We start from the raw sequence: 72,089 nt of genomic DNA, 5'->3' as shown, positions 1-72,089 counted from the left end.
GAGTTTTTCCATATACATGTTTGTTTATTAAAGTGACTTGGTCACTTTTTAATGTTTGGGAAAATATTATTGTTTTCCAAATCTTGCCTTGATCACTTGAAAGTTAAATGTTATTCCTACTGGGAACCCCTTTTAGGGATGATGTGCTCACCCATTCCCACTTTCAGTTTCAGAGACAAATCAGAGTTGCGCAGCGAAAGCTTAAGGGTTGAGTTCGCTAGTTGGTTAACTTCTGCGATGTTTATTATGTTGTATATTTTATTTGTAAATTAAGTGACTATTGTATATGTATCATTTGAGATGAGTTCTTGTATATATATATTTCTGAGCGGGGCTAGTTTTGGGTTAAGTTTTATTGCAGATTTCTTAATTGAATGTTTAAATAAATGAGTTAGATTCTTAGTGCCTCTTTTATTTAGTTAATATTGGATTAGTCAGCTGTTAGCTTAGGGGGCGCTTCAATATTGGTATCAGAGCTCACTATTAGATCTTATATGGGAAAAGATAGAATTAGCCAGTGCCAGTTAGTGAAATAGATTAGTTTAGAACTGGGTTGGGTTGTGAGATAAATCTTAATTCACTAAAAACTATCAATAATTAAAATAATTATTTGATTGATTGATTTGTTTGTTTGTATGTATATGCAATGAAGTAAAAATTATAGGGTACACCAATAACTTTAGCTAATAAGAATTTGCGAATAATTAATTTAAAAAGTAGGAACACGTAGACAATCTAATATTATTAAAATAGTGAGATTAGTATTATTGACAGATTTTATAAAATCACATAGAAACTTACTGAACATATTGACTTATACGAAGAGTAAATAAATTATAGTTACATAAATGTTAATAATAACAAATATTATAATAATAATTATAAATCAAAATAATAATAATAATAATAATAATAATATTCTTTGGGGTTTCTTTCAAACTCTGTCAAGGAACTTAAACCTGCTGATATCATGGTCTATAATTGGGAGGACGGCAAAGATGTGTGCTTTGATGTGACTGGAATTTCACCTTTCACTACCTCCAGTACTCGTAACACCCCTCCGGGCCAAGCCACCATTGCTGCAGTGAGTCGCAAGCGCGCGAAATACCTACATAAGTGTACGACACTCGGTTACGGTTTCCAGGCACTAGCCTTTTCTACCATGGGAGAATTGGGAGATGATTTAGTTTTATTTCTTAAGAGGTTGAGCAACTGCCTAGTTAGTCATGATGTTAATCACAAAATAGGCAATTCGTTGTTCCATAGGCTAGGTATCATTATTCAGAACGGTGTTGGTTGCCTTCCACCGATTTGTAACATACACTCCGTCGTCTTGCTAATAAAACGCCCTGAGTGGCTATTTATAATAATAATAATAATAATAATAGTAATTATAAATGCTTAGCTTGTTAGGCTTCCAACTAGTTAACGTAACAATATTCTTTATCCAAGAATAACGGCAATAGTAATTTTAATAAAGTAATGTTAACATTTATCAATTAGTACTATATTAAGCTTAACTAAAATTTCAATAAGGATATATAACAATAAAAATAATAATTATGATTAATTAAATAATTATGGAAAATTGATAATGCTTGTGTACGGTTAAGTTTTGTAAATTAAACTAATTACAAATTAAAAATATAATGTTTTCCGTCTAAACTATATAATTATATAATACTTAGAAGGCGTTAGATTTAAGTAAGTAAGAATATAATGTACAAAATAACTAATTACAAATTAAAAATATAATGTTTTCCGTCTAAACTACATAATTATATAATACTTAGAAGGCGTTAGATTTAAGAAAGTAAGAATATAATGTACAAAATAAAAGACTCGACTTGTTAGAAATCTTGTACCTAAATTATCTTTAGTTTTATAAATGTTCCAGTAAATGATTCGTTAAAACATTAAATTATACACATAAAGTGAATTTATTTTAGCTTGAATGCTTAGGACAATATTAGACTTGAACGACAGTAAATTTGTCTATGAATAAGACTTATTATTAATACCAAAAATCTAAGACATGTTAAAATCTATGTAGACTCCGATATAAATCATATTAAATCAACAATGGCAATATTTAAAAAGTTATACAAATTCGATCTGAATAAATAAAATTTATTATATCAATTTTTACGTGAATGTAGAATTATATTTAAAAGATTGAGGCTTAATGTACCAACCGGACTATCAACTTAAAAATAATGAGAATAATAATACAGCTGATAAAAGTGTTTGGGTAATTAACTTAGTAAGAAATTTATAACAGATTATATTTGGAAATTTTATATATGGTATCAGAGTGAAGTTAAAATTATGAAATATTATAAATTGGCGTAAAAATCGAATTGAGATTATTTAATAAATAAATTTGGATGACTAAATTGCTTAAAATGATGTGAACTATTTATATATTCTACGAAGTAAATTTATCAGACTTACATCAGTCACGATAAAAGTGTAGACACTAATTAATATTAAATAAATTAATACTTAGTTAATCGTAATAAGTTTGTATTTAATTAATCCAGCATCGGGGAATAGTGAAGGTTGTGTTTTCTCTGTTCGTAGGAAGGCATTGTTAGGCTTGGCCAACCTTGACAGGGCAACTGCATTCAGAGATGAACGATCATAGAAGTTTGATATATCGTTTAGGAAACCTATATTCATAAATTCACTTAGAAAGATTCGTAGTAATCTCCCTTGCAATTACAGGTATTTTTTTAAAATAGAAATTAGTATAAGAAACTTAGACTTCCCAATTTTATAGAACTTAAATCAGCGTAATTGAACCTAGAGCCACAAATTTTAGTTGTAGAAATCCATGTAGGTTTGTGCTTCTTTTTATATTGTTTGCGCTTAAAAAAGAAATAAGATTATTCTATAAGGTGGGGAGTTTTTGAAGACCAAAAGGATGGTTTGATTTTCGAGGACGAAAATGATACAAAGTGGGGAGACTGTAAGGACCCTCAAGCTCGTCAACGCTATTAGACTAGTCAAGAGACGATTTAGCCGCTAATGAATCGATTAGTTTAACATGAACGTTAATAAATAGAGATTAATATAACACCGATCTAGATAAGAAATTAGTATCGTTCGATAGGTTTCGAAAAGTTATGCAGAATGGACTACTCGAACGTGTCAATCGGATACCGGACGAAGAAGATATCAACGGATAAGTATAAAGGGAAAAATAGTAACTTCGTAGCTTAGTTGTGTGGCTGCCCTTATCTTCACCAAGTGTCGTGGAATTTGGTGTGGTCGTGTCAATACCAAACCAAGAAGATAAAACTCAATCTGTTTTATTTTCTTCTCCATTCTTCTATTCTCTTCTTTCTCTCTTTCTCATCTGTTCTTCATTCTTTTTCCTCCCGTCGTCTCCAAATCGAACATAAGCTTGGTGTTTGTGAGTTGAGTAGCTAAATTTCTATAACATGATGATCTGAGTGAGGTGGTGATGGCGATGGTGTTGGGTTCATTTAGTCTGAAGAGAAGAAGAAATTGATGTTTTCTGTTAGTGAAGTTAGGGGTTCCATAAAGATTTGTTCTGAGAAGATGTTGAGGATGAAATTGAAGGTTTAGGAGAAAGATTGGAGATGGGTTTGTAATGAATTAAGTTTAGGTCTAATAATTAAGTGAGATTATGAGTTAGGATTTGAGATTTGGTAAATTGAAGTTGTTTTGAAATTACAGATTGATGGATTCTAGATGATGAAGAGCTAAGGTTATCTGAGTTGCAGTTCGAATAATTTAGATGAGTTTTTTCAATTGAGGTTTAGAATTGGGTGGTTAGTGGATTCGATTTTCATGAATTACGGTTTCTGAGTTTTGATATTGATTGAAGATGAATGACAAATTGAAGATGAAATCAAGTAATTAAGAGGGGTTTCTGTATAATTGATGATGTGTTACTGTTTTTAATGAAGAATCAGTAAGTTAAGGTTTCATGTTCTTCTCAATTGAGAACTAGAGATTCACGGGAAAGCTTAGGGAAGAATTAGAAGTTGGAATAGAAGGATTCGAGATGGGTTTTGAAGATTTGGGAGTATTAGAATGGAATTTTTTGTGAAATCAAAGTCTCAAATGATGAAACTGGTGTTGGTGATGTACTTCAAGTATGGAACGATAATTCTAGGGTTCAATTGAAGTAAGTGGTGAATTTATCTTGAGGTCATACAAATCTCTGAAAATTGAGTAAAGTTATTATTGTTTTTGCTGAGTTTGAGAAATCGTTAATGAGCAAAGATTGAAATTGAGATGAATGTGTGTGTGTTGGAATGGACCTGAGGCTTTGAGAATGACTAGTGTTGTTACTTTAACTGTGTTTGTGTTGCTGGTAATGTGATTGAGTTATGAAAGTAGGATAACTGTGTTCGATAGGAATTTGGTGTTGATTGAAGTTGTGTGATTGTTAATGGACTCACAGTTGAGTTAGATGAATGGGGTATGTGATGGAGATGAAATGTTTTATCGGTGATGATGTATTGAGATGCAACTGAAGTTAACCGGTGTTGTAGGGAATTATTATAAGTTGAGATTAGTGATTGTGTTTGAATGGCTGTAAGTGAATGTATTGGTGCAGAGTTGCTTTAGTTAAGTTTCAATTGCAGTTAGTTTTACAGGTTGAGATTCAGTTTTTTTGTGCCATGGGGTTGGTGTTGGAAATGAATGAGATGGTGGTGATGTCGGTGTTGTCTGTGTAGATGAGTCTGCAGTTAGAGATGTTGCTGGTGCTGAGATGGAATTGCAGGTGATGTTGGTTTGGTAATTACAGGGTCAAGGAGTGGTTAAGGGAGTTGGATTGCATATTTATGGGGTTAATGTGAACTGCAGGGTATGATATTGGAATCGGTGTTGGGAGAGTGTAGTTGAGAGTAAGGAAGAGATCTTGGCGGTGAATGAGATGAACTGATATTGATGTTTAGTGTGTAGTTGAATACAAGTTATGAACTTCCTGTGGGTTAAATATGTTGCTTGGAACTGCATTGGCAGGTAAACTAAGTTTGTATTTGTATACAATTATGAAGTCTTGATGGATTCAATGTATTGTTATAATGTTGTAAGATAGTATTTGAACTGTTAGTTTCACAGAACCAACAAGCTTATGCGATATAGACCTGTCAGCTGTCTAGCTAGATGATTCTCAGACTTAGTTAATCTGTTTTAGTATGTCTGACTGAGTTAACCAGATTTGACTCAGTAGACTTTGACCGAGTCGACTTTGTTGAGTCGTATTGACCCAGTTGACAGATTTAGACTTTGACTATTTGACCCTGGACCTTGACCCGACCTTAGACGTTGACTGTTAGAGACCCGTTGACTGTTTGACAGTTGGTTGATCCAATTAGACTGGGCCTTAGTTTAATGGGCCTATTTAGTGAACTTGGTCTTATAGCCAGTTTTCCTAAGGAACTTGTATTGGACCTTTGTGGTCAAATATAGCCTTTGATTTTTTCTACAGAGTGTAGATATTTATAAGACTTAGCTATCAGACTATAGAACCAACCTAATTTAATTAGTAAACCTTAGCTATGCTAAAGATATAGAGTGATAAATAAATGGACTTAGAACCATTAGTTAGACGTGTATGATCCTTGTATGAGCCTTTTGGCTAAACTCTTAGAATGCTTCTTTGATTAACAGTTAGTTATTAACAACGATTGATTCAAAGGACGAACCAGTGGATCGTGGATTTCGAGGTAGGCGTGGCTTGTCATCAAAAGAGGTGGGAATACATTTGACTCTTTTGTAACCATTATTGTTGCTTTTACAAAAGTTTATGCTTATAAACTCATGCATTGTCTGTCCATGCTTTGTTTAAATTGCATTGTGATAATTATGTTGAATCTTTGAATCTTTCCACGATTTGGAAATGACTTGTAATGTTTTGTTTGTCATTATGAATTGTTATGGGAAATGAGAATTTCCACTTGTGGTATATAGGATGCGCTCCTTCACAATTATATCTACATGAATTATGTTTTTATGCTTAGAGTGGGTCATCATGGTCTTGGTGATATCAATAGCTAATGAGTGTGGTTAGCACGAATATTATACATTGTTTGAAGAAGGAGTTTTTCCATATACATGTTTGTTTATTAAAGTGACTTGGTCACTTTTTAATGTTTGGGAAAATATTATTGTTTTCCAAATCTTGCCTTGATCACTTGAAAGTTAAATGTTATTCCTACTGGGAACCCCTTTTAGGGATGATGTGCTCACCCATTCCCACTTTCAGTTTCAGAGACAAATCAGAGTTGCGACGAAAGCTTAAGGGTTGAGTTCGCTAGTTGGTTAACTTCTGCGATGTTTATTATGTTGTATATTTTATTTGTAAATTAAATGACTATTGTATATGTATCATTTGAGATGAGTTCTTGTATATATATATTTCTGAGCGGGGCTAGTTTTGGGTTAAGTTTTATTGCAGATTTCTTAATTGAATGTTTAAATAAATGAGTTAGATTCTTAGTGCCTCTTTTATTTAGTTAATCTCTTGGATTAGTCAGCTGCTAGCTTAGGGGGCGCTACAGAACTCGCAAGCGTTGCTATCTCAAGCTTGTTTTTCAAGTTTAGGTGATCAAAACTATAAGTCTTGATTTCTAGTCTACTTATAGATATGTCTCGAACTAGGATAAAATGTGTAGTTGAGCTTTAGACTTCACTATCTTCATCGATTAAAGACGAAGATCTACTGAGAAGAGCTTGGAAGAACTTCATCAACAAAAGGTATGTGGAGACTAAAACTTATCTATTACTCAGAAATCTATTTTATTCTGTCTCATACTAAGACTAAGTCGTATAGCTATATAGACTTTTACATTATACACATTTGATATTTCGAGCTGAGTTTAACTCGCTTATATCTTTCTCAAAATATGTGTTGGAAGCTTTTTGCTTTAGCTATGTTCATCATTATTCTTGACGAGTTTCACTGGAAACAATTTGTTTGTTGGAAACTAGGTAATAAGTCAAAAGATAAACATGTGAAAATTGTCTTGAAACATCTTACATGATTTGTGTGAGATAGTCATTTATTGTCGACACAAAATGTTTCATATTGATCATTCGATCCATAGAAATTGCTTATAAGCTAATGGTTTGTGTGAGACAGCTATTGTCGTCTTCTAAGAATGTTTCAATGATTGAAATGATAGTTTATAACTAAAATCCATGTCTAGAAAACATCACAATACGCATACTTAGTGCACAAACTGTGTTGGTATGATTCAGGTCCGGAAACCAAGTTTGCATACCAGTATGCGAACGATTTTAACTGTTAAAGTCCGGGAACCAAGTTTGCATACCAGTATGCGAACGGTTCTACCTGAGTTAGGTCCCGGACGACACTTTTCTTACTCGTTTGCAAACTGTCGGACAAGACCAAAGTCTGGAACTTAAGTTTGCGTACCCGTTTGCAAACTAAGTTGGTTTATGTTCTAAAATCGGTTAAGTATGATTTCATACTCATGAACAAATATATTTATAATTTAAGGAATGTAATCTTTTCAAACCATGGCCAAATGTTCATGAATTGATTCTCTTGAATCAATCCTATTTTTTTTCAGCTGTGTCTTGTATACTTCTATGAGAATATAAATAATTGAACAACTCTATGAGTAACACAATTAGATTAATTTGATTATCATTTGATCTAGAAGTGTTAGATGAATGTGGTTAGTACAAAAGTGCTCATATGGCTAAATTCGGTTAACTATTGTTGAGCCGACTCAATATACACATTTAGGTACGTTTACCCATACCTAAATGAAGGTATATTTCATTTGTGTGTAACAAGCTAAGACCATATAACGGTGGAGAGATATTGCTTTGGTTTTAAGAAAACTTAGCTTGAATCTTAAATTAGGATTTCATCTAACGGTGAATATTGATTATTTTGTTTCAAAGTTATCAACCCCTGAGTCGAAGACTATATAAGGGAGAACTCTAGCAACTGGGAAACCTAATCCATGCACCACTGTGTGAAACTAGGTTCGAATAGAGTCGATTCTCCTTTAACCTAAGTTTTTCCTAAAACCATTATAGGTTAACGACTTGAAGACTTCATTGGGATTCTGAAGTCATGCCTAACTATTTTCTATGTAGTTGCATGTTCTGATCTTACTTGTTCTATCATATTGAGTATATCTTCTCTAATATAGGCTCGAGATTTATCTCTGATATGTAAGATATAAAAAGTAATCACAAATCTCTTCATCTCATTCTTTGTGATTCCACAATAACTTCTTCTACTGCCATATAGTTAAGTTATTGTGAGGTTGTTGATATTTCTAGGTTGTTCTTCGGGAATATAAGACCGGATTATAAATTGGTTCTTGTTCACCTTGATTCATCAAAATACAAAAAAAAAATATTGTAGGTATTTCTGTGGGAGACAGATTTATCTATCAGAATAGACTTTTCCGTGGGAGACAGATTTGTTTATAAAGTCTTCGACTTTGGGTCTTAGCAACTCTTAGTTGTGGGTGAGATCGGCTAAAGGAATCAAGTGCGTAGAGTCCTGCTGGGATTCAGAGGCGTACGGAACGTGACTGTACCTTGATCAGTGTGAGATTGGTTAGGACTCAACTACATTCCAGACCGAAGTTAATTTTTAGTAGGCTAGTGGACGTAGCAGCATAATACAGTGTGTGTTCAAATCTGGACTAGGTCCCGGGGTCTTTCTGCATTTGCGGTTTCCTCGTTAACAAAATTTCTGGTGTCCGTGTTATTTCTTTTCCGCATTATATTTGGTTATATAATTGAAATATCACAGATTGTGCGTAGTTCAATCAATTGGGAAATACGACCTTGTTTGTTGGGTAGTAATTGATTGACACTTGAACATTGGTTTTTCATACCGTTCAAGTTATTTCTCATATCAATCGGGCTCACAGATTCATATCTGTTCGATTGCAGATTGTATTGAGAAATAAAGATACAACTCTTGGATATATTTCCTTGATTGAGTGTGACTGTGTAGTTGATTCTCATAGAATTATATTGGAGTTAGTCCATAGATATTGCCAAACGAAATACTAGGTGTGGTCGTTTGACCTCCGCCTTTTCAATTGGTATCCGAGCATACAAACACGCTAAGACCTCATAAGTCTGTATTTTTAGCAATCTGATTATTATGGACAAGTCTATCTCTAATAACGTACCAGTTCAGAAATTACCAGATGTTTTTCAAAGCTTGAATTCATCTGAGAAAACGGTCACATCTAAGTCAATATGTAAACATTCTCTTGATACAAAAACTGTTGATGACTGAGAAACATGCCTAGAAGAACAATTGGATGAACCTTCTGAGGAAGGTGACTCAGATATTGATAGAGATGTTGATGAGGAACTTTCAAAGTATGTTAAGCTTTTGGATGCATTGGAAAATAAAAAGATGACAACTTCTCATGTCACACCTCTTATGACTCCTCTTTTTCGAGAAAAGAAAGAATTTGAAAAGGATTACGAAGGTTTTTATGTTTCGAATCGCTCTTGCGAATCGATCCTCAAAGATTCTGAGGAAAACCCGAGTAGAAAGTCACTTGAATGTGATATTTTTTATCAAAAATACTTCTTGTTGGAAGAGAAACTTGCAGAATCTGAAGCAAGGATTAACTCCCAACAGAGTTGTTTCAAAGACATAGAAAGTGTTTTTCTCTCTCGAGAAAAGCAACTTGAGGCTGATTTAATTGTTGCTCTTGATAAAATCAAGATGTTGGAAGAGGACTTGAAAAATTCCAATACTAATTCAAAAAAATTAACCACAATGATAGGAGCAAGTAAAAATCATCGTGATATACGAGGATTAGGCTATAAGGGAATAAATGCTCCAAGTATTAGCAAAGTGGTAAAATTTGTCAAGGCTATTGATTCTTCTGAACAAAAGGTTTCCACTGGTGGAAAAACTGAAATACCTACACAGAAAGTTAAATTTCGAAAGATAAAAGTATAGCAACCTCCAAAGCATGCACACACGATTCCGGGTAAGAACATTCCTTATGTTTGTCATTATTGCGGAAACAAAGGTCACCTAAAAAGGGGATGTCATTTTCGCATAAGGAATGAGAAACTTTATGATGTTCTTGTTTGGGTATCGCAAGAAGTTATGAAACCTGGATCATATGTTAAGGATAATATTACAGGTTGTAAGTGTCTGACCTTTAGGCAAAGGAATCAGTGCTGTGATAAACCTAGATTTGCCTATAAACGTCATAAGAAGCCTTTTCACAATCGTAATGATTATCAAAAGGATAACTTTGTAAAGACGAAGACAAGATCCGATGCTCTCAATTGAAGAAATACTAACTTGCAAAAGAATAGTGAATCCAATTCTCTTACAAAAATTCTAAAAGATAGTAATGGGAAGAAAGTTCCGGTTGTTCCTAAATGCACTCAGAAGTGGATATCAAAGAAAGTCAATGATGCTTTGAGTGTGAAAAGGAATGATCTCCCAGAAAATTCCATGACTATGGAAAAGGCAGTATCCATAATGTTGGAACTTAAAACGTTCTTTGGAAAGATGGATTTGGATGTGAAATGTTCTAAAAGCGATCTCTTTCATGATAATCCAAAAGTGAAACAGAATAAGCTAAAAATTATAGATGGTGAAAAATCCATAGTTACGGAAAAGTCTGTTTCAGTCACTTGTGGTAAGCAAGAAATTGTTCACCTCAACACAAATTGATTGTGTTGTAAGTGCACCTTCACCAAGTAATGTCGTGCTATGTATACGGTGAAGGAAGCACGAGAATTAGGGCGCACATAATGTGTTAAGCATGATTTTGTATCTTTGGTAAGGCTGTAGAATTCGATTGGATTCTTCTAAAAATGTATGTTTATAAACTTGAGAAAGATTTATGATTTTAGTATTTTCTTAAAGTGCTTATCATGATCCATGTACCTTGTGTATCATTCATGTCTACCTAACCTGATTTGTGTTTAAGGTTCTTAAATATGTAGGGTCGAAAATAATAGTTCGGGATGTTTGGCCTTCATGGAATCATAATACACATACCAGGTATGGATACCATCACTTAAAATCAAAATCTAGGGACTTCAGTTCGCATACTGGTATGCAAACTGCTCCAGGTCACGAAATCCGTTTGCGAACACCGTTTGCAAACTGGCCTGTAGACATCTTAAACTTATTTTGGCCGTAACTTCTTCGTCCGAAATCGGAATGACCTCATTATTTTTGCATTATATTTCTATTTGAATTCTCTTCAAAATGGTGATGAAAATTTCTGAATTTCGTTGAGTTAAGATTGGTATTTGTCCCGTCTCTTGGTTTTGAGTGTTTTGCGCCGTTTCATTGCACTTATACCACTTCTGTTGGACTTGGGAACTTGGATTCTTGGAGTACTTATCTTCTAAGATCATTTGTAGCTTTTTTAAGAATGTTTTTCGTGAATCACAAAGAACAAAGTTCAAGAATGGGCAGTTATACGAATTTCTCTGGGATTCTTGAATGTTCACAATCCTCTTATGTGAATTTCGATGCATGGTCGTTAATGACTTTGTATTTTATTCTTTGTTGAGAAAATATTTTTATACGCCTTTGGTAGCCATTCTTTGTGTAAATCCGTGAGAAAAAGATTGATTCTACCTTCTAAGGGCAAATCATCTTATATGTTCTTTATAAGTTTGTTTCTTACAAATTTGTCTCTTCGTTTTGTTGTCTAGGAAACTTCTTATGAGAATTTATTCTTGTATTTAATAAGTATAACTAGAGTTTGTAATAGAAAATATTGCGATCACATAGCTATTGCCAATAATTTTCATCTTGCAATGTTTTAGATTTATTTATTTAAATTTTAAGTTTTTTGGAAGATGATTTTGCAGTATAAATCTTTATTGGTTTTATATATTGAAAAAATATGTTATGGGATATGTGTGTTTACGTCCGCGAACTATGATAATCTCATATATATGTCAAAAGTTAAGTTTATTGTTTCATTATGCAAATATTGATGGAAAATAGAAAGAACTTTTGAATATTCCGTAGTATTGATATTTCCCTGATCTACTTTTATGTGAAAATATTGTATGGCTTCGTAAGTTTTCTTATATTGAGCAATTCTGATTGAATTAATCTATGAGTATCTCTTGTTGATTAATTTATTCGAGTTTTCTGGATACAAATTCATGTTTCATGTAATTTGTTAATGCCCAATGAAATCCTTCTTTTCTTGTAAAAGTCTGGTCGCTCTTGTTGTTATTTCCGGGATGATATTTTATAGGGGAGATTTCTTAATTGAACTTGTGCTTAATTGCCAAATCTTTGTGGGGAGTGCGGCTAAGGAATATTATAGGAGTTTTCTTGTATCTTTATAAACTCCTTGATAAATACACTAAGTTTCGACTATGTGAAATCATCGAAACAAAGTTGATATGTTCTCTTTTAGTCATAAAGTATCTCTATGATAATTTGATTATGATCCCACTAGTTTTCGTACCTTTGCCAATTTATATTGACAAAAAAGGGGAGAATTATTTTGCAGTTCACACTATATACATATGGTTTACGGATCATTAGATGAAGTATTGACTAAGGGGGAGTGATACATATCACCATAGTATTATTGTCAAAGTTGTGATACAACTGAACTTTGATGTTGTGTAATAATACTATGACACTGTATAACAATATTTGAGAACAATTGTTTTCGTATTGTTATAGCTAAGGATCTTCAACAACATTGATGCTGAGTTGAACACGTTCAGAATCACTGGAGTACTTGGAGTGACAAAGAATTCAAGGAATGTTGAAGAACCAATAAAATCAATCATGTTTTATGAGAAGCTACAAAGTTTATTTATTTTTTAATCCATATGTATTGATAGTTTTGTCACTATAATTGACAAAGAGGGAGATTGTTAGAGCACTGCTCGGTCGAACTCGCAAGCGATTATATCTCAAGCTTGTTTGTCAAGTTTAGGTGATCAAAAATATAAGTCTTGATTTCTAGCCTATTTATAGCTATGTCTCGGACTAGGATAGAATGTGTAGTTGAGCTTTAGAATTCACGACGTTCATCGATTGAAGACGAAGATCTACTGAGGAGAGCTTGGAGGAACTTCATCAAAAAAACGTATGTGGAGACTAAAACTTATCTATCACTCTGAACTCTATTCTATTACATCTCCTACTGAGACTAAGTCGTATAGCGATATAGACTTTTACATTATACACATTTGATATTTCGAGTTGAGTTTAACTCGCTTATATCTTTCTCGAAATATGTGTTGGAAGCTTTTTTCTTTAGCTATGTTCATCATTATTCTTGACGAGTTTAGTTGGAAACAATTTATTTGTTGGAAACTAAATAATAAGTCAAAAGATGATCATGTGAAAATTTCCTTGAAACATCTTACATGATTTGTGTGAGACTATCATTTGATATCGACTCAGGATGTTTCGTATTGATCATTCGATCACTCGGAAATTTCTTATAAGCTAATGGTTTGTGTGAGACATCCATTGTCGTCTTCTAAGAATGTTTAAATGATTGAAATGAGAGTTTAGAACTAAAACCCATGTCTGGAAAACATAACAGTACGCGTACTTAGTGAACAAACTATGTGGGTATGATTTTGGTCCGGAAACCAAGTTTGCATACCAGTATGCGAACGGTTCCACCTGAGTTAGAACCGGGACGACAGTTTGCGTACCCGTTTGCGAACTGTCGGACAAGACCAAAGTCCGGAACTTAAGTTTGCGTACCCGTTTGCAAACTAAGTTTGTTTATGTTCTAAAATCGGTTAAGTATGATTTCATACTCATGAACAAATATATTTATAAATTAAGGAATGCAATCTTTGCAAACCATGGCTAAATGTTCATGAATTGATTCTCTCGAATCAATCCGATTTTGTTTCAATTATGTCTTGTATACTTCTATCAGAATATAAACAATTGAACAACTCTATGAGTAACGCAATTAGATTCATTTGATTATCATTTGATCTAGAAATGTTAGGTGAATGTGGTTAATACAAAAGTGTTCATATGGCTAACATCGGTAAACTATTGTTGATCCAACTCAATATACACGTTTACGTACAGTTACCCATATCTAAATGAAGGTATATTTAATTTGTGTGTAACAAGCTAAGACCATCTAACGGTGGAGAGATATTTCTTTGGTTTTAAGAAAGCTTAGCTTGAATCTTAAATCAGGATTTCATCTAACAATGAATATTGATTGCTTTGTTTCAAAGCTATCAAACCATGATTTGAAGACTATATAAGGGAGAACTTTAGCAACTGGGAAACCCAATTCCCACACCTCATGTGTGATACTAGTTGCATACTAGAGTCGATTCTCCTTTAACCTAGGTTTTTCCTAAAACCATTATAGGTTAAGGACTTGAAGACTTCATTGGTATTCTGAAGCCAGACCCAACTATTTTATCTGCAATTGCATGTTCTGATCTTATTTGTTCTATTCAATTGAGTACTATCTTCTCTAAGATTGGCTCGAAATTTCTCTCCGATAGGTAAGATATAAAAAGTAATCACAAAGCTCTTCGTATCATTCTTTGTGATTCCACAATAACTTCTTCTACTACCATATAGTTAAGTTATTGTGAGGTGATTGATATTTATAGGTTTTTCTTCGGGAAAATAAGACCGGATTATCAATTGGTTAATGTTCACCTTGATTTATCAAAAGGCGGAACAAAAACTTCGTAGGTATTTCTGTGGGAAACAGATTTATCTATCATAATACACTTTTCTGTGGGAGACAGATTTTTTTATAAAGTCTTAGACATTGGACCGTAGCAACTCTCAGTTGTGGGTGAGATCAGCTAAGGTAATCAAGTGCGTAGAGTCCTTCTGGGATTCAGAGGCGTAAGGAACGCGACTATACCTTGATCAGTATGAGATTGGTTAAGGCTCAACTACATTCCAGTCCGAAGTTAATTTGTAGTAGGCTTGTGTCTGTAGCGGCATAATACAGTGTGATGTTCAAATCTGGACCAGGTCCCAGGGTTTTTCTGCATTTGCGGTTTCCTCGTTAACAAAATTGCTGGTGTCTGTGTTATTTCTTTTCCGCATTATCTTTGTTTATATAATTGAAATATCATAGGTTGTGCGTAATTCAATCAATTGGAAACCCGACCTTGTTTGTTAGGTAGTAATTGATTGACACTTGAATATTGGTTTTTGATACCTTTCAATTTATTCTCATATCAATCGGACTCAGAGATTCCTATCTGTTCGATTGCATATTGTATTGAGAAATAGAGATACATCTCTTGGATATTTTTCTTTGATTGAGTCTGACTGTTTAATTGATTCTCACAGAATTATATTGGAGTTAGTCCATACAGATTGTCGAACGAAATATTAGGTGTGGTTGCTAGACCCCCGCTTTTTCAACAAATAACAGACTCATTCACAACCCACATAATATCGAGTCTTTAGAAAAAAATATTTTCAAACCACATTTTAAAATTACTAAGAGTGTGTTTGTTTTTTCCTGACTCATTGAGTCGTCTGAATCTAACTCATCTAGATCTGACTGATATCACTTGACTCAATATGTTTGTTTTTTGAGTCAGATCTGACTCACATGACTTAAAATTTTGTGAGTCAATGGCTTGGTCCCATGAGTCAGGGGGATTTTATCCCTGACTTAAATGGGTTCGATTTAGGGATCATGTCTAAGTCAGATTACGAGTCAGACATGAGTCAAAGTAAAAAACAAACAATCTAACACCTGACTCGAACCAAGTCAAAAACCGATTCAAATTCAAACGCCGAGTCAGCAAAATACAAACACACTCTTAGAGCAAGTCTTATGGTGGAATCCATCCATCTTCCATCTTCCACGCCACCTCAGCACTTGGAACTGTGGATGGAAGCGCAAGTGTAATGGTGGAATAGTAGAAAAGCTATTCTTAATAGCGCTAAAAAAACGCTATTAAGAATAGAGCTTTTTTCTCAGCCGTTAGATTCTCAACAACGCAGTTTAAATCTACAAATAAAAATACAAAAACGCTATTCTTAATGGAGCTAAGCTCTATTCTTAATAACGTTTTTTGTCTTTTAGTGCGTTATTCTTAATAGCGTTTCCATGGATTCCACGAACCATTCCACCAAATCATGGAACCCTGCTTGAATTTTTTGTGGAAGACCCCAATTAAAAATCATAGACTTGACATTCCATGAATTTTCCTTGGATTCCACCATAAGACTTGCTCTAAATGGTGAATACTTCGAAGTATTGAAGTCTGAAACATTTTCTCTCATTTTCAGCCTCATATATGTGCCACCGGGAGTTGGGGATTCAGATCAAGCCCAACTCTCTGGGGTCCTCCGGCACAGATCAGCCTCCACTCTTGTGGGCCAATTGGTCCCACCTTTCTATTTGTTCGTCTGGAGTCATTCTTTCTCCTCTCAAACTATCAAGGTAAGACTTACAGAAACATCCCCAACCTAATTAAATCCGACCAGAACCTTAGCGATTGTCGAACAAAGCTGAAGAACAGTCACCCAACAGGAACAAGATAAAGCTCCAGCCTCGAAGTAAGTAATTTATTGCGGCGCTTCTGTCTGATTTTTGATTTTTAAACCGAAATTATCTTAAAATTTGTTAGTTTAATTTGATTTTACAAATGCACGAATTTTCTTGCTTAATCATGTAAATTTGAAACGAAAAGGGTGAGTAAAATTGAAGTTAATTGAAGGATTTTTAATACAGGGTTTTATTGTTTTCAAAAGTTTTGTTTCAGAAATTGAAATTGAATAAATTTGTGATTTTTAATAATTTTGGCTGTACAAGTTTCAATTTTTTTCTATTTCTGTAAACTTAGCTCTACTCTTGTCACAATGTCTATATGATTTTTCTCTAACAGAGATTATAGATTCAGTAACAAGAGAACAACAGCTGTTCAACAGGAAAGTTGAACTGATATTCAAGTATAGGTGGTGTTGACAAATTTATTCTGTAAGCAGTTTTTCAGAAATACATCCAGATATACCTAATAAAATCTCGATTATATGCTGCTTAGAATGTCGTGGCATGTTAGGCTATGTAGAGAAACTATGGTCAGCCTAAATGAGGCCTACTAGAACTTTGAAACTAATCTATAAGAGATCGACTTTTATGCTTGCTTAGTTGTCGACATGCTAAAGCAGAATTCTGTTCTTCATTTGATTCAGTGCTGTGGTTGTAAGTATTCTTACATTGTCGTCTGTATTTTTTTATATATTAGAAATAGAGGAGCTCATACTCATGGAAATGTCGTCTGGCATGTCGTTCAACCATCTGTTTAATTGCCCAGTAATGCTTTTAAAAACTTTGTATTGACATTCAACTCATGCAGTTCAAACTCTTTACAGGTGAAATCTTTTGAACCAAGATTACGTTGTTCCTCAAACTTGTCTAGAGTAATTCTAACTTATTGGGAATTCTGAGAACGACCTTTGGATAGATGGCTGGACATGTTCCGTCTACATTCGAGGGAAATTTTATACAAGGGATGGCACGTCGTGGTCCATTTCCTGCTCACCACCCTTTGGAGCGTCGTCATCCGAGCGAGCGTGAGCTCCTGGAGAACAAGCTGGCTGCTCAAAAAGCAGATATAGAGCGATACACTATGGAAAATCAGAGATTGGCAGCTACTCATGTTTCCTTAAGACATGAACTTGTTGATGCTCAGCAGGAAATGCAGAAGCTTCAGGCTCACATTAGAAGCATCGGAACAGAAAGTGATATTCAGATTAGACTTTTGGTGGATAAGATAGCCAAAATGGAGGAGGATGTTAGGGCTGGGGAGAGTATTAAGAAAGAACTGTTACAGGCACATATGGAGGCAAAAGCCCTAATTGTTGTGAGGCATGAGCTTAATGCTCAAATTAAACATGCTACTCAGGAATTATAGGAGACACAGTCTGAGGTCAAATCATTACCAGAACTCCATGGGGAGCTTAATAGTTTGTTCCAAGAACACCAGAGATTACGGTAAGTAAAGCGAAACCCCAACCCTTGTATAATCTAGTTACTGGTCAGATTATCCTCGTTTATAAACTAAGTATAAATATTGCATTTGTGCTATTAGGTATACCTTCAAAATCAGTTTTTACTTTACAGTTCCTTGGGAGCAAACCGTTTGAGCCTAACACAATTTCATGTCCTTGATGTCTGGATGAAGGGTCACGTTTGAATCCGAAAAGGGTTTGAACGTGGAGCTAGTAGAACAATTGCAAAGAATGGAGAACATTATGATGTCAATGGCAAAAGAAGTGGAGAAGTTACGTGCCGAGGTGGCCAATGCAGAAAACAGAGCTTATGGTACTCCCTCCCTGCCTCTCTCTCTCTCCATCCCAATCGATCAGTAGACTAAAAAATACTATTAGTGTCTCTGTTTAGCTTCTAAATTAATCTATAAGAAATGCTTGATCTGTAGACTCCTTTTTGAGTTTATCTTAATTCTGGGTTTTTTTATAAACTCATCCTATTAATATTTGTTACATCTAGCAGCACCAAATGCGTATGGAGCAGTTTTCGGAAACCAAGATCCTTACACAGCACTCTCTCCTCCCCTCCTTCACTCCTACCTCCCCCTCCTTTACTCCTACCTTCGCCTCCACCTCCTTCTCTGCCGCCTCCACCTCCTCCACCTCCACCATCTACTCCGCCGCCATCTACGCCAGGGATTGCAGCCCAAGTTGATGATGGCTACAATGGGAATCCTATACAGACTGGTGGTGGGACATCAGGTGATGCACAAAATGTATACGTGAGGGGCGGCATTACCGCCCTTGCTGGTTCTGCTAGAAGTAGCAATGGTGGTGGTGTTGTTGGTGCTGGGGGTACTGCAGTAAGGAGCGGATGCGAAAGATGAAATGATGGCCTTCTTCCCACTCAACTCTTCGAGGTAAATGTAAAAATGCGTAATATTATGGGCAGTATGTAAAGTTCTCCAAACTAATTTATATTGTTTGACTTGGTGTAACTGTGTTATAATGAAAATTCAATTTACCACTGAGCTAGATTATCTTTTACATTCGTTCTTCGGCATAACTAGCAATTCATAATTATAGCTCAAATAATAGATTTATGTCTGTGCTCTAGTTGTATTGCATTCTTAGTGTGCATTAGCTAGTCACTTGAGTGGCTGTTAATTTATATTTGTATGTAAACACCATGGATGTGTTGAAGTGAGATAGTATTACATTCCTGGCGTGCATTAGCTAGTCACTTGAGTGTGTTGAAAAACTCTAATGCAAGAGGTCATTTATTTGGGTTACTTACTGACAGACTTTTCATGAGTCGCTATTGAGAGCACAAGTGTACGCCGAGATTGTAAACACGCCACGACCTTACTGGTCTTGGGGTTTATTTATGTAAAACAACGTTCCCATCAAAGAAAAAACGAGAACAGCTTATGCATTTATGTCAAACAAGGTTTTTCTATCATAAAAGAAAAGAAATGTCAAACAAGGCTAGACTTAAACAAACACCCCAGGTTTGGTCAAGTTTCTTAAATGTAAAGTAAAGTGTTGTGTATTATGTATTTTTTGATTAAAAAAGTTTGGATCATGTTTGACTCCCTAATATTTTGATTATTTTGTTGCTTCTCTAGTGCTTTAGCCTTTCGAAACAGTGGAATGAGTCCGTGATTAGCAGCAGCCTCTGAAAGATGCGGGTGATGTACTTGCCGCCTTTAAAGTAGATAAATATACACATATGGAGATTTTAAACATGCCTAATTCAGTAATTTGATAATAATTAGCTCCAAAATTATCAAACTCAAAAACAACTAGTACTAGTTAATTGACAAGACACCTCCACTGCCACCAACTATTAATTTAGGTGTCTCCATTTGTAGCTAGTGCCACACATGGCTAACAGCAATGAGACAAAGAAAGGAAGCCCCTATTCTCGACAAAAACCAATTTGTACATGTACAAGTGGTCGCACTCTGTAATTATTTAGTGTACTTGCATAAAACTAATATAGTACCTTTTTTTTCTTAATAATAATTCTCAATCATTCAAAATAAAATAGTGTCAAAATTTTGAAAATCTAGGCTTTGCCTCTATGATCTCAATATTCAAGGTTCATAAATGGTTAAGAGGGGAATGATTCTAACATCGGGATTAGTAGCCGGGTGAAGAGGAAAATGATTAAAGGTTCAGATTCATTGTCCCGGTTTTCGGTTTAGAACCAGGCAACCGGGTTTCAACACCAACTTCTTACCAGAAACGAAAACAGAGAAGAAGAGGAGTGAAGAGGAGAGGGTCAATCTGGCATACCTAACATGTGCATCTACTGGCCTGTTCTACATCTAGATGAGCGAAGCCAAGCAGAGATTTGACAGGTACAAGTGCACATTGACCCTTGTAAGAGCAAGTCTTATGGTGGAATACATCCATCTTCCATCTTCCACGCCACCTCAGCATTTGGAATTGTGGATGGAAGCGCAAGTGTAATGGTGGAATAGTAGAAACGCTATTCTCAATGGAGCTAAAAAAACGTAATTAAGAATGGAGCTAAAAAACGCAATTAAGAATAGAGCTTTTTTTCAGCCATTAGATTTCAACAACTCATTTTAAATCTACGGATAAAAAAAAACGCAATTAAGAATGGAGCTAAAAAAACCAATTAAGAATGGAGCTTTTTTTTCAGCCGTTAGATTTCAACAACTCATTTTAAATATACGGATAAAAAAGAACGCAATTCTTAATTGCGTTTTTTTAGCTCCATTCTTAATTGCGTTTAACGCTATTTTTATTGGCGTTTAGATGGATTCCACGGACCCTTCCACCAAACCATGGAACCCTGTTTGGATTTTCTGTGGAAAACCACAACTTGAAAGCCACTAGACTTGACATTCCATGAATTTTCCACACTTGGAATAGATTGGATTCCCCATAAGATTTGCTCTACCAGAAAAAGACAACTACAAAGATTAGTTTAATCCTTCGTTATATATAGCTTTGGACAAAAAATGAGCGTTTGGTGGGTTTATCATTAGCATTAAGAAATTATCAATTACTAATTTACTAGTACTTGTTGTTTGTACTGACATGAAACGGCTAAGTAATTAATGTATTAAAAAAGCTGAGCCACTTTTTCACGAATCATTAGACACTTGGTATTCTTTTCTTTTGCTATGCAAGAAGACTCCGAGTCTCGGCGCCTTGTATTAGCGCAGATCGGGAAGCACGAGATAAATTTAAGAGCAAGACTAGGAGAATCAGAGTCATCAACTGCCTGCCAACTAGGAAACGGGAAAAAGTTTTTTCTCTTTCTCTATTCGTTCTTATTTTACTGTATTCCATATTCCACTACCAAAATTCAAATTTTAAAATAAAATAATATACAACACTCCCCGAGAAGAATCTTCTGGATTGCCGCGTCGTATCTTTCCACTGAACAGCTTTTATTTGTAGTCGTCAGTACTCAGAAGTTGACCAGGTCCCTTTTAAGGGAGGTTATTTTTATTATTTTTTTTTTTTTGATAAGAAGGGATCCAAAGGATATTTGATCTTTCATTTGTTCTCGTAATCTCCGTAGAGACGTAATTAATTTTCGTAGATGAATTTTCGTAGATGTTACTTCCTTAGCCGGTCTATCTTCAAAATTCACAAATTTCCTAGATTTATACAAATGAAACCGAATTACAATAATACTTAAGGAAAAATTTGCATCTATTGATGTTATCATGAGACCTCCAAGGTTGATCTTCTGGATTAGCTTCTCCTTTCATGATCTTCATTAAGGTTTGACAGTCATTAATAATGCAGCATTTGTTGAGATTCAAATCCTTCACCCACCTAAGAGCCTCGATTCCAGCTTTAACTTCAGCTTCTAAGGGGCAAAAAGCCCAGTTGCTGCCTGCTCAACAGTGCCTCCTTTCCTGTTTTATCCATAATTGAGATAGCATAGTTGTTAGAGCATTGCTCGGTCGAACTCGCATGCGTTGCTATCTCAAGCATGTTTGTCAATGTTAGTGATCACAAGTATAAGTCTCGATTTCTAGTCTGTTATAGCTAAGTCTCGGACTATGATAGAGAGTGTAGTTGAGCACAAGGACTTCACGGCGATTCATCATACAAGAAGAAGAACTACTCAAGGAACCGGTGAAACTTCTCGACAAAAAGGTATGTGAAGACTTGAACTTATCTGTCACTCAAAAGTCTATCTACTCTATCTCCTACTTCTTGAGACAAAAAGTCGTATGCTATATATAGACTTAGATTATACACATTTGGTATTTCGAGCCGAGTATACCTCGCCTATCTATATCTCGAAATATGTGTTGGTAATCGTTTCGCTTCGACCATGTTTATCTTTACCTAGTGACGTAAGTCATGATATATTTCAATCACTTTGAAAATTGCTTTGACGAGAAATGGTGTAACAACTATATAACGTCCTCTAAGAATGTTTCAATGGTTGGAATGAGAGTTTAGATTACATAACCAATGATGGACATAAGTATTGTTGTGGAAACACATATGTGCATAATTCCTATCCCTTGAACCAAAGTTTGCGAACTTTGTTGATCAAGAGAAACCGGAAGAATAGCTTGTTGCCAAGTCCGCGAACTGCCGAACTTCTCATCCCGAGAAATTCTGCTGGAGTTGACAAACTTGTTTCGTGAGTACCAATCCGCGAACCGGCGGAAAGTCTTTGCCGAGATTTTCTGCTGGAGTTTGTAAACTCTGCCCGGTTGCTTAAGTCCGCGAACCTAGTATGCGAACTTAAGAAGGTTATATATCTAAAGATGATTTCTGAACTTAAACTTATAAAGACTAAGGAATGCAATTTGCAAATCGTGGCTATAAAGTTCATGAACCGATTCGAGTGCATAAAATCATCTTTGCTTCAATTGTGTTTTGTGTACTACATAAGATTTCCTTGTAATTGAACAACTCTCTAACTAGTTCATTTGAGTCATTTGAACTAGTTATGGTGAAGAAGAATATGGTTGGTATGAAATGCTCATATGGCTAACATTTTGGTTAACTATTGTTGAACCAATAATGTACACGTTTGGGTACTGTTAACAAATCTAGAAGCGTGTATTTCATTTGTGTATAACAAGCTAAGTTTTCTATCTAATGGTTGAGAAATAGTAGCTTGAATCTAAATCAGGTTTTCATCTAACGGTGGATATTGTTTGCTTTGTGACCAAGGCGAAACCATGATTTGAAAGACTATATAAGGAGACATCTAGCAACTCTGCAAAACTAATCCCCACACTACACGTGTGATACTAGTTTGCGTGCTAGAGTCGTTTCTCCTTTAACCTTTGGTTTTCTTCTTCTAAAACCAGACTAACGACTTAAAGACTTCATTGGGATTGTGAAGCCATACCGATACTACTTTTATCGTAGTTGTGTGATTTGATCTTGCATATTCTATCGTACGAGTACAATCAGATTGATTGGATTGAGATTAATATCTCCGATAGGCAAGATATAAAATTAGTCACAAACATCTTCGTCTTATTGTTTGTGATTCCGCAACGTCTTTTTTTGCTACCATACGATTAAGATTGTTGTGAGGTGATTGATTTATCTAGGTTGTTCTTCGGGAATATAAGATCGGATTATCACTTGGTTCCTGTTCACCTTGATTATTATCAAAAGACGGAACAAAAACTTTAGGGTTTTTCTGTGGGAGATAGATTGATCATTTGATAGACTTGTCTATGTGAGACATATTTGTTTATTATCAAAGCCTGCGATTTTGCGTCGTAGAAACTCTTAGTTGTGGGTGAGATCAGCTAAGGGAATCAAGTGCGCAGTATCCTGATGGGATCAGAGGCGTAGGGAGTACAATTGTACCTTGGATCAGTGGGAGACTGATTGGGGTTCAACTACATTCCAGTCCGAAGTTAGCTTGGAGTAGGCTAGTGTCTATAGCGGCTTAGTACAGTGTGTGTTCAATCTGGACTAGGTCCCGGGGTTTTTCTGCATTTGCGGTTTCCTCGTTAACAAAATTTCTGGTGTCTGTGGTATTTCAGTTTCCGCATTATATTGTTTTATCTTTATAATTGAAATAATACAGGTTGTGCGTTAGATCATCAATTAGAGTAATCCAACCTTTGGTTGTTGATTATCATTGATTGATCCTTGGATATTGGTCTTTGGTACCATCCAAGTTATTCCTTGTATTTGATTAGTACTCGCAGTTTCAGTTTGAGGAAATCAAATCAAGAGAGAAAGATATAAACTCGTTGATGTACTTTTAATTGATTGAGTCTTGTTGATTCTCTTAAAAGTATATTCGAGTTTTTCCATACAGATTGCTAAGCGAAATATTGGGTGGTGTTGCTAGACCCCCGCTTTTTCAATAGCCCATGGTAAAATCAGCTTCAAGGAAGGAAGCATCAAAATATATAAACCAATCAAATGAACATCTGTCCAGAATGAGATTATATCATTACATTTTTTCTTTGTTTTAACAGAAACATGACTGGTATGAATGTCCCTTGATAAAGTTAACTTCTGGTGGGAAGCTTTTATTAAATCAATTAGTTTTTTCATATCAGACACAACATTATCAAAATGCAAACTATTTCTAAATTTCCAGATGGACCAGATGATGAAAGAAACTAAATTATGCTTGTCATTGAAAGCTTTATTGTTCAACCAAAATTTAAACCAATGCATAATGTCCTGATTTCCTCTATAATTATAAATGTTATTAAGATCAAACGCATTCCAGACTTTTGTTGTAAACAGACAATTAACAAACAAGTGAATTTCATCTTCAACCTTATGCGCATCACAGAGCGGACAATATGGGTTAGTTTCTTTAACATATTTAGACATATTCCTCCCTAGGGATAGAGCATTTGAAACGACTTTCCAACAAAACATATTAATTTTGGGCAGAATATTTAGATTCCAAATTTGCTTCCAAAAGCTAGCTTCATTCTTATTTATTTTAAGATTGGTCAGATAATTATAAACAGATTTAGTGGTTAAATTCCAGATATAGTAGACTTCTATCTAATTCTATCATTCATGCTAAGATTTATAGCAACAGAGTTAATAGCATTATGAAAGGTGATATCAATGTATTTGCAGATAATATTCATGTCCCAGTTTCCATCTGAACTAATTAAATCACTTACATTCTTAGGCATGCTGCTATCATAAATTATCGGAGACAAAAGAGTAGTTTGATTAGGCAACCAAAAGTCAGTCCAAACATTAGTAGACTCACCGTTGTTAATCTGCCAAAAACTATTGGCTTTAATAACAAACCTTTCTAAATACTAGACCAAATCCAAAAAATTTTATGTTTTCTGGTTTTCCTTAGGGGGTTATGATTCCTAAAATATTTATGTTTTAAAATTTTAGCCCACAACTGGTCCTGGTTATGGATTAACCTCCAAGCCAACTTAGTGATTAAAGAAAGATTATGTTTATGGGGAATTCTAATTCCCAGACCACCTTTCCTAATGTCTTTTGTGATGCTAGGCCACACTTTAGGGTAATAACATTTCTTCTTATTCTTTTTTTTCCACCAGGAATCCCTTTGGATCTTATCAAGATTATCAAGAGTTTGTTTCGGAAAATAAAGACACTGCATTTGGTGATTAGGGTAAGCGCTAAGAACATGCTTGATTAAAACAGTGCGGTCGGCTTGATTAAACATCTTACCAATCCAGCCTTGGAGAACAGTGTAGTATTTGTTGAGTAAAGGTTCAAAAGAATCAAAATTATTAACTTTATTTCTATCAAAGAAAAGAGGTGTTCCTAAATATTTGTCAGTTTTTTGCTATTTTCCTCACCTTTATAATTTTAGATATGATTTTATAGTGCTTGTTGTGAATTTTAGGAGTAAAATAGACGCCAGATTTTTGAAAGTTAATGACTTTCCCAGTCATTTCCCAAAAAATTTTTAAAATGTTAACTAAATTTTTTTGCTTCATAAAGACTAGCCTTAACAAAAAGAAAACAATCGTCGGCAATAAATTAATTTGGTCAGTATAAAATTTTCTTTTGTAACAAAATTTATAGATTATCACCAAAAAGATTTTATGTTAATTTTTTAGCATCATCACAATAGATTTAAATGGTGACAAACACATAATAATCACAAAAAACTTATTAGTGACTAGACATTATTCCGTCTCTAACTGAAGTCACTAAAAACTTATTAATGACTAGACTTTATTTCGTCTCTAACTGAAGTCACTAAAATAAATATAGTGACAAACATATAGTTTCGTCACCATAAAATTAGTTAGTGACAAATTAATTTGGTCAGTATAAAATTTTCTTTTGTAACAAAATTTATAGATTATCACCAAAAAAAATTTATGTTAGTTTGCATCATCACAATAGATTTAAATGGTGACAAACACATATAATCACAAAAATATTATTAGCGACTAGACTTTATTTCGTCTCTAAATGAAGTCACTAAAAGTCTATGAGTGACGAAATCCTAGTCTCGTCGCGGAAAACCTAACAACAGTGACAACAATTATTTTGGTCACCATAACTAAGCTTTAGCAATGAAATATTCTTCGCCGCAAAAAACTATCATCGCCAAAGCCATGTTTTCTTGTAGTGAAAGAGCTGAGAAACAGGTGGAGCTTTTCTAGCAACTTTGACACCAGAAATCAGTTTATCATTTTCAGCTTTTAAAAGAAGTTTAGAAAGCACTTACATGCAAATAATAAACAAATAAGGGGACAAAGGGTCCCCTTGCCTAAGACCCCTAGAGACACTGAATTTATCACCAGGCACACCGTTTAAAAGAATTGAAAAGGAAGTAGTTGTAATACATTGCATAACAAGATGACACCAATCCTCACAAAAACCAAAAGCAATGAGGGTTTGATTTATAAACTCCCATTCCACTCTATCGATATCTTTAGAAAGATCAATTTTTAAAGCCATACTACCATTTTTGTTCTTTGAAACCTTCATGAACTGGAGAATTTCATGCGCAACTATGATTTTATCCGTAATTTGACGACCAGGAATAAAGGCAGATTGGTTTTGGGAAATAAGTTTTGAAACAGGGGTTTCAGTCTATTTGTTAAAAAATTTGAAATAATTTTATAAGTAGTGTTGTTAAGACTAATGGGGCGAAAATCACTAGGGGTGGAAGGGTTTTAAACTTTAGGGATCAAAGTTATATAAGTATAGTTCATTTATTTAAGAATGAATTTTTTTCCTAAAAAAATCTTGAACAAGAATAATAATGTAAAACTTAACAACTTCCCAGTTTGCTTTAAAAAAACCCAGGCGCATAACCATCTGGTCCAGGGGATCCCCATTGATTCATGTTAAAACACAATATTTCTAATCTCTAACTCATCAGGAACTCTGATGAGCATGTTATTTTCCTCATCGTTGATACAAGGATCAATGAGGGTATTCAGAGTATCAAGGTATTGCACCTTACTCGTAGAGCTAATATTTTTAAAGTGTTTAATTAACATATTATGAATCTGAGAATTATCATCTATCCAGAGATCAGTTTCATCCACAAGAGTGTGTATATGGTTAATTCCTCTTCTGTTATTAGCAGATTGGTGGAAAAAAGATGTGTTCCGATCAAAATTTTATGAATTTATCTTTAGAAAGATGATTACAATAATCATATTCTCTGTTATACCAAATTTCTAAGTTATTCTGCGTATCCTTAATTTCTAGAATAGGTAAACGGTTAATTATATGAAGATAATCCATTTTCCTATTAAGATTTTCTATATTTTGAAAGATGTCCCCGAAAACAGATTTATTCCATTTAGATAGAGAATAAGACAAATTTTTAAAGTTTTTTTGGAATTTGTAAGCGTAAGACCCCCTAATATTGCAATTCCAGTTTTCAGGGACAAATTTTTTGAACCCTTCGTGACTTAACCAATTTCTAATAATCTTAAAAGATTTATGCACATCGGAGTATGATCAGAACCTACTCTAGACAAGTGACTAACAATATCATCAGGGTAGATAGTAAACCAGCTAGAAGAAGTGAGGACTCTATCAATACGTTACTTAATGTTTTCTTGACCTTCCCTATTATTTGACCAAGTAAAGGGAACCTTGATATCTAAGGTCCATTAACCCTAAGGACTGTATATTATTATAAATAAATTTGTTAACATGTGAGTTATTCTTTCCACCATGCTTATCATTTACATGTAAAATAAAGTTCAGATCACCTAAGATAATCCAGGGAATGTTATGATTCAGTTTACAAAAGTGATTAATCTTATCCCATTGCAATTTTTTTCCTAAGTCATTCAAGGAACCATGCATACAAACAACATTCCATATATTATTAAAACAGTCATGCACTTCAAAGAAACAGATATAAGAAAATTCAGCAATGCATTTCACTTTTATATTATTGTGCCAAGCAATAAGCAACCCACCGGAGAGACCAATTCTAGGGACAACTAACCAGTCATGAAACTTTAAATTCCTTGCTAAGATGTTCATGCTATGTCTGATAGATTTTGTTTCGGCTAAGAACATGAAATCAGGATTTTTCTTCTTTAAAAGATATTTCAAGTGATTTTTTGTAAGGGATTTTCCAATACCCTGCACATTCCATGATAGAAGTTTCATCTTGAAGACTTAAAAATTACAGATTCTATAGTATTTTGGTTTTAAAGAAATTTTAACTAGATTGAAGTATGTAACAAAATTGACCATAGAAAGTAAAACTAAAGAAGATTTTAGAATTCGTAAAGCAGAAAATATAGAAGTTAAGTAAAGCAAGTTCAAACTCAATAATACTGGAAATTTTAAAATAAGGGATATAGATATAGTGTTTCATATTTTTAAGGGAAGTAGGAACCTGAATAGAAGGGAGAACTTGGGCACCAACTTCCACAACATTTGCAGTGACAGGGCAACTGTCTCTTTGATCATTGTCAGAATTTTCAATATCCACCATCATTTCTTCACCAGATGATGATTCAACATTTTCCAAAGCCTTTGTAAAATTATCATTCACAACCTCCTCAGCAAACATGTGTAGAACTCTATCAATTTTCTTGATGTATCCCTCCATTTCCATTTCATCAGAGATAATATCTTCCTTTCTCCTTCTCTTATTTGTTCCGACATCATTTTTACTAATCTCTGAAGAGTATGATACACCGACGGAATTCTCAGCAGAAGAGTCTTCAATTAAAATAGGGTTATTTAACGCTTGGTAACGAAAAAATGTACAACACCTAGCTTTGGTACCCAATATTCAAAATATTAAAGGGGTGGTACCTTGACTAACCGTTGACGGCCAAAGTCTACAGTTGACCCTCTATATTTTATTTCTATAATTTTTATTTAAATTCCTTTTCAAAATTTAATCGAATGAAAACCATTTTTCCTCCACTTCTGCTTATTCTTCCATGTTTCAGTTGAGACTTGAGATCGTTCCTCAAGTTTTCCTTTAATACTAATCTTGGAATTACTAAGTTGAGATTTTGAGAAGAACACGGCGAGTCTGATCAGTTGAAGCTTTAACCTTAGATTTTCAGGTATAATTTTCGATGAATGCGTTGGAGAAGATGATGAACCACCAAATTCTGATTTACCCTAAAATCTGTTATCTCCTGAGAAATCAAAAGGGTTTTACTCGTCCTCTTTTTTTTTTTTTCCGGTTTTCTAATCCAAAGCAAAACTAGGGTTTTATTGTCACACTTCATTGATCTTCGATCTACTTCACCACCCAACGAAATCACCACCCAAAGTAACCAAATCAAGATCCAAATCATCAAATCTCTTGGATTTAAGCCATTCAACACCTAATCAACAAACCCATTACAAAAGATGCAGATTCCAATGCAGATTCAAACATGTCCAGGTAACAATCATGACAAAATGATGCTTCAGATGCAACAAACAATCAATTGATTTCAACACATGATAAACAGAACCCCAAATCAACATTTTTTTATTAATCTGAAATTTGGTGATGATGGATAGTGGTTCTCATTAATCAGTAGCCACACATAAGGAGAAAGAAAACATTAGAAAAGGAAATGGTCATTTGCGGTTTAAATTGAGACTTTGTCCAACACAACAACATGATCAATTTTGAGTGAAATTTATTTAGAGGTTTCAACGGGGTCCTCTCTGTTCTTAATGAAGAAGACTTTCCAAAGGGTAAATGAGGATTATTTTTTTGGTTTCAAAAAAAAAAAATGAGGATTATTTTTAAAAATTTTAAATGTAAAATAGAATTATTAATAATAAAACAAAAAATTATCTGGATAAAACAGAGTCATTGACAGTCAACGGTTGGTCAAGGTACCAACCCTTAATATTTTGAATATTGGGTACCAAAGCTAGGTGTTGGACATTTACTGGATACCAAACGTTAAATAGCCCATTAAAATATGCTTGTTCACTTCATTTAGCTTCTTCTGCCTCTTCTTCCCCTTTATCATTCTCATCCTCCGGTTCTGGTAAATTGTCATTTCCCAAATTGTTATCTCCAGCGGTCTCATTAACTTCCTCCAAAGCATTTTGATTTTGTTCATGATTAACTTGACCATCTTCTCCCTCTTGGATTCCCATATTCTGTTGAATTTCTTGAACCAGTTCTTCCACTTGGTCTTCAAAGGGGTCCACTCATTGTAGATTAAGAACAGGCACCGCAATCCAAGCCACATTTGCTATCATTCCACAATAGTTTTCATTGTGATTAAACACATAACAGTTCCTACATGTTGCAGAAGGGAAACCCAGATAGAAAATTGCAATCTTAATTCTTTCCCCATCTTCCAGAGTTATATGAACTTTTCTGACTAAAGGCAAATTGACATCCACCCTAACCCGTGCTTTTACAACTCCAGTTGGATCTTTATTATAGATGGTAATTGGCTCACCAGCTTGAGATGCAATTTTCACCAGCTTGAGATGCAATAAGATGAGGATATTATCTCTGTCTAAGTCTGTTCTGAGCCTAAATTCAACCAAAAACACTTCAAACTGAAATGTAGCTCTCTGAACATTCATATGGAACGACCAATGAAGTAGAACTAGCAAATGTCCACCAACTGCATGCGGTATTCCTCTTAAAATTCTTTGAAAAATATCTCTTGAGTGGATTCTGAATATGAAAACATTGCTTCTTTCCGTTGATATGATAACAACCTCTCTTTCTGCACCCCATCTCTGCCTACTTGCAAAGCTAACAAAATTTCTGGTAATTTCACTTCTCTACAAACATATCCAATCAGTGCAAAAGACTCGACAAACCTTCATTTTCCTTGCAAACTAACAAGTTTGTTAGTTCTTTTAGAGACATTGTTATTTCTTTGAAAGCTATTTGAAAGAGAATCAATATTTGAGGATGAGTTGTCCATTGGAATGACAGTGGAATTTTGAGATTGGGAATTGATGAAAGGAAAATATATGAACTTTTTTAGAGATTTTTTGGATGAAAAAGAAAGATAGCAATTTGATAGCAACACTCTCTTATGGTAAGGAATTGTTGTGAGAAAGCTGCAGTTGCAACCCATTTGAATAAGTAGGGAATTCATATCTCGACTAATGTTTGAATTTTGCCAAGTGTTTAGCATGCTAATGACTTGGAATTGAAGAAAGATACATTAAAAAATCTTGGAGAGAAAGCTGAATTCCAAGCCTTGAAGAACGAATATAGATATGATTACTAAGAAGAGTGCAGGAAAGGGTTACTTGCACGGGTAATTGGGGAATTCGAGGAGACCGAGAGAAATAGGTAAATCCAATTTGTACAAACTCTGATGAATATCCTCTTTCCACTGACAATGATTTCGAATAAACGAGTAGTATTAGGGAGTGCCGTCACTGCCTCTACTGCTTCCGCAAGAAACCCCTAGTCCTCCCAATCAGGTTTGGGAAAGGAGAGAAGGGTTGAAATCTGAAAAAGATAAAACAACAAAGAAGATATTAAATTAGCTCAGAGTAATCATAAAATATCAGAGATTTGAGAATAATTAGAAAAAATTTGATGCCTAAAATCTAGGGTCCTAGCTTTAGAGAATAAAAAAAATAGATTCAGACAACGGGAGAGAACAAAATTAATCAATAAAGAATTTCAGTAGTAGGTAATCGATGAAAAAAAAAAGAGAAGTAATCATGGGTATGCAGGAGAAAGGATTTGTGGAAGATCGAAGAAGAAAATTTTGAACGGGTCATGAATCGGCGTCGCCGGATTTTTCGCCCGATTTGCCAACATCTTTGTAGCTAAGGCATAGGAAGTGTGCTCTATCGTTTCTGGTGTAAGTGAGCTATTGAATCGGCGTCGCCCGATCCTCTTTTATGGATTTGGTAATCAGACTAGTGACTTATGCTATGACATTTTCTTTCTTCTTAAGACCAAAGATAAGAATAAACATCAGTCTATTCTACACCCCAGTGTAGTAACAGTAAATACCCATCATTAGACTGATCTTATGGATTTTCCCATGCCATTCCTAAACGCCTTTACATGTGAGCTTGGGAAGAGCCTATCCCCAATCACATTCCCCATTTAAATTGTAAATGGGTAATGGTCATCCATTTTCTTCTACCATTACCTGTTTTTTTTTTGGAAAAGATAAGCATCGTTCGTTTGAAATCTCTTTTCTTTAGGCCACGGTTTTTAGAGATGAGAAGAGGTTTGGGACCTCCATAAACATCAATCAAAAAGTATCCTTTTAATGAAAAATCGGATACCTATTAATCTAGGACAACAATTAAACATTGTGTCCAAATATAAGATTCAGCAAAATATGGAAATTACTAATATCATTCTAAGGAATCATTTCACTTATAAGGTGTTTGAACACCAGAAAGAAAAACACTTTTTCTTTTCCAAAAGCAGAAGTGAATTTTAGAATTCAGAAAAAAAATATCATTTTGCTTCATGATCTTTATACTTTTCAGAAATCATCATGAAATTGTATATCCAAATTAATTTTTGATTTTTTTGTTCTGGAGAACAAAAGAAAAATTCTTAAGTGATATCCAAACACGCTATTAGTACTTTTTTCATGCAACAATGCAAGTTAAGGATTCAAATGAATTTTAACCTTGGAACTATTGATTTGGTCAATTAACTTATATCTATCAGTCCAACTATTTGCTTGTTAAAGGTTTAACTTCGTAATTATTAAAATCAGATCAAATATACCGATATTACTGTAATACGATAGTAAATTTTCGGGAGATGTCTTAATTTAAAACTCGTCAGCATCAAAAAATTTACCAATAAAAAATAAACCTATTATAGGGGCTCCAAGAAAAGAGTTTTGAGGGCTCCTAAGGATTCAAATATCCTATGATGAAGATAAGGGGACCTAATTCATAAGAAAAATACTAAAATACTCTTAACCTATTAAATATTGAAACCTAAAACTAATTTGTTTTCATTCCGCTCCTTTTAACTCTTCCATTTTCTTCTTCCGATCACCTTCATCGCCTATTTCTTCGATTAATCATCAATTCTCAAAATAATTCATTATCAGTTAGCACCTCTTAATCCACCCGCAATGACTTTAATAAGGTAAAAATAAAAAAAAATCATCTTATTTCATTAGTTTTTATGCATGGATAGGTCGGAATCGATCGAATTAGGTTTTTGAAAAAACAGTTTCAGAACTGTCTACAGTTGGGTTTCCAAACCATACGCGCTGTCTACAGTTGGGAAACCAAACCGTAGACAGTGCGTACGGTTGGGTTTCCCAACCGTAAGTCATCTACGGTGTGTGGAGTTAAGAACTCCAAACCGTATATTCTGGGTTCAAAAATCCTACGGTTTGAAAAAATCATACTTCCATACCGTAACTTGTACGTACGGTTGGGAAGTATGAATTTTCCCAACCGTAGGTTAGCTTATAGTTCGAATTTTGGGGTTTTCAAAAGCAAAAATAAATGATGGGTTTTCTTAGTTTTTTTCTTTTTGTGATCGTCTTTTCATCGCGACGGAGAATAAGAAGAGAGAAAGAAGAATAATAGGATATTATTATGATCCTCATCTTCATCATGATTTATGAATGAAAAGAGAAGAAGAAGATAATAAATTTAGTTTTTTTTATATGATCATCATCTTCATCATGATGAAATTATAATCATCATCGTGATGTAGTTTTTTAAGTGGTAAATAAAGTTCGTTCAACTCGGACTTGTGTAGACTCAATTTCAGACTTAATAATAAAAAACAATAAAAATAAAGAAAATATATACACAAGGTTTGTCACAATGTCGAGAGATTACTGAGACTCGGGATTCCACCAAACCTCATACCATGTGGTTCAAAAATCAATTCTTAGACAATTATAACTCTTGTTTATTGACTCTAATTCTTTGCTATGGTAGATTTTAAAAAGATTAATTATAAATCACTAGCATGATGCATCAAAAGCACTTAGACCAAGCATACATCATCATAGGACTTCACAACTAATTAAGAAAAATCATAAAATGATTAAATTAATGCAAAAAATCATAAAAAGAATTAAATATAATTACCACACGTATGAAATATGGCTTCCTCCGTCATCCCAGTGTTGGGGTTTAGCTCCTCATATTAATCATGATCTCAAAATATGTGTTTGTTGCTCAAAAGATGATTAAAAGAGTGAAAATTAATAACACATACTGTTTGCAACAGTGTATTGGTGTTGCAAAACAGCTGTTACAATGGAACTGTTACAGAAAAACTGTTTCTTTGTCGCTGATTTAAGACTGCCCTGAAATAAGACTGCCTGAACAGCTTAATGTTCTTCAGCTGTTAAACAGTGACACTTTTCTGCGACTGTCTACCGAGGGTCAATGTTCTTCAGCTGTTCTTCTTCTTCAACAGCAGCAACAGCAGAAACAGAGTTTGGTAAAGCTCTGATTTCTTCTTTTCTGGCTCTCCTTAGGTTCCCAAACTCTCGACACCTCTTCTATATTACCCAAGACATCTATTTATATCAAAAATGCCGATTAAATCTCTCCCAAATATTCCAAAATCTCTTTCCTTCTCTTCACGACCAAGTTGCGACAATTTCTTGTTTTAGGATTTCTACGCGTTTCTGAGCTTTCCTTTTTATTCCAAACTCTTCCTTAGATAGATACAAATCTTTGGGAAGGTTTACAACGTTTTAATCACTCTAAAATTCCCTAAAACAGGTCACACACGTGACTTTCCATATTTTCTTGTTGTGAGAAAAATCCGTCGTTTGAGCCCAATCTAATCGATTTAAACACCCATATCAGATTCCTAGACCCATAAGGAGTCTATCCTATGAAAATCAGAGGTTTAATCGACCTCAAACTCCTCCAAATCACGATTGCCAAAACTGCTCTTTAACTAAACTTTTTTCCCGCCAAAACCTGATTTTTGAATGTTGAAGATGGTTGCCCCTTATCCAGAGTAGGGGTGCGATTAGCAAATGCCTGGAAATGGGATGCCCCTTAGTAATTAGGTTACCCTTTATCCAAAATGAGGGTCCGAATAGCAAATGTCCTCCCATGAACGCAAAAAAACACTTTTCGAGCCAATTTCGCCGCAAAATCTTATTTTTCCAAAAACACCTACGAAGACATAAAAAGCCAAAATAAATACAAAATCGAGCACTAACAATATATACAATTGAGATTATATCAGACACCAAAATGTGTCTATCAAATACCCCCAAACCTATTATTCTCTAGTCCTCGAGCAAAAATAAAATAGAAATAAAATCCTAACTCACTGTCGCAGGCATCGTCGATTGCATTTAGCGCATGCAATAAGCCTTTAAACCCCTAGGTGTCCCTAGTGGCGGAGTGTTGTCTCCGGAGGGCTTACCAGAGGTATACTCACAAAACCTTTATACTCCAGACCCTAGCTATCTACACAGAACCTTGGAAGGCACTAAAGAATCTCCTTGGTTGGCACACTTATTGACTACATGAGGAAGTACCCTGATGCGAAATTCCAATTGTTGTACACGAGTTTGCACTCAAGCATACTAAAATTCATATGAAGTGACAGAGCTCTACTCAGATAGTTGCACTATGGACATCAATATCCGGAGTCGAAACTAATCACATGGATAGATCAAGAAGATGGATATAGAAAAACATAGATGGTTTTGATGTTTACTAGGTGAACGGTGTTTCTCATATCTTTCTGAAGGCCTCCGCCAAAATGAACCTATCCTAATGGACTGAGATACTAGTCTGACTAATATCAACACACTGGCATATACACGGGAACCAGTGATTGATAATCCTAACTCTAGGTCAACACAACTGGCATATACAAGGGTTCCAGTGGTCGAATTTATTGATTTTATTCCAGTTGGTCTGATGGTCTGGTCTTTTTTTTTTCAACTCTTTTTTTTTCAACACTTTTTTTTTTTATTTTTTTTTTCTTTTTCAACTTTTTTTTTTGGTATCTCAATCACTCTAATTCACTCTAGCATTGGTAACAACTTGAATCGTGAGCCCCACCCAATCACTTAGAGAAACATAGTTTAAAAACAAAACAAAATAAAAACAGAAGTGAAAAGGACTCAACGAGATATGGTGAAACTATCATGTTATTTCTAACACCTGAGCTCTGTGCTTTTATGAATAGACTCTTTAGATGTTGCCATCTAGTCAGATTGGTTCCTCAACTCCTACAACCAAAATGCTTCCATCCACTTAGATTGGTTAGTGCCATCCTTAATAAGCATAAATTTCTAGGCTCTGGAGTTTAATTGTGCAACTAAAAAGTTTCTCCTATACCCCCAAACTTAAATCTAACATTGTCCTCAATGTTCTAAAGATCAAATTAAAAGCATGAACAAGGAGAAATGTTACCATTTGAAGCAAAAGAGATAAGGAAAGATATTACCGTGTTGCATGAGAATGGGTTACCTCCCAAGAAGTGCTAAGTTTAATGTCTTCAGCCAGACTAAGAAAGGATTAGTCACCTTATAAAATCATAAAGTAATAGCCGAAATATCTGTGGGTCATCAAAACCAAATAGAGCTATCACAAGTAAAAGGAATCTGCAACATGCCAAGAAAATGAACAAATAAAGCACACCCTTGTCTAGTTTCCTGTTTAAGACAGCTACATCTAGTTGTGGTTCAGGTTCAGGATCTATAACTGGGTCCAAATAAAATATTTTCATGGGTTGCATTTCCTCATAGGTTAGATCCAAATGTTCAGGTTCTAGAGTCTGGAAAAACTCAAATAAAAACTTAGAAGCACATAATAATAACCTGAATAATTGAGGATCCTCTAAGTCAATCAGATTTGACTTACACAGCTGACCACAATGAGAGTGGTGATCTTCCTTAAACAAGTATGTCGACTCTAATCTCCTAAAGTAATTAGGTTTAGTCTCAAAACTTAATATTCGACACATTTGAAAATCAAACATTCCCACATTTGGAAGAAAAATATTTGGTGGGAAAACAAAGTCAATCTGGGTATCATAGCCTGGGTAAACCACATCAACCAGAGGATGGGTTTCTAATAACTGAAATTTCTTGTGGACATCACTAGGTTCAGGAAAACGTGTATGAAGATAATCTTGTAAAATGGTTGAGGCACATATGTCAAGTCCCAAGTGAGGGATCTCTGTAAGAGCTAAAGGTAAGGCACAAGGAGAATGATAATCACCCCCAAACTTAGAGTTTTGGGTGTCTCTAGATAGACTAGCTACAATTCCCTAATTTCAGATCATCAATCCTGAAAATGGTCAATTTCTTCTTAGATTATACTCAGGTACATCCTCACTCATATTTAAAAGACGAGTTCATTTCTTTTCTAAGTCTATTTTCTAAATCGCTGACTCAAAATCTCATAATAAACTCGTTCCTCTAAACCATTATTACTTCGTAATCAGGAAATACTACATCGTCTAAAACGGGGGTATCTCTAGTCAAATCCTCGTCCTTTTGAATAGGTGAATAATTATTAAAATTATTTGGATTTGAACTAGAAATAATATTATTATTAAGCTCAGTTGGAGTAGCAAATTCCTGATCACTATGCCTATTTATTTCAAATTCTTCATCAACACTATCCTCATCATAATCATTATAATAACATGAAAATGGTTGAACCTCATCTAAACAAGTAGTGTAACCAATTTTATCCTCGTCATCCTGTTTATGCAAATAACTATCCTCATTTTCAAGGGTATTATTGGAGACACTATATTGAAAATTAAGATTATTTCGAGCAATTCTTTCGTTCGTCTCAGCTATCTTGAGGGATTCCTCTAAAGAAAGTTTTCTTTCGTCATAAACTAAGTTATTCATCTCAGCTATCCTACGTGTCGACTCTTCTAATTCCTGAGAGACTCTTCTAAAGGAGAAATATAAGAATTTTGCTCATATGACCGGTGCGTATGTGGATAGTAATTGGGCTCACCATGGTATGGACCATAATCTTCAAAAGGCTGATGTTCCCAACCACTATTCACACTATGGTCAAAGTAGTAACGTCCATTTTGAAACTCAGTCGGATATTCGTTGTATTGGCTATTGTAATACCAGTTCGACATTCTACTGCAGGGGTGTGAGTTGTCACACAAAATAAAACCCACTGACAGGGGATTCGTGGGTGGATAGAGTCTTACCTCCCGTACCAGACGGGCGATGAACTGTTGAAGTCGACTCAGGCCACCGACTCCTATGTCAGTGTACGAACCCGAGGGGCCGAGACAGTATCTTAACTGTCGTCCTTCCCTGCAAACAATTTATATTTAATTTTAACCCTTCCTTAGGGTTTAAAAATAATAATAATGTCCAGTCCAAAAAGGAAAAGAAAAATTACAAAAATAAAATCATATTTACAGTTTCTAAAAATAAAAAAAATAACTATATACAAAATCTTCTTCTTCACTCCTTTCAGATTCCTCTTTTCTTTCATTCTATGGCGATGCTTTCCTTTTATAGTACTTTTATTTCCTTGTAGCTTCGCTCCAAATCTGAAAAGAATCGAAAAATACCAAAACGCGTAAAAAATAAAAAAACAAAAAAAAATAAAATAAAAATAATAAATAAATAAACCTAAAACAAATCTAAATACAAATCCGCGTCGGCGGCGCCAAAAATTGATGTAGTTTTTTAAGTGGTAAATAAAATTCTTTCAACTCGAACTTGTGTAGACTCAATTTCAGACTTAATAATAGAAAACAATAAAAATAAAGAAAATATATACACAAGGTTTGTCACAATGTCGAGAGATTACTGAGACTCAGGTTTCCACCAAACCTCATACCATGTGGTTCAAAAATCAATTCTTAGACAATTATAGCTCTTGTTTATTGACTCTAATTCTTTGCCAGGGTAGATTTTAAAAAGATTAACTGTAAATCACTAGCATGATGCATCAAAAGCACTTAGACCAAGCATACATCATCATACGACTTCACAACTAATTAAGAAAAATCATAAAACGATTAAATTAATGCAAAAAGTCATAAAAAGAATTAAATATAATTACCACACGTATGAAATATGGCTTCCTCCGTCATCCCAGTGTTGGGGTTTAGCTCCTCATATTAATCATGATCTCAAAATATGTGTTTGTTGCTCAAAAGATGATTAAAAGAGTGAAAATTAATAACACAGACTATTTGCAACAGTGTATTGGTGTTGCAAAACAGCTGTTACAATGGAACTGTTACAGAAAAACTGTTGCTTTGTCTCTGATTTAAGACTGCCCTGAACAGCTTAATGTTCTTCAGCTGTTAAACAGTGACACTCTTCTGCGATTGTCTACCGAGGGTCAATGTTCTTCAGCTGTTCTTCTTCTTCAACAACAGCAGCAGCAGAAACAGAGTTTGGTAAAGCTCTGATTTCTTCTTTTCTGGCTCTCCTTAGGTTCCCAAACTCTCGACACCTCTTCTATATGACCCAAGACATCTATTTATATCAAAAATACCGATTAAATCTCTCCCAAATATTCCAAAATCTCTTTCCTTCTCTTCACGGCCAAGTTGCGACAACTTCTTGTTTTTGGATTTCTACGCGTTTCTGAGCTTTCTTTTTTATTCTAAACTCTTCCTTAGATAGATACAATTCTTTGGGAAGGTTTACAGCGTTTTAATCACTCTAAATTCCCTAAAACAGGTCACACACGTGACTTTCCATATTTTCTTGTTGTGAGAAAAATCCGTCGTTCGAGCCTAATCTAATCGATTTAAACACCCATATCAGATTCCTAGACCCATAAGGAGTCTATCCTATGAAAATCAGAGGTTTAATCGACCTCAAACTCCTCCAAATCACGATTGCCAAAACTGCTCTTTAACTAAACTTTTTTCCCGCCAAAACCTGATTTTTGAATGTTGAAGATGGTTGCCCCTTATCCAGAGTAGGGGTGCGATTAACAGATGCATGGAAATGGGATGCCCCTTAGTAATTAGGTTACCCGTTATCCAAAGTGAGGGTCCGAATAGCAAATGTCCTCCCATGAACGCAAAAAACACTTTTCGAGCCAATTTCGCCGCAAAATCTTATTTTTCCAAAAACACCTACAAAGACATAAAAAGCCAAAATAAATACAAAATCGAGCACTAACAATATATACAATTGAGATTATACCAGACACAAAAAATGTGTCTATCACATCTTCATCATGATTTATGAATCTAATTTAGCCACTACAAAAAATAGTTGGATATGAAATTTTGTTGATTACTATTTCATAACCCGATTTTATCATCTTGTGAACCCTCAAAATCCAATGTTTAGAACCACTGTAATAGGTTTCATAAAAAAGATAAAATAAGATATTATAAAATCCTCACGAAATGACCCATGCAATTTTTCTCTATGGATCAAAAAAAAATCCCTAAAATATGCACATTTTTTATTTCATTAAATGATAAATAATATAAAATGACAAATTTCTTTAAAAACTTTGTTTTGTTTCCCAAGTCAAGCAAAGTTAGCCGTGTGAGGTCCATTACAGAATAGACCATCTCCATCTCAAGTCAAACTAAGGGCACCACACCAACCATCCTCCTCCACACTTCCCATAAAATCAACCAAATCCCCCATTAGGAAAGGTCTTAAATGGCGTATCAGACGATTCAGACGAACAAATCCTCACCGTCCTCCACCTCATTATAAAATAAAAATAAAATAAATTATAAGAACGATTTTTTCACACGCCATTCCAAAACAAATTTCTTTCCTAAACTGACACTCCAGGAAGTTACTCAGAAGCATCTTAAAACCGCTTAATTACAGAGTCCATTCCCATATATAAACACCCAAAACCGTCTTCATCTTCTCCTTTCCATTATTATTTCTCTCTCATTATTCTTCGATTATTATTTGATTTCTCAGTAAAAAACAAATCATGGCGTTTCGTATTAGCAACAATCTGGTCGGAATACTGAACTTCATCACTTTCCTTCTCTCGATTCCGATCTTAGGCGGTGGAATATGGTTAAGCAACAGAGCAAGTACTGACTGTGAGAAATTTCTGGAGAAACCGATTATAGCATTAGGAGTATTTCTAATGATCGTATCGCTCGCTGGTTTAATCGGTGCTTGCTGTAGAGTTTCGTGGTTACTATGGGTTTACTTGTTTGTGATGTTCGTGTTGATTGTGTTGCTGTTTTCGTTCACGATTTTCGCTTTTGTTGTGACTAACAAAGGTGCTGGTAAAATTACTAGTGAAAGAGGTTATAAGGAGTATAAACTGGGAGATTATTCTAATTGGTTGCAGAAAAGAGTTAGTTCTGAGAAGAATTGGAATAGGATTAAGAGTTGTTTGATTGATGGGAAAGTTTGTAAGACTCTTTCTGAGGAAACTAATGTCGATGCTCAGCAGTTTCTTCAGAAGCATTTGTCTCCTATTCAGGTATACAATCTGATCTATTATTCTTTTTTGAATGATTTTGTATTTGGATCTTGATTTTTGAGAAATTAGTTTGAATGATTTGTTGATTGCATGTTGTTCTACAGTGGTTGTTTTAGTCATGATAATTTTGTTTATGTATGATCATCTCTTTCAATCCTTTTTAGGTTTTTTTTTTCTTCTTTTTCCTTTTTTTTTCTTTTTTTTCTTTTTTGCCTTTTGTTTTTCAACCTTTACATTTTGACTTTTGAGTAGGATTTTGGTTTGATACTGCTTGCTAATTGTTTTTTTCATTACTTTTAGTACTGATTTCTTGTGATTTCTGTGTATACTAGGTTAGTTAGGGTATTATGATCACTGTATGTATGTTCTTTTACTTTCACCAGAAAAATTGGGTGAAAATTGTCTAGGTTTTGTTTCAACGATGGTGTAGAAATTGATGTTGAGGATAAATTGGGGTTTCATGTGTGTGTTTAGAGTACTGGAAATTTATCTTATGAACTTTAAAATCATATGAAATTGTTCCATTCATATTGTTTTTGATGCTTATGGTTGTTATTTTATGAACTTTGAATTCTTGTAAACTTTTTGAACTCTTGACTTCAGAGAAAGGTATAAATTATGATTTTCATTCCTTTTGCTGTAGTTGATGGGTTTCTCTGAAGTACTGTGGTTTTATAATTTAGTATGTTGATGTATTAGACTTTCTGGTTTGCTTTTCTTTTATTCGATAAATGAGATTCTGTTGAAGTTACAGCTTGAAACATTGCCTTGAGCGCAGCTTTAAATAAATGCATGATGAATAACATTATGTTTGTAGTGATACAACTTGAAGTAGGCTTAGGTATGTGACATTTAGTAGTAGCATGTAAATGAAAACATCTTTGAATTTTTAGTATTTTTGTACAAGAATATATGGGTTTGGTACACACATTGTTGTTGGCTAGTTCTTACTCTTAATACTAATTTTCACATGGATTCCTTTTGTGATTGCAGTCTGGTTGTTGTAAACCACCACAAGAATGTGGGTTTCAGTACAAGTCTGCAGCAGTTTGGGATAATCCCGGCAACACCACCTCAGCAAACCCTGATTGTGCAACTTGGAAATCTGCTCCTTCTACTGCTCTGTGTTTTGACTGTCAATCTTGCAAGGCAGGAGTCCTTGCGAACTTGAAGAATGACTGGAAGAAGGTTGCTGTCCTGAACATCATTTTCCTCATCTTCCTGATTATTGTTTACTCCATCGGATGCTGCGCATTTAGGAACAACAGAGAAGATAATGCTTATCCTAGATGGAAGGGACACGCCTAGAAGACTCTAATATCTCTTTCTCACATGAATATCATCAGTTATATATCACAGCTGTTCCATACTTCATTTCTAGAAATAGTTATATCTTTTGTTATTTTGAAAACATGGTTCTGTGAGTTTGTAGATACCTACTTGGATAGGAGTTTCATTTGTTTCATTTGAAACATGATTATGTAGTAGTAGTTGATTTGGATCCTGATACTTGTACTTATTCTTCTATATGTTGTGGATTTCATTGCGAGTTTTGTTTTGCATTTTACATTGTGTTGCAGACAACACTTGTTCCTGTACCCTTTTACCTTTTTTTCCTTGGCCCCTTTAGGTTTACCTTCCTTTTGGTGTTCTGTCTTTTTTTCTTCCTGCAGTTGAGAGATTCTTGAGAATTCTCCTTTGTCAGTTGCTGGGGTGGGATGGTGGGTGGTAGTGGCCATCGTTGGACCCCATTTTAGAATTGAAAAGTTTTGAAATTTTTAGGATTAGCGTTCCATACTTATCCAGTAACTGTAACTTGCTTTTATTGTGGTTCAGTTGTTTGGTGCACTTTTCTCCTATAACTCACAGGACTGCACAATGTTCTGAGAAAGACAACCCAAAAGTAAAATGACCATGAACCTACAACACTCAACCTTGTTCTCTGTAACCAAAATTCAAAATCAGAAAAGCTTCTTAGCTTACCTGATCGGAGAACTATTAGAAAATAGAGACTGCGAATTTGAAATTAAAAACAAAAAACACCGACTATATATAGTCGTGTCCAAGTAGTCAACTATTCCTACTCTTCCAGGCTGGTTTTGGTTTTGTTTAGGCGGCTTTAGAGGTTAAATAAATTACTGTAATGGGTAACATCAATCAGATCACAGAGAGAATTATCGGAAACACACTTGAAAAACCACTCTCATCATCTCGTTTGGTGTTCTGTATTTTTACTTCCTGTAGTTGAGATTGGAGAATTTTCTTTTGCCATGCCAAAAGTTGTTTGGTTGGATAGTGGGTGGTAGTGGACTTTGTGGGGCAAGAATTTTCAAATTGGTAACTTAAGAAAGTTCCAAATGGTTTGCTTTTTCCTTTGACCCATGGGATTGAAGTTGAGTGTTTCCCATCTCTACTGACTATATGAATTTGCAAAGTGGAATAAAATGTCAAGATTACTTTAAGAAAACACATTTACTTGTTTACGATAGTAAACAAATATAGTAACATATGCAAGGACTTCACTTTGCTGGTTGTTACGTAATAGCCGTGAAGGATTTTGACATAACAAAAGTTTGCAAGTCTTCAGCCTCTTAGATCATGGTATATACCACCTGCAAGCATCAAATGTTTCTTGAATCACAATATTGAGTACTTTCTTTGAATCATCGTCGTAGCATTGTTGCTCGAGTAAGTAGTTGTTTCTATCTTTTTGAAGTCTTTTGCTTTACCCCATAATACAAGAGGAAATTACCGCGAGAGTGATTGAATGGTAAATATCTTCCGGATGTGTGAATGATCCCGAAATTCCACATGTTTACTGGGGATTAAGAAATAAACTAATTAGTATATTCCACTAACCAACAACCTTTGGCTAACCCGTTGCGTAGTTTCTGTCCAAATAACAAACCCAACTTCCTTGGAAAAAAGAACACACAGAAAACACTAAACAGAAAGTTTGTGCTATAATTCTAGTGTTCATGTAATTCGAAGTGTTGCGGATAACATTGACGTACTGCTGAATTGTCTCAAATAAAGAGACTACTCGCCTCAATGCTCCCTTTTCATCGTTTGGTTACTGAGTTTCGTTATTAAGGTGCATCTTCTTCTTCCTACTTTATATTCCTGTTTTCATAAGATTTAATTTTGCCAAAAACACATATCGTTTCATCATATAATTTGGTTTTCTCTTTTTCTCAGATTTATCTGAATGGGTCTGTGGAATTCAATTCTTTGGGGTAACAAATGTGATTTATTTACAAAAAAAAAAATAAAGCCAAGGATTGTGCACATCCTCTTGTTGAGTTATCAGAAGTCGATGAATGTGTTCAAGCAACTCTGAAGGGTCATATCCCTGATCTTCCTTATGATATCATCATCATCATTCGTACTAGACTCCTAGCGAAGTGCATCTTCCGGCTGTGGAAAGCTCACGTGTTATATGATTTGATGACGGATCCGTACTTCCTGCGTACGCTCCTACATCGAAGCCGAAATACTTCAACCGTTGCTGTGCAATCTGTTGTGCAATCCGACGCCGGCAATATCATCAAACTTTTTCTATCTGATGGTGAAACTGAGAACATTAAGGCTGCTGCATGCTTAGATCTTCGTTCATGTAATTGCGAGGGGCCAATTGTTCTTTGTGGTTCATATGATGGGTTTCCTCTATTCAGATGCGTACTTCGTGCAGAGCTTTTTTGTATTTGGAATCCGATAACAAAAGAACGAGTAGTTGTGACTAACCCGGTTATTCTTTCTAGTGTATTTGGATTCTATTTCCATCCAGTTAAGAAGGAGTATGAAGTGATATGTGTACGTATGTTATCTACCAAGAAGATTTGGGACTTTCAGATTCTTAGTTTAAGAACTGAGCGTAGAAGAAGTGTTGGCAGCTATTCTTATGGTCCAAGTAGCACAAGACCGCCTGTATTTCTTAACGGGACGTTTTACTGGATGGTTGATTCTCTTATGTATTTGATGGAGAACGAACGGTGTTCTGCCCAGCCTATCGGACTCAGTATTATCATTCAATATAGAAACTGAAGAATTTAGCACCATGGGAGTGCCATCTAATGATCAAAAATCCCTATTTGATACGTCAAAATTATCTGCTGGGGCTGTTATATGGGTGCTTAACTATAATACCAGACGTTGGGTTAAAAAGCACTCAATTACGTCTCCGTTGTTTCACAGGCACCGTTGTTGTTTCTTCATGTACTTCAGTGAATACAACAAGATGAAAGGAGATTTGATGGTATACACTCCCAGCAATATTACTCAACTATATTTTTATAATCTACGTTCAGGTACTTGGAAGCCGTTTGAATTGAAGGGATTTGAAGGTGATAACAAATTCGCAGCAACAAGTCATACGCATAGTCTTGTCTCTTTGGATGCTGCAAATTCAGTTATTCCAGTAGAGTGGTAGTGTATAATTCCAAACCTAATGTTTTGTTTTGAGTATTCTCTTGTTGGATAAAAATCTCCATGAAAAATCTTAAGAAAACACGTTTACTTGTTTACGATAGTAAACATATATAGTAACATATGCAATGACTTCTCTTTGCTGGTTGGTACAACAACCATAAAGGCTTTTGACATAACAAAAATGTGCAAGTCTTCAACCTTTAGATCATGGTATGTGCATATAGGCATCATTGCTTGGATTGGAGAAGGGGTTCTTGTAAATCAATTTTGCAAATAATCTCTTCATCAGATGGTTTTTGGATCACAATTTTGAGTACTTTCTTTGAATCATCGTCGTCTTCAGCAGCAGCATTTTTGCTCGAGTCGATAGTTGTTTGTATCTTTTTGAAGTCTTTTGCTTTACCCCATAATACAATGTATAGACCAGCTACCACCGCAAAAGCGCCTGCCAAGCTGTTGAAGCAAAACAATACCATGCTCATTAGATTTTCTTACTTCTTGTCTTTGCACTACATTGCAGTTGGATGGTAGAACCAAGCACCAGATTTTCATAAAATATTTCAATTTACCTTCCTGTATATAGCTCTTCGTGAAGGAATAAACAAGCCAAGATTGTTACAATGACAGTACATAGAGGATTGAACATTGCAGAAAAAAGTGGTCCTCTTAATGAAATGCACCATGCTTGAACGAAGAACGAAAACGCAGAACCTATAACACCCTGCACACGTAGACATACATATGGTGAGCCATAAATAAGTGCAACTATGGAGTCCTACGATTTTTCACATTCTTTACATGAGGCATGAATAAGTAGTACTCTTGATTTACTTACAGAATAGATAGCACATAGGAGTTCAAAACTTGAATTTAAACGCCACGAATTAGGATTTGGTTCCAGAAAGTATGTGACAAAAGCTGATTGCAAGGTTGCAAAGAAACACATCCACGCGGATAAACAGAGGTGATTAGGGTAACTTGCGGTCATAGGAACCTGCAAAATAAGCCAACAAGCCCAGCATGCACAACTTCCTAAAAGAAGAAAACAACCAAGCATCCAATTATTGGGACTTCCAACAGTCATAGAGGAGTTGAAGTAGTGAAAAATGATGGAGTTCTGATCTTGTTGTTGAGGAGTAAATTCTGTATTGAGAAGCTTTGGACCCTTCATGAATGCTATGCAAAATGCTCCACTGACACATATTACTGTTCCGACTATCTTTGCCAATGTACTCAGGCTTCTTATATCAACTTTCTCTAATCTGATTTCAGAGTCAGATTAACACTTTGAACAGGCAAAATTTTGACAATATTTGTAGATATATAAAGTGAAATCAACTTACCCAATTAATGCTGCTAGCAGAAAGGTGATGGCAGGGAGTAAGTTCCCCATTGCACTAGCTATGGATGATGATGTCAAATACAATCCTTCAAAATAAATATTCTGATTCATTGTTACCCTGCACAATGAAAAGAAATCTAGTCACTTGTATATATCAACGGATCAACCAGCTTTGAGCTTGGGAATCAGTCAAGTAGTTGACTAGCGTTGACTGACTTGACTGTTCAATTTTCCAAGGAGCTTACCCAATGAGAGAAGCAGTAAATATCAAACTAAAGCTCCTCATTCCTAACGCAGTTCCTGGTTTTTTCCTGCGCAGAGTCATTTGCATATTTGACGAACATTTGAGAGTACAGAGACCAAGAGACAGAAAATATTTTTAACTTTTAAAGCTTACCTTTGAGAAAAATAAGCAATAGGAGCAAGAACAAGAGTAGCTATGGCTTGTCTGTAGACAACAAAAACCCTAGGACTCATTCCTTGTAAAAGAACAGTCCTAGAGAAGAGTGCTAGAGCTGCATAAGTAAACTGCAAACCAATCATAGCCATTGCAGGCTTATAATCTTCCCACCTTCCCATAATTTCTTTTTTAGTTTTTGTTGAGATGATGAGAGAGATGACTATAAGTGCTGTAAGTTGTTTCAGTTTGAATGAGCTTATATACACACTCTTTGCCTTGGCTAGCAATTATGTAATATAATAATTCCAACAAAAACAAAATTTCTGGAAATGATTGTATCATATTAAACTGCAGAAGATACATTATGCTTAAGGAGTAGGATATTCTCATCATCTTGGTATTTTGGCATTATATTAGCTGCATTGCCCACATAAAAATGGAACAGAAACTGAATTCGACATGAAGTACAATCGATAATAATAGAACATAAACTGTGTGCAGCTTCACAGCATATGTGGCGGCAAGTGAATCCGTAACACGTAATGTCTGTGTGTAGGAGGTTTGAATCAAGTGAAGATTGGTTATTCTATATTCATTTTGAGTTGGCTATACCATGTTGTATTGCTATAAAACAAATTTGGTTTGTAACAGGAAAGTTCAAGAAAGAGTTAAATGAAACGTATAAACACCGGATATCCAATATGGATTAATCGGTGAATAAGCATTTGATGATTAAGGGGCGGTGCTATCTGTTGGTGCTTCCATAATGCATGTGCATGTGGTAGTATTCACACCTAATTATCTCTTCTATTTTCTATTGACAAGCACGTATCTGTGTGCCTCTTACCAGTGACAGACTTTCGAACGGAGTAAACTATCCTCCTAATTGGTAGATTTTGGGTAACCATGTAGAGTTTGGATAATCACGACGTAGATAATGAATCGATTGATTGGTCATGTGGTGGATCTCATGCATGATGCATATACAAACAGCTGGAACTGTTAAAAGGCTGGAAAACGAAAGAGAAACCTTCAATTAATGCTAAGCCATACCGGATTACTCTACTTAACCATGCATGACAATGCTTTGTGGTTTAAGGCACTTCTACAATCAATGAGGTATCAGGATGACAACAAGTCCGCTATATTGTGCGTATAAACAACAATTTGCAAGGAATCTGGGACAAACGGTGTTCATCTAACAGGAGAAGAGAATTTATAATTTTGGTAAACAAAATAATCCATTTCCTGACAGGGTCAAAGTTTTTTACCACTAATCTCATAGGTACAATTTAGGTCACATGACATGGATAAATACTCTTGCGAAATAGCTGTGTAAGTTTTGTTCCTAGAACAGCAAACATAGTGATGCCCGATTTCTAATTATGCTATGGGCCTTGACCAGTTCATGTAAGATTTTCAGCTGCACAGACTTACAAAAAAAAAACATAGAACTAATCAACATTTATTATAATATTACATTTCATGACTGCGGATGCTCTTACACAATAACTCACAACAATGTAGGTACTCTCGGTCATACTTACTCACAAACTTCATCAAGGACTTCTTGGGTAGGACATTCTTGATGCGAATAATGTGATGTCTTTTATGGTCTGCTATACTATTATTCCTCATGGTTACACAATTTGGAATTTGCCTACAAGTGACACAGCACAATGCCTAGGATGGAGACTGTCTGATAATTACTCTTGTTTCACTCCTGCAAAGAACAGATATAACTCATTACCAACTCGGACAAAAAGACCTTATTGTAAGTCTGCTATTGCATCAAAATTAGGTATAGGAGACCAGTACATAAATCTGCAAGAACTCTAGGACCTAAGTGGTTTCTCCATAGTGCATGATGGTGGTGAAGCTGAAATTACCTTTCAGAATAGTATCATAACGAATACAGCAGTAGCTGAACTCATGTCTTACCAGCTAATTGAGGAACTGTTTTACATCTTTAATTGCTAAATATTACTATGACAACAGAAAAGCAAGGTGGCATAAATAAAAACTTAATAATTTGCTGTAACTTGAAACCTATATAACATAGTAAAAATTTGGAGAACAGATGACAGTTAAGAGGCGCTCAAACTTGCAAGTTGCAACTTACCAGGGAGTCTTTCATTTGCTCACATTTGTGTGCTGCTCTATAGCACCGTTTACAATCTCTAACGGATCATCCATCTTCCACCACCAGATTTTTCCTACAGGATCTGTGTGATGCCTCCAACGAATATATATTTACTGGCACAAGCTATACAGGGTGTTGCTTCCATGCACCTATTCAGTTTGGAAGTTAGACATGGCACATCAATGATTGCATAGTTAAAATGTTCACGAGAATGTACTAAAGGCATGAGTTTAACACAATGGGACATTACCAACTCGGACAAAAAACCGTAAAGTAAGTCCAACTAGGTATAGGAGAGCTGGACATAAATCTACAAGGATTCTAGGACCTAAGTGGTTTCTCCATAGTGCATGATGGTGGTGAAGCTGAAATACCCTTTCAGAACAGTCTCATAATGGATACAGCAAAAACTGATCTCGTGTCTTGCCAGCTAATTGAGGTACTGTGTTTCCATCAACACAAGTGTAGCCCTATGCTTTACTCAACAGAAAAGCAAGGTGTCATAAACAAGAACTTGTGAAACCTATATCACATTGTGCAAAATTGGAGAACAGATGACCATTGGAGGCCCTTAAACTTGCAACCTACCAGGGAGTTTATTTGCTTCATCCCTTTTGTGTGCTGCTCTACAACATCAGAACAATCTTTAACGCATCATCCATCTTCCACCAGCAGCTTTTTCTTACATGATCTGTATGATGCCTCCAACAGAATATATTATTGCCACAAGCTATACTGGATGTTGCTTACATGCACCTATATTCAGTTTGGCGCATCAATGATTGCATTATTAAAATATCAACGACAAGTACTAAAGGCATGTGTTTAAACAACGGGCAGCAAAAGTACAAAGGAACTACCATCAAAATATTAACTCAAAATGATTTTCAAGATCCAGGCTTCCAGCTTTAAGCAATCTAGAGATTATCGTAACCATGCCATTACTGTGATGCAGGAAACTCCTAAGATTAAGGGCTACACTGTCAATTATCAGTTTCTTATGTAAGTTCGTTAGCACTCATATAGTGTTCATTTTCAAAAAAGGATAGAAAGCGAAATAGCTGGGAAAGATTAAGAATACAACTCAACACATTTTACATCTTAGTAATGTATAGATCAAAATTTCACTACGCATGGACTTCAGGATAAGCATTAGAAGTAACTAACTAGAAACTTCATATAAGGAAATAGCTACCTTGTGAAATCCACAAGAAATGTTTACTCCACCACTCCTCGTAACATTTTAAGGAAAATAGTGGTACATGAAATTAAAACTCAGCCATCTTGATGATAGATTGCATATAATTTAAGATTGACGGCGATAAGACTGTGGACAGAACTAAGCAAACCAAGAACAGGTCACCTTAGTGTAAATAGTGTCATTTATTTATTTATCTATTTTTATTTAAGAAAAGACCAAATTTATTGATGAAAGAATAAAGGGAATACAAAAGTAAGGAAAATCATTCCTGCAACAAAAGGAAAAAATATGGCACCATGTCCTAATGCCCAAAAAAAGGACCCAACAGATGATATCAAGTCCCGAAGACTCGTAAACCCAAAAAAAGGAACACAAGAACGGGAATAAACCAGAATCAATGAAATCTGTAATATGCATGATCAGGCATTTTAACTCTGTGAAATCTGTAATTATCTCATAATATAGTGTAAATAGTGTCACAAATCCCAGCAGTCTCATCTTTCTCTTCTAGTGGCATCACCATGACACCAAAACACAAAAAGCAAATCAATTAATTCATAAACCATATATAGATTCCACCACATCATTTAGTATATGAAACTATACCTCGTATATGCTGAATTTATCTCAGCTATCACCAACTTCTTCCCAGTTGTAACAGTAACAAGCATCACTGATTCTCCTCATCTAAACACCATCTTCTTCCTGGTAGTAACCGTCACAAGCATCACCAATCCTCTTCAACTAAATCACCATCTTCTTCCCAGTAGTAACAATCTCAAGCATCACCAATCCTCGTAAATCAAATCACCATCTTCTTCCCAGTAGTAACAGTCACAAGCATCACCAGCCTCCAGGTTCAAGGACTCCCACCCACCATCCATTATAAACTTCCTGCGGGGAATCTCTAAACTTTTTTCACTTCGTCGTTCCAATTTAGTTTTTGCTTGTTCTGATAGTACTTGACGTTCGAACAGGTCAGACGATGTTTAATATCAGCTAGTAACTCTAATGGAATTGAGTTGATTTGAAGCACATCACGACTGAAGTCTTTGAATACCACTGTCATATCAATTTCATTGGGTCTAAGCTGCGCCAGATTGACAATCTCGATCTCGTCTAGTTTAACCACAATGGGATTTGTTTCTACAAGCTCTACTAGGAAAAATAAAGTCAGTGCAAAGACAGCCCGCGCCCCTGTGGGAAAAAAAACCATGAAATTCGTACTCTGGTGATTCAAAATAATTGATAACTGTAGGCTCGTACAACAGTTACGGTCATCAGTAACTTTGTCAACAAAGTCCTGGAGATCTTTGTTACGGTCATCAGTCTGTACAACAGTGGACGACTCCAACTGGAAATTGGTATCATTAGTCTCTTCTGTCCCTGACATGATCTGGTTGTGCAAGTGTAAGTGCAAGAGAGGAGGTATCTCATCATCTCCAGCTCGGAAGAAAGGACACTTTATGTTCTCATACACAACATCTATATTTGTATGGGCACCGGAGGTTTTATACCGGAACCCATTCACATGTGCTTCGAGAGTACCCATAATGATCTTTCCACCTTGCCCTCCTACCTTGGGACAGATTGTGACATTAGTTAACTTAATAATATCTTGAACATTAGTTTCCAACTGCAGTTTCACCGAAGTGGAAGGTCTTACAGCATCACCGTTTTTGTTAAAAACATCTTTCATCCCAGGATAACCCCTAAGCAATCTATAGGAAGTTCCAATTTTTACCTCGGAAGCAAGTCTTGCCTGCATATACCTTTCCATCTCCTCAAAATACAGGTCTTTAGTGTTTTTGGTTGCAACCATACCACGAGATGGTTTAAACACAAGAGTCTTGCCGAAGCCTTCAAATTTTCTGATGGCAGCTTCTAAGGTTTCTTCAGTGTACTGACAAACCTCCATCGGTAACAGATCTACATAAAAAGAACAAATGACGTACTTCTTAGCAATAAAACTGGCAACGGAAAACTTCATATTATTATCATACACGTCAAACTCGTACACACAAGAATGAGGGTATTAACAAGAAGATGGCATTCATAAGAGGGCAAGAAGTTGATTCCAAAATCACTACATAGCAAGGATACTCCACATTCAATATTATACAATGAGTGACACGGATGTACACAGTTGCCAAAAAGACTTGAGACATCACAAACTAAGAGTCTGTACTTGCAAAATTATAAATTCATATGTTGTGTAACACTTAACTGTGCTTGAACACTAGCATAACCGTAACAGCAACCAGTTTGGATCCTAACAACACAGCCCTAAACCACAAAACAGGGAGCATACCAGCAGAGACATAAGTAATACATTTATTGATTTTTTCAGTGTTAACACCCCTTGTACAAGTCTCCAACACTACATAAACCCACAAACACCCACACAAGAAGCGGAAATTAAACACAAAATCATATAAGAAAATCTAAACAGGTGTGCTTCAGCCAAAACCTAAAGCGGATCGCTAAGGCTAACATTTGCATTCAGAACAGATCTACTTGTACAATGTTGGATAATTTCATGTCTCACACAAATTATCAGAGACTAACTTACGGTAAGAACTTCTGATAATTCATGTCCAGTATAATATCAAGTTAAACGCCAAACCAATTAGAAGAAGGTAGTATGAGCATATAATCAAGCAAAGTAAGCATGATCTTGTTGTTTTTGAGTGTAAGAATGATCTTCTAACTGCTAATTACCTCTACCTAACCTGATGGACAAACAGTTTACTACGGGTGGAACAATTAAGAACCCTAGAAAAAAAAAATCAGATAAAACTTTAAATTATCCACAGGTGATTGTTAAGAAACAAATGAGTAGAAAAGACGTTGAAATCAAACCTCAAAATCTCAGATGAATTCCAGAAGAAAAATCTGATGAATCCGAAACTAGGGTTAGAACCTGAAGCAGGAGGAGGAATAGAGAAGAGAAGTTTACTAGGGGGAAAAGTGGGAAATTTGGCGTTTTTTTTTTTTGAACTATGCAACATCGTTTTCACAGGGGTCCGACTCTGCGCGTCAAAAAAAGAAAAAAAAGAAAAAAAGACTCTGCACTCGGTTTCCGCGCGTTTTCAACTTTGCTATAGAATTTTATGTATGTACAGTATTCTATAGCAAAGTAGTTGCAAATTCTCTATAAACAAGCACTATAATGCTTGCTGTCAATTTTTTGTGGTTACTTTTGCAATTTGCTTTAAATCTATTGAAAACTGAAAGTGAGTTATCAAATCCCCAATTCAGGAGCTTCCTGGTCATACTTACAAACTTAGTCAAGAAAGACCTCTCTCTGGTAAGACTTTCTTGATGTGAATAATGTGATGTTTTTAAATCAGTCCTATGGAAACTAGAAACCAGATAATATAAATTGTCATCAAAAGCAACATCTGCGACAGTAATATCGATTAACAAACTAGAGCGACAAAGATAATTTATGGTCTGCTATACTCTATTCTTCATAATCTGACTGATCGCACTTCCCGCTCCACCAGTCATTAGTTTTAGAAATCCTCTTCATCTCAATCACCAAATTCTTCCTAATAGAGAAACAGTCACAAGCATCACCAATCCTCTTCATCTAATCCACCGTATTCTTCCCAGTAGAAACATTTAGAAGCATCACCAGCCTCGAGGTCCAAGGACTCCCACCCACCATCCATGATGAACTTCTCTGGGGAATCTCTGAATTTCTTCACTTCTTCGTTCCAATTCAGTTTTCGCTCGTTCTGATAGTACTTGACGTTTGAACAGGTCAGACGATGTTTAATATCAGCTAGTAACTCTAATGGAATTGAGTTGATTTGAAGCACGTCACGACTGAAGTCTTTGAATACCACTGTCATATCAATTTCATTGGGTCTAAGCTGCGCCAGATTGACAATCTCGATCTCGTCTAGTTTAACCACAATGGGATTTGTTTCTACAAGCTCTACTAGGAAAAATAAAGTCAGCGCAAAGACAGCCCGCGCCCCTGTGGGGAAAAAACCATGAAATTCGTACTCTGGCGATTCAAAATAATTGATAACTACAGGCTCGGATTCCCACAAATCTGCAACTTTGTCGACAAAGTCCTGGAGATCTTTGTTACGGTCATCAGTCTGTACAAGGGTCGAGTCCAACTGGAAATTGATATCATTAGTCTCTTCTGTCCCCAACATGATCTGGTTGTGCAAGTGTAAGTGCAAGATAGGAGGTATCTCATGCTCTCCAGCTCGGAAGAAAGGGCACTTTATGTTCTCATACACAACATCTATATAAGGATGGGCACCGGAGGTTTTATACCGGAACCCATTCACATGCGCTTCGAGAGTACCCATAATGATCTTTCCACCTTGCCCTCCTACCTTGGGACAGATTGTGACGTTAGTTAACTTAATAATATCTTGCACATTAGTTTCCAACTGCAGTTTCACCGAAGTGGAGGGTCCTGCAGCGTCATCTTTTTTGTTAAAAACATATTCCGTCCCAGAATAACCCCTAAGCAATCTATAGGAGGTTCGAATTTTTACCGAGGAAGCAAGTCTTGCTTGCATATACCTTTCCATCTCCTCAAAATGCAGGTCTTTAGTGCTTTTGGTTGCAGCCATATCACGAGATGGTTTAAACACAAGAGTCTTGCCGAAGCCTTCAAATTTTTTGATGGCAGCATCTAAGGCTTCTTCCGTGTACTGACAAACCTCCATTGAATACAGATCTACATAAAAAAGGACGTATTTCTTAGCAATAAAATTGGCAATGAAAAACTTCATATTTCTATCATACATGTCAAACTCGTACAAGCAAGAATGAGGGTATTAGCAAGAAGATGGCATTCAAAAGAGGGCAAGAGGTTGATTCCAAAATCACTACGTTGCAAGGATACTCCACTTTCAATATTATACAATGAGTGACACAGATGTATACAATTGCTGAAAAGATTTGAGACATCACAAACTAACAGTCTGTACTTGCAAAGTTATAAATTTATATGTTGTGTTACACTTAAAACACTAGCATAATCGTAACATCAATACTGCCCAAAACCACAAAACAGGGAGCATACTAAGTTACTAACATAGATATAACTAAACAAAACATATGCTGGTTTTTCCAGTGTTGACAATTGACACCACTTGTACAAGTTTCCAACACTACATAAACCAGTGGCGGAGCTACATGTAAGTTGTGGGTGGCCACGGCCACCCCAACATTTCGCAAAATTCTCTAGGACAGTAGACAGATTTGGTCCTAATTTTCTAAGTTGTAGTTAGTGGCCTCCCCATCATTTAAATTCTGGCTCCGCCGCTGTCATAAACCCTCAAACACCCACACAAGAAGCAAGAATTAAACTCAAAATCATATAAGAAATTACAATCAAAACAGTTGTACTTCAGCCAAAACCTAAAGCTGATCACTAACACTGACGATTGCATTCAGAACAGATCTAATTGTGCAATGTTGGATAATTTCATGTCCCACACAAATTATCAGAAACTAACTTATGGCAAGAACTTCTGATCATTATAAAATCAGGTTAAATGCCAAACCAATTATAAGAATAGAAGCTAGAATGAGCATATAATCAAGCAAAATACCAATTATAAGAATAGAAGCTAGAATGAGCATATAATCAAGCAAAATAAGCAGAGTCATAAGAGAGATACCGTGGTGGTTGCCGTCTCTTCTTGTTTTTCGAATGTAAACAATGAATCTTCTAACTGCTAATTACCTCTACCTAACCTGCTGATAGACAAACAGTTTGAAATATTAACAACGGGTGGAAAAGATCATTGTGATTATTGAACAATTTAAAAACCCTAGAAAAAGTATCAGATAGAAAATTACTCAGAGCTGATTGTTAAACAACAAAAGAGTAGATCGAAACTAAGGAAAAAGAAAAAGACAGATTAAATTAAACCTCGTGATCACAGATGAACTCCAGAAGAAAAATCTAATGAATGCGAAGCTAGGGTTACAAACTTGAAGGAATAGAGAAGGAATCTCGGGAAGCATTATTTAGATATCCCGGAAATGTATCTGATATACATTTATGTATACAAGTGGCCTCTGTCTTGGGACAAAGACGACCCTTCATTCTGGTCATCTTGCAGCAAGGATCGTTTATTCGTGAGATACATATCTGACCGTTCGTTATTGATATAACCGTGATTCCATTAATATTTGGATTTCTTGATAATTGTGATTCCATTTTTATAGATGCTTCCTAAGACTAAGTCATACGGTCTTCTAATCTATCAGCTAGATTAGCAGTCCACGTCAGCTAAAACAATTTCCTAAAAACTTCTCCAATGATCGTATGATCAGCTCCATATGTGGCAATGCGAGAAGACATTCTTTTATCTAGTTTAGCAACTAATTTTCCTAAAAAAAACTTCACCAATTCATAGACATTTTTACCTATACTTTGCCGAGCTGTCTTATTTCCAAACTGAATATATATTTTTATTCGGTATTTAATGGCCGAAAAATTATCGCGAAACTCCATGATATTTGTACCTGTGTAAAGCTTCAATGGACTGCAATTGGTGAGTGTCGAAGATCTTATGTGCAAAGTTTCTGCAAAACCCATAAACAAACCAAAGGACTTTGGGACGTACGTGCTAGTAAAATGTACATGCTTCCAGCCAAGTAGAAAACAAAAAAAATGGAAGTATCCATCTAATTTCAAAGTAACATGTTACAGTTCATAATAACTTGGTCGGAATTCATCTTCACTTAAAAACTCATCATGCCAACTGCCAAAATTGCTTCCTGCTCGTACAAATTCCACTAGTACTAGATTTAGGTTATTTTTCAAACTCTTGATAGAGATTAGATTCTCTATGGCTGTTTATTTTCTAATCATATAGTTTACTGTCCAGCATAGGGCTCATTGTTCACTCAAAAATCAAACATCACTACCCTCAACAAAGCTTCACAGCCATATCGTTGCAGGTCAACTTCTGTGATAGAAATAAATTACTCTGACCAGAATATGACTGTTATCTTCATCAAGGTAAAAGCTTAATTTTACCTCGGAATACATTTGTACCTCAACTCCTATGGATGATGATTTAAAGATGACGATGCAAAGATAGTGTATTGTTTTAACTGGAAGTATGATTGGTTCATATGGTACTATCGACTATCGAGATAGTATGATATAGTATTGTCGACTAACTGGAACGAAAGTTTTCGTTCTAAAAATAAAGAAGAGTGAAAAAATCGTTAAATCATCTTTTATTATAGATTAAAAATCATTTTTAATAAGTTGTATCTCTTTTAATTTTAAAATTACTGACTAGGATGACAACAAATCTTCTTAGTGAACCTATGAAACAAGAGGTTGGGGAAGAGGATGTCTACCTAATATTATGCCATGTCATCTACAAGTTGGTTAAAGAAGTTAGGGTTGGAGAATATTTTTTTGGAAAATGGCAGTGGATCCTACGTGGATGAAGACTTTTTTCTTCACACACATTCTATTGGAGAAGTTCTAAGTCCTATGGTATGTCTAATCTAGCAGATAGTCGCTGTATGGAACAACGTCGAACGCTGAACAGTACAGCGCCCATGAAAACGCTGAATAGAACAGCGCTGAACAAAACAACGCCTGAAAATCAGGTTTTCCTCCTCGCAGAACCCCCTCTCCCTCAGTTCTTCCCCATTTCATTTCTTCACTCAAACACACCCGAAAATGCATGTTGAAGATCAATGATTCTAGAAATTTGTTTCTCTTCTTGATCGTTTGAGAGTATTTTCATTCAATTTCGTCCACGAAATTGATTGAGGTAAGGATTTAAAATTTTAGATTGTTTTTTTTTTTAGATTTTTGATTATGATGAAAATTTGATGAAATTGATGATTGATAGGTGATACAATGCATGATTTAGATGATATTTTTACATGATTTAAATGATGTGTGATTGAAATTGTTTTTTAGAATTTTTGGGTTTTAATTTGATTATTTGTGATGAACAAAAAATGAAATTTTGATTTTTGTGATGAAAATGAATGATAATTTATATGATTAGTTTGAAGGTAAAATTTGTATGATAATTTGATTATTTGTATGATGATAATGAATTATTTTTTGATAATTTGTATGATAATTTAGTTTGTATGACTGATATTTTTTTCATGTTTGTTATTGATTGTAGTATGAGTATGGATGAATTGCTAGATCTGTTGGATGTAGTTTCGTCAAAGAATTGTGATAAACATGTATGTCAAGATGTTATGAAAGATCCTCGCAAACTAAGATTTAGAGGTAGTTTGAAAGATACTGAAGTGTATTACAAAATTGTAGTGAAAGATAATCCGGTAGCAAAACGATTTTGTGACAATTGTGCCTTTTCTTCTATGTTTGAGTTTGATTTCGCCAATAGGGATAGAGGTTTAGTTGAATCCATAGCTGAGAGATGGTGGTAAAAAGCGAAGAGCTTTCATTTTCGGGAGTTTGAAATTGGCCTAACTCCTTTAGATTGGTACATGTTAACGTGAATTCTCACTGGTGACCCTAGTAAACGACCAGTAGTTATGCCGTCGTTGGGTAATGATCTAACATATCCTGCTCTGGATGATTTATATTTTTCGGATATCAAAAATCATGGTGCATGGAACTCTAAGACTAATTCATTATCCTTAGCTATCTTGAGAGACTACATTGAAAGTAGAAAATACCAGGATAATATTGGATGTGCAGAGACATTGACACGAGCATTATTTATGTGGTGTTTTGGTCATTTTCTTCTAGCACATTCTACTGGAAGAGTAGATAAACGTTGGGTTTTGTTGTTGGCTGACTTAGATAGAGTTGGGAAATATGATTGGGATGTAGCTTCGTTAGGTAATACCTATAAATATCTCAATGATTGGTCAACCAAGCGTACGAATTTAACTAGCATGGTTATGGTACTTGAGTATTGGTACTGTTATTACTTCTGCAACATGCAATCCTTGCTTTGTCAGACACCTAGAGGACATTATGATATTTTCCCAAAGATTTGTCTATTCAAGAAGACTAGGATTATATCAAGGAAGAGAGGACTACTTCTCCTTCATCCCTCACACCAATATCAATTGATTATCTTCTTCATTTATTATCTTCTTCTTCTTCACATAATTTTGTTCAAAAGAAGATGAGGCACTAATTTATGGTTGGGTTATAGCAAGCAACGATCCGATTAATGGAAAAGATAAAAAAAATAGGTGCAATATTTTGGAGGGAGATTATGAAAAGTACGATAAAAGAAGAGGCCCTAATAGTACCCAAAGAGATAAAAAAAGCATTGCAAACAAGGTGCAACACATTGAGAACCGAAGTGAAAAGATATGTTTCACATGTTAGGCCCTACTTCCGAAACAAACCTTCGTGATTGAATGAACATGATTATGTAAGTACCTCAATTTTTTTTTTTTGATATTTTCTTTCTTCCATGTTGATCTCTTTCTTTATTTTTCTAAATTTTTCCTTTTATTCTTTGTCTAATACATTTTTTTTTCCAGTATCGTCTTGGACAAAAGAATTATGAAGCAGAGATTAGAAACAATGGAAGCAGAATTTGGAATCGGTTTTCTAGATCCTGAAGACATATCAACCCGGCTACAACCCAGCGGTGAATAATGATGATGGAGCTGGTACTTCCACTCAACCTACTCAACAAACTAAAGCTACTCAAGACAATGAAGCTGATACTATGGATGAAGATTTGGAAAATATGTCAAGGTTTGGTAGCTCCTCATCTACTCATAATTCTGAAACCTCAGGCATATCTTGTAGAAGACGTTATTTCGAACAAACAGATGACATTAGAAGTGCAGGGAGAGATTATGCAAAGAAAAAGGCTCGTGAGGCTAAAACATCGCAGAAAGCAGATGAAAATATGGATAAACTCGTCGAACTTCTTGAAAACGCACAAGCAAAAAGGGAGGTCAAGTATGAAACATAGGAAGAGTACCTGAAGAAGAACATGGAAAACTCTACAATCTTGGCACAAACACAACAAAGAGAAGTTGACATGAAGATCTTACGCCAAAAATTGAATGAATTAGAGGATTGGGAGAAACCCCTCTACAACCTATGGAAGAACGAGATTTTGGCCCGTCATGGGTTGGCACTTATCACCTAAATTAAAGTGATATATTAGTAATAATTTAAGTTATTTAGAAGTAGGATTTCAATTTCAATGTACTTTTTTATGTTTTAAGTTATTTTAATTTTAATGTATTTTTTTTAATTTCTTCAAAAAACATTGTAACCTTGTGTTTGCAATGTAATGGATTTCCCATACTTTGGTAAATTCTCAAATTTTGAAACAAATACCATTAGAACAAATTTTCAAACTTTGACGAACATTTAGAAAATCAAATTTTGAAAAAAGGAAAGAAAAAAGATAGTCGTTGGTGGTGTGGAGGAGGTGTAGGAATAAAAAAAAAGGGTCAAGCGCTGAATTGTGCAGCGCCACTCTTTAACGCTGAACTGAACAGCGCCAAGACAAGCGTTGAATAGTTCAGCGCTGATTCCCTATAATATTTGCCTTAGTGTTGAATATTTCATCTTTGAGATCACTTTTTTTAGCGCCGAATCATTCAGCGTTTCAATCTCGCTGCTAATTGAACTGCGAGCAAATGCTAGGAGAGAGAACTAGCAAATGCTAGTGTTAACTTTTAGACCACACTTTTTTTTTTTGTATTGCAACACTTAACTGCCAATCTAGCGGCTCAATATATCCCATAGAACTTAGCCTAAGGACAACTCCTACAGCGAAGAAAATCATCCTATGATGCATATATATGGACCAAAAAACACCACTGTAGGTGAAGTCATCATCCATATATTTGGGAAGTCCACATATTACTCCACAAATTTGAGGTGGTCGCTATGGAGTAGTCCATCCGGTTATTGGTTGAACGGATACACTATCCGAACATTAAGGGTCCGGATGTATTATTATTATTTATTTATTTTCCTACTGTGTGTGATATATTTTCTTTTTTTTTATCCGGCCACACCAGGACCGGATAGGAGTTCTTGATTTTACAATAATCATATACATTTAAGTATTAAGTTTTAATATTTGTCTTCCTTTATTAGTGGACCATGAATATTACTTTCACCTTCATGCCAGCATCATGCAAGTGTTGTGTTTGAGACAGAATAATTTTCGGTTAAAATAGTTTAAATAATTATCACAAACTGTGAGGCTTAATTCTACCCATGAGAATTTGCACATATAAAAATCTTAATCCAAATAATTATAAATTCGTTTACGCTTAAAGAAAGTTTATTAATTCCCCGTGATCATAGTATGGATATAAGAAAGTATTACTCATGATCGTGGGAGGACAATTAGGAAAGTAAATAGAGGAGGAAAATTAAGTGAAAAGGATTGGAGTTACCCCAGTTTCAGTAATATATAGAGAGGGATATTTGTTTTTGGACTAATCAAAAAAGGAAAAAAGGTGACCTGTATATCTTCACTACCCGGTGCATGTCCTAAATTTTAACCCCGATTATAATGTCCCTTTTTGTAACGCTTGCTAGTATAGAAACAGACCACCAGGAGGACACAAAATCTGAACCGACCATGAACTTGGTAACCTTAACAGAGAGATACTCGTATCCAAATTTTCTTATTTTCATAAAGTTTCCTTTTTGAGCTTCTCTTCTTTTTGTTTGTGTTGTCGATCACAAAAAAAAATGATCAAGATTTTTTGCTCGTTTTCTTTTTTCTTCAGTTTCTTTATTTTTGTTTGTGTTGAAGATTTTGATTAAACTATTCATGACATTAATATCTGATGAAAAATAGTCATGATCTTGATCAAGATTTTTAAAATGTTCCCAAGAATGCTAAATTTGTTATGGATAAAAACAAGGATCATGCATTTTTCGTCTTTTGCAAGTTGATGATATTTGGCTTATTCGATTGCTAAAATTAAAATCATGCCTATGACGGAAGACTAAATTTTTGGTGAGTCATTTTTGAATATGTATTTGTTTTCGATTATCCCCAATATACAATGAGTATAATTTAAATTATTCTTTGTATATTTTGATTTTTCTCTGTATACAATGAGTATAATAAAAATTATTCTTTGTATTTTTAAAAAGAACATGTAACTTGTGTTTTGCAGATTAGTGAAGGCTTGCAAATTTGATTTTTTATTTGTCTTGCAGAATTTTCCGTGTTTTTCTTTAGATGTAACATTTAGTTTTCCAAAAAAATTTAATGGCTCATTTATTTTTTTAATTTATGAGGAACGAATTAAGAAGGTTATCAATATCTCCATGATGGAAGGAGGTTACAAACACCACAACCGCTATATGACTCTGGCTGGGATGAGACTGAGATGGTCGGATCACCCGTTTGTCTCTCGAAATGTTATCCGTCAGTCCAAGCTCAAAAACCCTTTTTGTTTTGAATTATAGAGTATGTCTCAACCCGTGCCGTAATGGCACGGGCAAGGATATGTGTTTTAAATGTATTCATCGATTCATACATGTCGTAATTGTTTGAGAAGAATCGAACCGATCGATCCAGGTCTAAATGTTTCGAGGAGTTGATTAATAAACATGTCCTTATCCTCGAATCTTAATATTGTGTATATAAGTCATACAACCCTTTGGGACAAACATAGTTAATCGTTAGAGAAAAGCTTACGGGCAGTAGAACATTACTTTGTTCACTACTTCAAAGAAATATCATCAAAGGTCATTCACCAAACTTGTAACAAAACTAAAAACACCTAAAATTACTTTAAAATCAATTAGATTAATCTTGTAAAATCTGTTAGCATTAGAATTTAATTTTTCTCTTTGATATAAATTGTTGTGTTCACAATTTACTTAGATTTGTGTTTATTAATTTTTCTAAAATTGATAATAATTTTTAATTCTTGATCCATTTCTTTTCTTGTCTCTTTACCTGTTATCATGAACTATTTCTCAAGCATGCATAATTACACGAAGTTGGGGAGAAATGACAAAAACAGAAATCATGAAAAAAAAGGGGGAATAAAGAGAGATGTGAGAAACTGAATCGATTACAATTAATTCACGCGTAGCCTTGCATAATCCCATGAAGTATGGGAGAAATAATGACAGAAACAGAAACCATGACAAAAAAGGGGAATAAGAGAGATGTGAGAAACTGAACCGATTACAACTAATTCGGGCGCAGCCTTGTGTTTGGTCAATTTTTTTTATAGGTTTCCTTTTTCTTCCTGCCCCCTACCCGGCAAATCTTAAAACCACACCATCTTCTTTTTTGAAAAAATCTGTCCTTTAAAAATTGTTTTAATTTTAAAAAATAATAAAAAAAGTAATTTGAATCGAATTAAAATAAAAGAAAGAAAAATTAACCAAGAATGACTAAATAATTTACCTATCTTATGACACCTTTTCTCACCCTACTACCACTACTTCCACCACCACATTATCGTCACCACTCCACCGGTCTCACCAATACCCACCACCATTATCCCTACCGCCGATCCACCACCACCACCCACCGTCACAACCATCATTAATGCTTAATTTACCTATCCTATGATCCCTTTTCCCATCCTACTGCCACTATTTCTTCCACCACCACATTATCGTCACCACTTCACCGGTACCACCATTATCCCCACCACTGCCCACCATCACAACCACCATTAACACTTACTGATATGGTTAGTATCAAGTAAATTTATTATGTATCAACAAAAATATATTCATTTGATTAATTAAAGAAACATTTATTATGAAATATCAGTTGAATATTTATTATTAAATTTTAATTAAACTGATCATTTATAACGGTAGATTTATGTCCTGCAAGTATAAATTTGATCGTTCTTTATCCAGCCTAACTTGTCCAAACTTTGTTTTGTATTCTAAAAATGTAATCAATTTTATTTTAACACAAAAAACCGTGATTTATTTGATCGGGTACTATAAATAGCTAGGATCCCATTTGGGTGATCCAGCGGTCATGATCTATAAATAGCTGGGATCCCATTTGGGTTGAGAAGAAAAGAAGAAGAATTAGTTGAAGAGGAGATGAAAATGAATTTGATTTTGATTTTAGTTTTTCATTTTATGATTTTAGTTTTATGATTTTGATTTTGGTTTTAGTTTTTAAATTTTATGATTTTAGTTTTATGAATTTCATTTTAGTTTTTAATTTTATGATTAGGATTTGATGGGAACAAATTAGTAGTATTAATATTTGATAGAGGGTAAAATGGTAGTTTCATCAAACTTAGACACTCCTTATCATTTTTTATGGGGTGGATGAAAAAAATCCATAGGCCCCAATTAAGTGGCATAGGCCCTAATTAAGTCATGTAAATAAAAATATGAAACGCTGGCTTTCAGAAACACAAAGAGGCTATCCTCCCTTCCAAATTATTTAGAAAGGGGCATATGCGTCATTTCCCAATTCCAAAAAGTTAAAGTTTTATAAGATCCTTTTATTGTTATTTAGAATGAGAAAAGTGTACGTCCGCACCCTCGTATAAAATAATTGGGCGAGGGAGGACCGTATATATGGTCATTTAATGTTAATGTTAATGTGAAGCGTGACATTTTTTTTCAAATTCACAAAAAGATTGGATTTGGTTCAACGATGAAAGGACCTCACTGCCCCTTCTTGATTTTCTTCCTTCTTTAAACAGACGTAAATAGTTGCATTGTTGAGGATACTTTTGTAAAATGAAAAAAACAAAAAAACGGATAGAGCTGGAAGTCAAGGGGTCGAATCCGGACCACCTCCGAAATTTTCATTTTCCTCCCTTTTTCTCTTTCTCTTCTTCCTATCCCTAACCTATTCTTTCTACCAAATCGAACAGCAGCAGAAATCTATCTCGAATTCTATCTTCTTCGTCAAAATCGAAATCCAGTTTGATCTTCATCAATTTCACACCCTAAATCTCCATTCATCTTTACTCAATTTCGACTTTAGAGTACAGAGTTTGGATTTGGTTGATTGAATATTCAATCCTATAACCCTAATTTCAAAATTGGGTGAATTGATTGAACCACCATCACCATCACCAAGCGTCCTCTGCTTTCTACACCACTACCATAAAATCAACATTAACGGTATGATTTCTATCAACTGTAAATCTCTGCTTTCAATTCGATTCTTCATTTTGTATAAAACTATGGGTTGAAGAGTTAATTATGGGTATGTGTTGATGAAACCCTTAGTCTGTTTCATCAACCCTTAATTCGATTCGTTTTTAAATTGCAGTTAAAACTTAGAAATCAAATTCCTTAATTTTCATTTTAGGGGTAACTGTTAAATTTGTCCATACTTCTAAATGGTTGTTAATTTTTGCTTTGGGTTCTTGAAGGAGCCATGTGTTTTTACAAAACTAACTATCTGACTTTCAGGTGTTCAACCTAGAGTGTATTGCAATGGAGTTTACTCAAGGTTGAGGAGTTCAGGTGAGAATTTCTTAATCTCAGGTTACAAATTAAATGGAAGATTTTGTTTCCGTATGCTCATAGTGTGTAGATATTTTGTTTGGAATGTAACTACATTATTTGATCTCATGTGGTAAGAAGATACATGTTTAGTTCTGTTTTACTAGAGGGGTTTGGAATTCATCAACAATAGGGGTAGTTTGATGTCTTTGTTGTCTATTCAATGAATCTTCCTGCAATTGGTTGTGTATAATTTCATATGGAGTATATTACTTGTAGTGTGATTGTAGGTTGCTTTTATTTTTTGATTTTAGGGTTTTCTGCTGTAAGATCTATTAGATTTTGGGTTGCTATGTCTTGAGATTATTCTTTAGATGTAGATTCTGGATATAAAAAGTTAAGGCCTCCATAATCCTAGGCAAAACTTGATTTTTTCGTGTTTGTTTGATTCATGGGAAGCCAATATCGAAGATTCATGAGATGTTTCGCTGAGAAATACCTTTTTAATGTTATTCTGGAGGTGTTTTTAAAAAAAAAGCTTCCCATACATATATTTTGATTGTGCTGACTAAGTGTTTGACCTTAATAACGACCATTCAATTTGTTGGTGTTGCAGGTTAAGTTAATGTGCTCATATACTGCAAGAAACAAATATGCTACATGAATAGTTGTTAGAGGAACACCATTATCATTCCTTAGAAAGAAACAACAACTTTGATTCTGATTTTGAACTATTTCCCGATTGGAATTGGGGACCCAAACCCCAGATTCCAGTTCTTCTCCTCAAATTAAACTTGAAGAGGTATGTATTTTACAAACTTGAAGGGTATGTATTTTACATTAAATTTGATACGTATTACTTACACCTTTACCTTCTAGAACTATTGTGCTTCAGTTTCATATAGATCTTGGTTAGATGAATTAACTTTAACGACCTTTTTCTTAACTATTAACATCACTTAGACGGCATAGATTTGGGTACTTTATTAGGGTTAGTACCCTATCAGATTATTTCAGTTAGATTGCTGATCGATGTTAATAGTTTCCTGTGGATATCTGTTTGTATATGTTTTTGGTATAAAGTTTTTAGTTCGATATGTCGCAAGAAGTAATAATTTTATTTATGGAGTTGTTGCATACACTTTCTTATCTGAGTTATATTCTTGGTTTTGTGACTTTGTGTGTTGTATAGGGTACATACTGGCAGCAGTCATCTTAATAGCCTACCTTACTATTTACGGCATAGATTACTCTTTCTCTAATATTCACAATTTCCGTCCTCTGGACTGGTACTTACCACTCCTTGCTTGCCTTTGTTATAGATTTTTCATGGGTAACTGTGACTCTTTGCAACCCATCGAAGACCATACATACTGTCTTTCGGCTCAGTCCTGTACTAACATTTGCATTTGGCATTCTACTCCTGCTCATTGGTTCATCTGGTGGATTAGCTACTTCTGTGATCGCCATCATATTTGCTCTCACCCAATACTTTATGCATGTTGGGTAGCTAATGGGAACCGCACAACTCAAATTCTCACTTTCTATGGTTGCTTCAGTACCGTTAGCTCGTAAACTATATTCTTTCATAATATTAACTGGTCCACTTATGGCTGCCACGATTTATACCCGGCTTTCAGTTTCTGGAATTGGCGGTGCTACTGCAACATGGACCCAATTCGATCCCCTTTACATTTTTTCAATTCTTCTGAGTATGGGATGGACTATGCAAGTGATTAAAAATGCGGTACATGTTGGGATCTCATTTGTCAGTTACATGTATTTCGCACGCGGGGTTGAAGTCGATTCAGTTTGGGCTTTTAGAGACCCGTGGAAGTACTTGATTGGGAACATTTGTATTGGTTCCATTTTAGAGCCAGTTTTGCTGTTATTCGAGGTTCGGCGTATGCCATGACTGCAATCATAGGTGATACATAGTACAAGTTTTTGTTGTTATTCGACGTTCGGCGTGGGAATAGATGGGGATTTGTGCACGTAGGAGTTTTTGGCAAGGGTTTTGTGCAGTCTTCAATTCACATATGAGAGATGTTTAGAAGAGTCGGAATGGAACCAGTTGTTGACTCGGATCTAACTGGATCCTTTTGTTTCCTCTATGAAGTTGCTGGAGGTTCTATGCGCACCCTTGTTGCTTAGGGATGGTAACTTTCAATCAATAAGGATCATGCTACTCCAATATCCATATATGCCTTCTTTATCGGCTATCTTATGGTAGAAGACCTTCTCTCAACTTGGTCAATAGTCTATTAGCTTAGTACACTTGCACTTCATATGTTGTTAGTTTGCTGAAAGACTTCATATGGTGGATCTTGCTAAAGAAAGAGACTGGGAAAAGTCTTCTTAAATATCTGGGTGTTAAGGAATTTATAAAAACCAGTAAAGTTTGATCGTCAGAGTGACTAACTTTTGATGTTTGTGTCTTGTGCTTGCAGAGTAGGATCACCATGGTTTGGACTCAGGGGTGCGTGTCGGCATATCATGTAGTGTTCGCAGAAAACCCAGAAAGCCTCCGATTTGATACAACAATCCCAGATCATATACATGAGCTGCAACAATCATCAGCTTGACCACAATGAGCACCAGCAGAGACAAAATTCGAACATCAAATGGAGAACATAACTTGTACTGCTCCAGTAATCAGATCACAAAGAAGCGTAGTTTGTAACTATTAACTCAATTCATAATTGTTTGTTCATCTGACTTTAACTCAACTTATGGTACTTGGTAAGAAATGTCATAAAAAATATAACAGCGTCGACTGTTTCTTTTACCATAAAGCGTAAGTCGCACATACTAAGAAAATGCAGCTTGTTCAGAAGACTTGAAAGCTTCTCGTAAATTTTTTCGGTCGGCCATCCCACCGTGGCAGCGGTCATCTAGTTAGGCCGTCCGATCGAAGCGAGGGAGGACTTTATATATGGTGACTTTGTGTCAAATGGGACATGACTTTTTTTTTCCAATTTGACAAAAAAAGATTGGATTTGGTTCAACGATGAAAGGACCTCATTGCCCTCCTCGATTTTTTTCCTTCTTTAAATAGACGTAAATGATTATAATGGTGAGGACATTATTGTAAAATGAAAAAATCAAAAACACGGAATAGTGTTAGAGGTGCTGAGGTCGAATCCCGGCCACCTCCAAAATTTTCATCTTTCCTCCCTTTTCTTCTTCTCTTCTTCCTATCCCTAATCTATTCTTTCTATCTAGGTTTCTAACAGCAGCATAAATCTCTCTCGAATCCTTTCTTCTTCGTCGAAATCGAAATCCAGTTTCATCTCCATCAATTTCACACCCTAAATCTCCATTAATCTTTACTCAATTTCGAATTTATTCTTCTTCTTTCTCTGTTAATCATCTACCGCTGGTTTGAGAAACAAATCTGAGGGTCTCGGGATTCAAAAAAGAGGAGTTTGGCTAAGGAGTGAGAGTGATGGTGGTGGTATTGTTTTAGCAAACGACTCAAACTCAGGGGAAGGTGGATCAAGCAAACGATATTAGGGTTACTCTTAAAATCGAAGAAATTGATGACGGTGATGAAGAATTTGATCGTGGTGGTGTTTCTGGTAGGAGGTTTGAATAGGAATTGTGAAGAAGAAAGTGATGCAGGTTGAGATCGAGAGAAGAGGATAAGTATTAAGGAAGAGTTGACGGTGGTATTGGTTGATTTGGTGATTTCAAATTCAACAGAGAAGGTAATTCAGATAGTTAAGCTATGATTTTGTTTTAAGTTTAAGATTACTTTATGAGTTGATTCTTTATTAAGGTTGTTTTATTGAATTGAAGTTGATTGAACTATATGGGGTTCTGATTTTGGTTAACTGTGAAGAGTGAGAATCTCAAGATTTGGGTTTCATATGTTCTTCCCCAAATTAGAGATTAAGATTCCTGAATTGGAAATTATAGATTAAGAAGATGAACTGAGATTGTGATGATATTGATTAATGGTTCTGTGTTATGATTGAACTGCAATTGATAAGATTTGAAATGAAATAATTTATCAATTGGCTACAGCTTTTGAGAGTTGAATTGCAACCGGGGATGAAGAAGATGAACTGAGATTGTAATGATGTTTTAGCTTGCGCATGAAGAGCCGAACAAGCCCAATCTGATCCTGCTGAAATGTGCATAAATTCCTCTTGATCCACTGAATAAAGAATAAACGCATATCCCATTGAAGAATCTTCCTTTTTAAAGGAGGCATCTATAAGGATTATCCAATCCGAGTGAATGGAAGCCCATGAAGATTGATTTATTTTTCCTTGATATTGTTTACCTGACGTGTTATGTATTGGGTAACTCGATTGTAAAAATCTCTTTATCTGCTCGATCAGGTTTGTTGGATCCGGTTATATTTTTTCAAAAGTAACAGAGCATCTTTGGATTCAAAAACCACTTCATTATCTCTAGTGACTCGAGATTCCGCTGCCATAAGAACCGTATCATCATCTGGAATAGCGCCAATAGCCAGCGATCCCCATTCATACTGGTCCTATAAATAGATTAATGTAACGTTAATTAAAAAATATAACTGAGACTATTAATTTGTATCACATGATTAAACATGCATACGGATTAGGGGAGCAGTGATGAAATCTATTTAAATAAATGAAAATCATCTATGTTTGGTATAAAAAAACCTCGCGTTTTTAGGGGCCACCCGAAAGGATTTAGGGGCTATCAATTTATACCCAGTCAAAGACTCTAGTTAAGGGGTATCCTATATGATATTGAAGTTACATAAATGCCCTTCTGGTAAAACTGTATAAAAACCAAATCAAAAAAAATTCTACTCATTTCAACTCTTCTTCTTCCAGTTTCATATTATCTTCCGATTGTGGAAGAAAAAAAAACTTTCCCTCGTTCTTGTGTTCAACCGAAACATCGCCGCGAATCGTAAAATCAAAACATCGTCGATTCGTTTATAAAACAATGGATAAGGGAAATGAAACCCACAAACCTAGAACCAAAAACGTTGCTCGGGGTATCGATCCAAAGATTGGGATTTTAGCAAGAAATAAAGAAATTGTTGCTGCAAATGAAGAAGAACGCGAAGAACGCGAAGAAGAAGTACCCGTCGATGTAGTCGGTGGTTGCGATTCCGATAGTCAAACACTTCGTCAACTTCAAATGGCCCCAATTAGGTAAGAATCTATCATTTTTGGGGTTTATTTCGCTTTAATTCGACGAATCGAGAAAAAAAATTTCAAGGGTTTTCGGTTATTTATCCAGATTCGGGCGATATTCATGCTTATTTACTTCCGAATGTAGTCGTGTTCTTCATTTCTCAAGAATATCGACAGTATTCGGGAGAAATATTTGATGGTTATCGGCCGAATATTGTTGGCCATATCTTC

The 72,089-nt window shown here is 35.1% G+C and overlaps 4 protein-coding genes, 1 long non-coding RNA gene and 1 pseudogene across 9 annotated transcripts; 3 read left to right on the top strand and 3 right to left on the bottom strand.

Moving 5' to 3' along the window:
* The first annotated feature begins 16,401 nt into the window (after positions 1–16,401).
* Positions 16,402–19,007, top strand: LOC113361194 (annotated as a pseudogene).
* Positions 19,008–41,132: 22,125 nt separating this feature from the next.
* LOC113355994 (tetraspanin-8-like) lies at positions 41,133–43,355 on the top strand. The gene is made up of 2 exons (XM_026598987.1): positions 41,133–41,788; positions 42,782–43,355. Exons 1-2 carry the CDS (start codon positions 41,282–41,284, stop codon positions 43,094–43,096), a joined length of 822 nt encoding a protein of 273 aa, XP_026454772.1. The 5' UTR covers positions 41,133–41,281; the 3' UTR covers positions 43,097–43,355.
* Positions 43,356–46,443: 3,088 nt separating this feature from the next.
* LOC113359362 (WAT1-related protein At4g30420-like) lies at positions 46,444–48,137 on the bottom strand. Its single transcript, XM_026603009.1, has 6 exons — positions 47,956–48,137; positions 47,804–47,869; positions 47,560–47,676; positions 47,052–47,478; positions 46,786–46,937; positions 46,444–46,669 (listed from the first exon to the last, which is right to left on the bottom strand). The coding sequence occupies exons 1-6, from the start codon at positions 48,135–48,137 to the stop codon at positions 46,444–46,446; spliced, it is 1,170 nt and encodes a 389-aa protein (XP_026458794.1).
* Positions 48,138–49,224: 1,087 nt separating this feature from the next.
* Positions 49,225–54,578, bottom strand: LOC113359361 (FACT complex subunit SPT16-like). The gene is made up of 7 exons (XM_026603008.1): positions 54,503–54,578; positions 54,024–54,077; positions 53,530–53,682; positions 51,909–53,231; positions 50,690–50,857; positions 50,081–50,250; positions 49,225–49,681 (listed from the first exon to the last, which is right to left on the bottom strand). Exons 1-4 carry the CDS (start codon positions 54,576–54,578, stop codon positions 52,210–52,212), a joined length of 1,305 nt encoding a protein of 434 aa, XP_026458793.1. The 3' UTR covers positions 49,225–49,681; positions 50,081–50,250; positions 50,690–50,857; positions 51,909–52,209.
* Positions 54,499–57,340, bottom strand: LOC113355993 (FACT complex subunit SPT16-like). 5 transcript variants are annotated; one of them, XM_026598986.1, is made up of 4 exons: positions 57,217–57,340; positions 56,963–57,041; positions 55,857–56,013; positions 54,499–55,746 (listed from the first exon to the last, which is right to left on the bottom strand). In XM_026598986.1, exons 3-4 carry the CDS (start codon positions 55,966–55,968, stop codon positions 54,881–54,883), a joined length of 978 nt encoding a protein of 325 aa, XP_026454771.1. In that variant the 5' UTR covers positions 55,969–56,013; positions 56,963–57,041; positions 57,217–57,340; the 3' UTR covers positions 54,499–54,880. The 5 variants fall into 5 exon arrangements, with proteins under 5 accessions (XP_026454771.1, XP_026454767.1, XP_026454768.1 ...); XM_026598982.1 differs by having other exon boundaries at positions 54,499–56,013; XM_026598983.1 differs by having other exon boundaries at positions 54,499–56,013; positions 56,963–57,038; positions 57,217–57,332.
* Positions 57,341–66,057: 8,717 nt separating this feature from the next.
* On the top strand, positions 66,058–71,084 carry LOC113355992. Its single transcript, XR_003362723.1, has 6 exons — positions 66,058–66,390; positions 66,685–66,738; positions 67,334–67,519; positions 68,040–68,946; positions 69,168–70,427; positions 70,747–71,084. It is a non-coding gene; the product is annotated as an uncharacterized LOC113355992 (long non-coding RNA).
* The last annotated feature ends 1,005 nt before the right edge of the window (positions 71,085–72,089 follow it).

The sequence above is a fragment of the Papaver somniferum genome, chromosome 3 (genome assembly GCF_003573695.1).
Source record: "Papaver somniferum cultivar HN1 chromosome 3, ASM357369v1, whole genome shotgun sequence".
Lineage (NCBI taxonomy): Eukaryota > Viridiplantae > Streptophyta > Magnoliopsida > Ranunculales > Papaveraceae > Papaver > Papaver somniferum.
Note: the sequence above shows the minus strand (reverse complement) of the source record. Positions and strands in the feature narration are given on the sequence as shown.

Excerpts from the sequence above, each read along its gene's own strand:
- LOC113355994 (XM_026598987.1), top strand. The coding sequence starts at position 41,282 with ATGGCGTTTCGTATTAGCAACAATCTGGTCGGAATACTGAACTTCATC. Across the intron at positions 41,789-42,781 it reads AGCATTTGTCTCCTATTCAG|TCTGGTTGTTGTAAACCACC; the intron begins GTATACAATCTG and ends TTGTGATTGCAG.
- LOC113359362 (XM_026603009.1), bottom strand. The coding sequence starts at position 48,137 with ATGGGAAGGTGGGAAGATTATAAGCCTGCAATGGCTATGATTGGTTTG. Across the intron at positions 47,870-47,955 it reads ATTGCTTATTTTTCTCAAAG|GAAAAAACCAGGAACTGCGT; the intron begins GTAAGCTTTAAA and ends GACTCTGCGCAG. Across the intron at positions 46,670-46,785 it reads GAAGAGCTATATACAGGAAG|CTTGGCAGGCGCTTTTGCGG; the intron begins GTAAATTGAAAT and ends TTGCTTCAACAG.
- LOC113359361 (XM_026603008.1), bottom strand. The coding sequence starts at position 54,578 with ATGACCAGGAAGCTCCTGAATTGGGGATTTGATAACTCACTTTCAGTT. Across the intron at positions 54,078-54,502 it reads ATTTAAAGCAAATTGCAAAA|GGTTCTTAATTGTTCCACCC; the intron begins GTAACCACAAAA and ends TTTTTTTTCTAG. Across the intron at positions 53,232-53,529 it reads TATGCTAGTGTTCAAGCACA|ATCTGTTACCGATGGAGGTT; the intron begins GTTAAGTGTTAC and ends CTTTTTATGTAG.
- LOC113355993 (XM_026598982.1), bottom strand. The coding sequence starts at position 56,002 with ATGGAGGTTTGTCAGTACACGGAAGAAGCCTTAGATGCTGCCATCAAA.